The following is a 72,089-nucleotide window of genomic DNA, read 5'->3' as shown; positions in this document are numbered from 1 at the left end:
ATTACTCTAACACCACCACTGCAACATCTTCACCCATACATTTGACACACTTGTCTGTTAAAATACGGCACAATCACCCAGGCTTCAGTGTTCTGATAAACAATAGATCAGAAAGGTTTCATCATCCCTCTGCCTTGGCCAGGAGTGCGTGGCACTCATTCCATTGATGACGATACACATGATCAGGCGTTTCTTGCTCCTCTCTCCCTCCCACAATAATGCAATAAGTCACAATGATGGTAATTGGGCCATAAAGTCACTTGCACTCTGAAATAAAATAAATCCACAGAGATGTGAAGGGCTTGCAAATCCTACTGGGTATTAACTAAATAAGGATTACACGAAAGGGAAAGGCATATTGCTATTTCATGCATAAAGGATGCAGATGCATAAAGGGTGAAGATGTTGGTACCACCAGCTAAGGTCAGTTCTAACAGCAGGTGAGCAGCTTCTGCTCTCGCCCTCCCCTCGCAAGCCCCTGTTTCCTCCTCCCAAACCAGAGTCTCTGTACCAGCATGAATTCCTGATCATCACTGAAAGATGATATATAAAAAGGAAAGGATTCACATGACATTGCTTTGTATATGAATTGGCTGATATACGTGAAATTGTTTGCAAAGCATTTCAACTCCGTTGGAAGAATTGTGTCACAGAAAAGAACTGGTTTCCAGCACTTCTCTATACTGTGTTAACCAGGGAAAGATTCTGAAGAGAGTTCATACAGGTAATCAGACTTAAAATGGTCAATGACACATAGATTGAAGACGAAAAGTAAGATTGCGTAGCTCAAGTTCAAATTCTGCAATTAGGAATTCTGTAGTACTCCTCTAAAATTTAATGATATATATTTTAAAAAATAATTGAAAGGGATCAAAATGATGAAGTTCTAGAACCTAGGTGAGGTTTGGTGGGCTGAGGTCCGGAGCCGATGACCAAGAAAGAATTCTTGAGACATCTTTGGTGCAAAATGGTGGTTTATTAAAGCACGGGGACAGGACCCGTGGGCAGGAAGAGCTGCTGCTGCCCCGGGTTGTGAGGGGTGGTTGGTTATATACGCAGGAGTTGGGTAGGTGAGGACAAAGGGGTATTCAGAAGGGCTATTGGGGCAAAGAATACTATCAGGATATTGAAGGCTTAGTTACTATCAAGTAAAGACAATTGAGAGTCTCCTGGTGGAATGTTACATTCCTGCTATCAAGCATCCCTGTTAATGAGATTTAGGTTTAAAGACAATTGGGAGTCTGGTGGAATGTTACATTCCTGCTATCAAGCATCCTTGTTAATGAGATTTAGGTTTAGAAGAAATTTAACTTTATTTACTTTTCCTTCTACCTCCACCTCCTTCGGTTTTTATGGAGGGGAGGGTAACATTAGGCTTGAGGAACTGAGTTCTGTGTCTTTGGAAATTGGGCTATTGATAAGGTAACTTCTTTGTTGTAATCTCAAGGACATTTGCAAACCAAGGGAGACTCCTGTCTTGTAGGATTGTGATCTCAGCAAGTTAACTATTTATCATTTTATGGCAGTCAGGGGTGCCTGAGGAATGCTACACCTATGGAGGGGAGCGGATGAAGGGGGGGGTGCAAGGCGCCAGCTCTTGCTTTGTCCTCAGCCAGCCTCCTGCTCCCTCAATTTAAACACATCTTCCAAATAATACAACTTTGTAATATAATTAATTTTAAGATTAATATTGAGCTTTTGGTTCATAGTCTGCACAAAAGGCTCCAGGGTAGTAAGAACAACCCATTTCTGTAGTAGATTCCTAGGCTTTGTTAGGCAGAGAGGTTCATGCTCTTGTGAAACTGGGGATAATAGCCATATTTCATTGAGTCTTGGCCTTCTTTCCTGGTATAGTTTTGATGAAGTCCCAGAACCTAGGTGGGGTTCGGTGGGGTGAGGTTCGGAGCCGACGGGTAAAGAAAGAATTCTTAAGACGTCTCTGGTGCAAAAAGGTGGTTTATTAGAGCATGGGGACAGGACCCGTGGGCAGGCAGAGATGCAGCTGCCCAGGGCCTGTGAGGAGTGGCTGGTTATATACACAGGAGTTGGGTAGGTGAGGACAAAGGGGTGTTCAGAAGGGCTATTGGGGTAAAGAAGACTATCAGGATATTGAAGGCCTGGTTACTATCAAGCCAAGGCCACTTTCCCTCTAATGAGGCACTAACATAAAGACAATTGGGAGTCTCCTGGTGGAATGTTACATTCCTGCTATCAAACGTCCTTGTTAGTGAGAGTTAGGTCTTAAAAGAAAATTAACTTTATTTACTTTTCCTTCTACCTCCGTCTCCTTCGGTTTTTTATGGAGGGGAGGGTGACGTTAAGGCTTGAGGAACTGAGTTATGTGTCCTTGGAAATTGGGCTATTGATAAGACAACTTCTTTGTAGTAAATCTCAAGGACATTTGTAAACCAAGAGAGACTCCTGCCTTGCAGGACTGTGATCTCTGCAAGATAACCATTTGCTCTTCTTTTAGGGCCGTCAGGGGTGCCTGTGAAATGTCACACATATTACCAAGGGGAGTGGGTGGAGAGGGGGTGCAAGGCGCCAGCCCCTGCTCTCTTCTCAGCCAGCCTCTTGCTCCCTCATCAGTTTAATAAGAAACAAAAAATGCTACCATTCAAACTATGATACAATGTTTTCTTTTCATTAATATTTTAATTAAAATGTATTCAAAAAGCTCTTTGGTAAGTATTTAGACAGATTTTTATTACATATGGCCTTAATGCATACATAAAATAAAACTTAAAATTTTTGGTTAACGTTTTTCCAAACCTCACATTAAGAATCTCACTACTTTTATTTACTTTCTAACTGAGAGATTTCAGTGCCCAGATTTTTCTCACAATATGTTCCTCCGAGCCACCCAGAGCTTCTGTCATGCTGCACTTAAAAAATTATTATTAGACATATAGCTGACATTCAATGTTAAATTAGTTTCAGGTGTACAACATAGTAATTTGACAATTCTATACATTACTCAGTGATCACCACAGTAAGCATATCATCACGTCACCATATAAACTTATTATAATATCATTGGCTGTATTCCCAATGCTGTACTTTTCATCTCCAGATGAGAACAGGAAATTATTTTATTTATTTTATAACAGGAAATTTGTACCTCTTAAACCCCTTCACCTATTTCACCCATCCCCCATTCACCTTCCCTCCCATAACCACCAGTTTGTTCTTTGTATTTAAAAGTCTATTTCTGTTTTTTTTTTTATTTTGTCTGTTCACTTGTTTCTTTTTTTTATATTCCATATAGAAGTGAAATTACAGGGGCCCCTGGGTGGCTTAGTGGGTTAAAGCCTCTGCCTTTGGCTCAGGTCATGATACCAGGTTCCTGGAATCGAGCCCCAAGTCGGGCTCTCTGCTCGATGGGGACCCTGCTTCACCTGCCTCTCTGCCTGTCTCTCTGCCTACTTGTGATCTCTCTCTCTTTCAAATAAATAAATAAAATCTTAAAAAGAAAAAAAAAAAGGAAGTGAAATCATATGGTATTTGCCTTTCTCGGTCTGACATTTCTCTTAACCTAATACCTTCTAGATCCAGCCATGTTGTCACAAATGGCAAGATCTCATTCTTTTTTATAGCTGGATAATATTCCATTATATATCTATATACACCATATCTTTACCCATTCATCTACTGATAAACACCTGAACTGCTTCCACATACTGGCTATTATAAATAGTGCTGCAGAAAACCTAGGAGGGCATATATCTTTTTGAATCAAGTGTTTTTATTTCCTTTGGGTAAATATCAAGTACTAGAATTACTAAAGCATATGGTAAATCCATTTTTAATTTTTTGAGGAACCTCCATACTGTTTTCCACAGTTGTTGCACCAATTTACATTCCCACTAAAAATGTACAGAGGTTCCTTTTTCTCCACATCCTGGCCAACACTTGTTCTTTCTTGTCTTTTTAATACTAGCCATTCTGACAAGTATAAGGTGATAGATCTCCCTGTGGTTTTGATTTTATTTTCCTGATGATGAGTGATATTGAGCATCTTTTCACATGTCTATTGGATGTCTCTATATATTTTTTGGAAAAATGTCTATTAAGTCCTCTGCCCATTTTTCAATTGGATTATATGTTGGGGTTTGGGTTTTTTTGGGGTTTTGTGTGTGTGTGTGTGTGTGTTCTTTACATATTTTGGTTATTAATCCTTTATTATATTTATCATTCACCACTATCTTCTCCCATTCTGTAGGTTCCCTTTTGGTTTTGTTGCGGGTTTCCCGTACTGTGCAAAAGCTTTTTATTTTGTTGTAGTCTTAATAATTTATTTTTGTTCTTGTTTCCCTTGCCTAAGCAGACATACCCACAAATAATGTTGCTAAACCAATCTCCAAGTGATTACTGCTTATTGTCTTTTAGGAGTTTTATGGTTTCAGGTCTCTCATTTATTCATTTAATTTTTTTTTTTTTAAGTAAGCTTTACACTGAATGTGGGACCTAAACTCACAGCCTCAAGAATAAGAGTCACATCCTGTACAGGCTGAGCAAGACAGGCACACCTCACACTTCACATTTAGATCTTTGATCCATTTTGAGTTTCTTTACGTGTATGGTAAAAGAATGTGGTCTAGTTTCATTCTTTTGCATATGGCTCTCCAGTTTTCCCAACACTGTTTTTGAGGAGACTTTCTTCTGTTACATATACTTGCCTCCTTTGTCAAAGATTAATTGACCATATAATTGTGGATTTATTTCTGGGCTCTCTATCCTGTTTCCATTGATTTATGCGTATATTTTCTCCCAGTACCCTACTGTTTTGATTACTATAACTTTGTAGTATATCTTGAAATCCAAGAAGCTGATACCTCCAGCTTTGTTCTCCTTTCTCCAGATTGTTTTGCATGCTGCACTTCTTATAAAAGTATTCTGAGGTCATCCAAATTGCCACCCCTCCATTCTGCTTGGTTTGATGCTGGTGGGGTTTCTTTTTTTTTTTTTTCCTTATCTGAGATTTTCATATAATAACCAGTTTATTTTCTTTCTTTAAATGGTCCTCAAAAGGCCTGTGGCTTGGCATGCCAAGGGATGTAGATGATCAGTTGTGCCCTAGGAGCAGTAACCACATGGAACAGGGTCAAGCTGTGGTAACTTTACAGGGACTTCCACCTGCTCAGCCCCAACTATAAGACAATTCCTGACATTGGAGATGTGAAAGAAAATGGGAGGGGAGGGGCATCTTAAAATCTATAAAATATGGCATATTGTCTCCTGTTTGTACTTTTACAATTTCTGATTTTGCAAATGGCCAAGCTGCCGCAGGGAACAAAAATGAGGTCCTAAGGTGGCAGAGACTGACCTGGCCAGCCCTGTACTGCACAGGCTATGCGTTACTGGATCAGTATGAATGGAGAATGCAGGGGTGAGTCAGGGAAGCTGCTGCCTCTCCCTACATTGCCTTCATCACCCACAAGGAGGGGGCCCAAAGCCAAGGAGGACCTCCTGGAACTGAGACAGGGGAGGGGAAAAGAAAGCTGAACGATGCCACAGCTGCTGAACCATGACCAAAATATGGGGGAGAAGGCTGGAGGCAAATGTGCATGGTACACCGTGACATTTGGAGTCCTAGGTGACATAGAAGCTTAAGGATCCAACCTTGCTCAAACTGATTTTACATAATGATTTTATCTACTAATCAACCCAGAGGTGCAGAGAATGTAATAGGGCAATACTATAGAAAATGCTTGAGAGAAATCTCTCTTATGATTGAGATAACCTGATATTTCCATTGATTCATTCATTCGTTCAACAATTATGTACTGAGTATTCTGTATCAAATCCTCTTCTGAACACAGAATAAATCAGGAAAAAAGCCCCCACAAATACCATTTTTATAGCACATGCATTCAAATAGAAGAGAGAGAACAGACAGTAAATAAATAAATATATAATATGTCAGCTGTTGATAAGAAGTCAAAAGTAGAGAGGGACAGAAACTATGTTCATTGTGATGGTGCTGGTGCTGGCTGTGTGTGCAGTTAGGGGAGATTACTCTGATAAGAAGACATTGGCAGATCCTTGAGTGGATTCAGAGAACAAGATGGGTACATTTAAGAAGAGGAAACAAGTGCAACCCCCCAAGGGAGGCACGCACTTGCTGGACTCTGTTAGACACTAAGGAGGCTGGTGAGTGGAGGCAGAGACAGCTGAGTGAAGAGGTGGGAGATGAGTTGAGAAGGAAGTTGAGTGTTAAATTTTGTAAGACTGAATTTTGTATTGAGTGAAGTGGGGAGCCATTGGAGATCTTAGAGCAGAGAAATAACAAGGTCTGACTTTTGTCTTAAACGGATTGCTTTAACTGCTGAGTGGAAAATAAACTAGAACAGAGCAAAAATGGAATCCAGAAGACCAGATAGGAGACTATTACAATAACTCAGGCTATAGAAGACGGTGTTTTGGACCACAGTGGGAGTAACTGAAGTGTGGAGAACTGGTCAGATTTAGAATATATTTTGAAGATAGAATCCACAGCTTCTACCAAAGAATTAAACGTGGGCAGTGAAAGAAAGAGATGAATCAAGAATGACTCTACAGTTTCCTGTTTGAGCTATTGCAATACCAGCAGAGCTCCAGAAGAATAAGAGCTTGGTTTTGAACATGTTGGGTTTAACTCATCTAGGTAGATCTGGAAAGCAGGCAGTGGGAGAAAGCTCAAAATCCAGGTCTGGACTGGAGGTGGAGATGTGGAGTCATCAGGAGACAGATGGTAGAAGAGGGACAGTCACCAAGGACTCAGTGTAGACAGAGGAGAAGTCTGAGGTTGGGTCCTGGAGCACATTCATACTCAGAGATCAGGGAAATGAGAAGAAACCCCAAGTGGAGGGGCTTGTCCTCACTCAGAAGGGATTGGAGTAAGGGTTCCACCCAGGTAAACTTAGTGGGATTCTGTGGGTCTTCTTTCCTTACCGATTTTTCTATTCAAGATTTATTTGACAGAGAGAGAGAAAGAGAGAGAGAGAGAGCAGGAGCACACACATACAGGGGGAAGAGACAGAAGGAGAGGGAGAGAATCTCAATCAGATTCTCCGTTGAGCATGGAGCCTGACGTGGGGCTCGATTTCATAACCCTGAGCCAAGATTCACACGCTTAACCACTTAGCCACCTACACACCCACCCAATTTGTTTTTCTTTCTTTTTTAAAAATATTTAATTCATTTATTTATTTGACACAGAGAGAAAGAGAGAGAGATCACAAGTAGGAAGAGAGGCAGGCAGAGGGAGAGGGAGAAGCAGGTTTCCTGCTGAGCAGAGAGCCTGATGTGAGAGCCCGAGACACTGAGACCATGATTTGAGCTGAAGCCACCCAGGTGCCCTCAATTTACTTTTCTCAGTGAAGTCATCAGAATGGTCGGTCATCAGCTGTATCTGATGGAAGGTGTTCAGTTCTCACTCTGAACAAAATGGCTGTACATTAGAATCCCTGGGAGAATTTTAAAAGCACACTTATATCCAGACCCTAATTGGATATTAATCTAATTGGTTTTACACCAATTAGATCAGATCCTCTGGAGGTGGGCACTCCTGTGTTTTAAAGTCTTCCAGGTGATTCAAAAGTGTGGCCAGTGTTGAGAAGCCCTGGCTTAAGGTTGGAGGAAAGAAGATGTGAAATAGTCAAAATATTTCATGAGAAGAGCGGAGATTCTGTCAGTCAGAGAAACATACTTGGATTTGTGGCTGAGAATTTAATGTGAAAGGGGCGCCTGGGTGGCTCAGTGGGTTAAGCCGCTGCCTTAGGCTCAGGTCATGATCTCAGGGTCCTGGGATCAAGTCCCACATCGGGCTCTCTGCTCAGCAGGGGGCCTGCTTCCCTTCCTCTCTCTGTGATCTCTTCCCTTCCTCTCTCCTACTGTGATCTCTCTCTGTCAAATAAATAAATAAAATCTTAAAAAAAAAAAAAACTTAATGTGAAAGCTTCCAGCATCGTTGCTTTTCTCACCAACCACCTTCAGCTGCCAGGGGCAGATGTAAGGTGGACAGAGGGTTGGGTTTTTACCAAGGTGGGGTTGTATCAGGTATGTATGATGTATGATGGAGGTGAGAGTATGGGACAGGGATTATAGTTATGGGAACGGACACTGTGCCAGCTGCGGAGGCCTGTGAGAATTTGGGGGAAGGATCAAAAACCACAGAAAATGAAATAGGGGGACGCCTGGGTGGCTCAGTTGGTTAAGCAGCTGCCTTTGGCTCAGGCCATGATCCCAGCGTCCTGGGATCAAGTCCCACATCGGGCTCCTTGCTCGGCAGGGAGCCTGCTTCTCCCTCAGTCTCTGCCTGCCACTCTGTCTGCCTGTGCTCGCTCTCGCTCCCTCTCTCTCTCTGACAAATAAATAAAATCTTAAAAAAAAAGATTCTCTTCAAAAAAAGAAAATCAAATAGGTAAATGGCTTCTTCTGAGTGACTTAGATAGTTAATACTTCTTGAAATAATTTAGTGCAGCCAGACCCCTGCAAAGCAGCACAAAGAACTCTGATGAGTGCTTCAATCTACCACTTCTTCCTAGGGCTTCAATCAATTGCTTTCAACAAGTGAACATTGAGATATTTAGAGCAAACGAAAAAAAATAAATATTGGAAGTTCGCATTTTTTTTTAAGATTTTATTTATTTATTTGACAGAGACACAATGAGATAGGAAATACAAGCAGGGGGAGTGAGAGAGGGAGAAGCAGGTTTTTCCTCTGAGAAGGGAGCCCGACACGGGGCTGGATTCTCAGGCCCCTGGGATCATGACCTGAGCCGAAGGGCAGATGCTTAGCAATTGAGCTACCCAGGCTCCCCTGGAAGTTAGCTTTTTATATTCTTGGAAAATGGGATTTTGTACATTTATGTACTTTTTCTGTCCCCTTGTGGATATTTTCCCTCTTGAAACACACCCAACCCCTGCTCCACAGTTGTCCAGTAAAAGAAAGGGATCTGAGTGCCATCCCCAAAGTTCACTTGCGTTTAAAGGAGAAACAATCCTGGGAAGCTGTTTTACACAAAAGAGTAGATTGCTCAGTTGTAGAAACTCAGGTATTATAAGAAAAAGGGAGAGATATTCCTTACTAGAAGGGGGACCTGCTCAGCGTTTCTAAATTCACATTGGTAGATTGTTGAACTGTTGTAGGCTGAGTGTTAAAATCACATCTTTCCCTCCGTTTTCTTACAGAGACAATGATGGTTCTTCCAAGATTGTCTGTGAAAGGCTAGGCACCTGCAAAACCACACATTTGACCTGAGCCATCACCCAAGTAGAATGTAATCTGCTCTCAGATCATAGGAGAAAAAAGAGAGAGAGAGAGAATCCCAAGAAGAAACACTCACATCAGGAGTTTCATCAAATTTAGTGCACGTCTCACCATTTATCTTCATTTGCGGTAATTTTTTAAATAAACACTAATGTCGAATTGCCCTGCGTTACAACGAGCAACTCAGTTCTCAGAAAACCACGAGTCTCCAACGTTTGTTCTAATTACTAAAGCAGAAGAGCGGACAGAGTTTAGAAAATTTTCAACAAGGCTTAAACAAGAGAGATTTTCCACTTTTTTCTAATCAGGTCAACAAAGATACCACTTTCCCTACAACCTTGTAGGCAGTTGGTATTTTTCAGAGATATCATTTGGTTCTTTATAGAAGGCTTAAAGTTGGAGGTCCATAAAAACGATAATCAACTTTTATGTGTGCCTTCTATAGGCCAGAAACTGTGCTAAATGAACAGTATCTAATTTCATCCTCCTAATAAGCCCTGTGAAGTCAATACTACTGACTATTCTCACTCCAAGGGGAAGCAAAGCAGATGCTTCGAGAGTTGAACTCAGTTTTCCAAGTTCATACAGCTCGTATATGATGGAATCAGGACTTGAGCTCAGTCTAATGCCAGGTTGGACCCTCAGTGGCAGCTACTGTAGTTTTTTTGACTGTCACCTGCTTCCCTCCCCCACCCCCGCCCCCATCTCATTCCCATTTAGGGATAATCAGCCATACCTAAATGACAGTGGCCAGGCAGGAAGGGTGGCTACTGGGTTTAATTATTTATATCCAGGGGGAAGAGTCGCCTCGCCCCATACATTCTGCTTCAGCTCTTGCCCTGCCAGGGGAGTAGCCATCCTTCAAACCATCAGTGTTAATTGCTGGTGAGGGATGAATTAGGCGGCAGGGGTCACACACAGTTTACTAGTCATGCATATTTCTTTCAGAATATCTAAGTACCATTCCCTTGGAGATGAGAAGAAATGATGGGAGGGATGCTAAAAGGGACTCCCAGAAATATTTCTGGACCAGTCATGATCACTAGCCCTTAGGATACTCTTGGAGTCATTTTACTGGTTCTTGAAATGAGTGCACTTGCCCTAGGATGGCTTGGCCCCTCCGAGTAATCAGAAGCTCCCAGGATGGGTCAAAGATTACTTTATTTGCTATAATTCTGCAAGTTGAATGTATCTCTCAGCCATTTCCTGTGAATGCTATTATGGGGCAGGCACAGGGGGATGACTATGGGACAGAAACATATCAGGTGAGAGGGATCCTATGCTTTTGTATGAAGGAGAAGCCCATTCTCCTTGGTGATGGGAGTTTCCCTTCTGCTCTGACTCCTGCCCAGCCGGGATCAGTGGGGAGCCTCCTCCTTTGGGCGACAGGTCTCTTTCTTTTTTTGGGCCAAAAAGCAAGACTACCCTTCTTTTCATCTTTCAGCTTTTTCATCCTGGCCAACGACACTCAAACACCCTCGCCCCCAATTTGGGCAGCTAGACTATGCCAAGAGGCCGCATACTGGGTATATTACCTCAGGCCCAGTGTTTGGACTTCACTGAACCTTAATTGTAACATCTGAGAAGGGTTGGGGAGGCGGATGTTGTGAGGATTCATTAAGACAATGTTAAATTTTTATCACGGAGTCAAGGAAGATCTCTTGTTAGGAATGTGTTCAATCTTACCAGGATAGAGGGCAAAATAGCATTTTACATATATTTTTTTAATAAAGTATTTCTTTTTTAAAAATTATTTATTTGACAGAGAGACAGAGCAGGAATACAAGCAGGGGGAGTGGGAGAGGGAGAAGAAGGCTTCCTGCTGAGCAGGGAGCCCAATGTGGGCCTCCATCCCAAGACCCTAAGATCATGATCTGAGTGGAAAAAAGACGCTTTAAGCACTGAGCCACCCAGGTTCCCTGCAAAACAGCATTTTTTAAAAAGATTTTATTTATTAATTTGACAGACAGAGATCACAAGTAGGCAGAGAAGCAGGCAGAGAGAGAGGGAGAAGCAGGCTCCCCGCTGAGCAGGGAGCCCGATGCGGGGCTCCATCCCAGGAACCCTGGGATCATGACCTGAGCTGAAGGCAGAGGCTTTAACCCACCGAGCCACCCAGGCACCCCGGAAAACAGCCTTTTAAACAATATTTTTATTTTTATTTTATACATATATATGTAAACATAGAATTGAATGTATACATATAAATATAATTTGTAAACACATTTGATATACATTTATGTTTATCCTAGGACGCAACACTGCCCTCCTGAGCAGCGCAAGAGGGTGGGTTTTTACAGAGAATCACCAAACAGCTTGACCCAACTGAAGGGCCAGCCTTGCGCTGCTGCTTAAGAGAAAGCCTTGAGTTGGGAAAGGTTTGACAAATACTGAGAAAAACCAGTCAATTAATATGTTAAAAACACTACCCAACCACAGTATGAACTATTTAGACATATGGCTTTAATTTTGACTTTAGTCTTCAAAGCCTAGGGGTCCCTGGGGAAAGGGAGCAGAGGGAGAGACAGGACCAGCTTCTCTGTGGGCCAGGTTTCTGGGGTTGCTCCCAGCCCTGCCCCCAGAGGGAATGCCCCCACCCAGAGCTTTGCTCCCAGAAGGGCCCCTCCCCCAGAAAGCCCCTTCCCAAAGGGCCCTGCCCTTTGGCCACACCCTCAGAGGTCCCATTATCCACCCCCAACACCCTCACACCCCCCTACCCCGCCAAGCACCGCCCTCAGAAGGGTTCTATGGTGAAGTCAGTGTGCTTCTCTCTCACTGTCTAGGAATTACTCAGTTTTATTTTTTACTTTGTGTTTTTTGAGCGAAGTGGGTGGTGTAAGGACCTATTTTATATTTTTATATTTTAGCCAGAGGCTTCCATTGAGGTTACACAATAACCTTGTTGTTTAACGCTTAAGCTGTCCCTGCTCCCCTTCTCCCAGGGGACTTACTTAAAAACAAGTCCCGGAAATCAACCTCAGGTAACAAAGCCCAAATACAAGGGTGGGTCAGGCCAGGTAAGACATCTGATCAGTGGAGGGTTGCATACTGTCTCCCTAGCTACCAAGGAGTATGGGTCCCGCCCTTTGTGAGTCTTTTGGGCGCCAATCCTAACCAAGGTGATAGGCTAGGTCAAATATCTACTAAAAGGTAAGTTGTAATTCAATTGGTCACCTAGCATCACTGTGCAGCTTTCTCTGTGTGTTACAATTTAATTGGCCACCTATGCATGACCAGGCCCAACCACATGGCCTATGTCCTTAAAAGCTAGTCCGTAAAGGAGAGAGGGGTTGACTTCTCTGTAAGAAAAGCGGCCCTGGCTGGTCAGTTTGATTCTTGATGCTTGGTGCGAAATAAAGCTTTGTTTGACCTTCGCTTTGTATCAGTCTCGCTATTTTAATCATGGACCCATTATTGGGGCATAACAGGTGGGATAGTGGAGCACGTACATAGCGGAGGGGACAGCCCACTGTGGGTATCCACCATTCCTTGCCTCCTCATTTGCATGTACTGCTCGCCCTGTCCAGTGAGCACAGCATGGAAATGGACACCTCGTGAGTGGTGGTCAACGAGACTCGCTGACCACGTGACGTCTATGACCGAGTCAACGGGAGCTCGCCTTCCCTACAGACCAGAGCTTGCTCTGAGCACCGGCAGGAGGCGGTGGCCTCTTGTGAGCAGCCCAGAACCCTGTCTTGTCCTTTCTCACTCATGTCAACTCCCTGTGTTAGCCAAGCCTTGGAAGTGGTGACTTAGGAGGGAAGGGAAAGAAAGGCAGCCCCCGGCTCCTGATCCTGTCAAGTTCCTTACTCATCAGGAAGCCGAGGGAGGCAGGGTCGGTGGAACATGTGTGAGTCCCCAGGTGAGGTAAAGATGGCAGAGCTGGTCTTGTGCAGGATTTCCACGGTTCTGATAAGAAGAGGGCACGTGGGTGTGCCCCAGCTGTGGAATCCCTGCGTGAATTATTTAACACTGACATTGCACCCTGCGAAGATGAATGGCAAGAATCATGCCCATAATCACATTTTAAAATTTTTATTTGCTTGGAATGACATTAAATGCAAATAGAAAACAGCAGCTATGCCCCTTCAGAAGACAGACCATGGAGGAAATGAGCTTTCTATTTTAGTACCTTTAACAAACACTTCCTCCCTGTTTTTGCCCAAAGGGCCCTATATCTTCATTTTGCATGGGGCTTGTAAATTATGTAGCCAGCCCTGGGGACAGCTGTGCAGTGTCTCAATGACCCAGTGCAGGGAATGGCAGGAGCCTCCCTCCTTGATACAGTAGTATTACACAAGCCCCTGAAGCTGAAACAGAACTTCAGGATAAAGTCTGAGGGGGAGCTCCTCAAATTTCTGAGTCATGGGCTGTCATAAACAAAATATCAACAGCCGGGTGGCTTAGGCAACATGCAATTTATTTTCTCATGGTTCTGGGCGCTGGAAGTCCAAGATCAAGGTGGCAGTAGGGTTCGATTCTTCAAACGTCTCTCCTTGGCTTGCAGATAGCTGTGTTCTCCACTCTGTCTTCAAACGATTGTCCTTCAGTCTGTACTGTCTGTGTCCTAATCTCTTCTTCCTGTAAGCACAACAGTCCTGTTGGCTTGATGCCCACCCCCAGTGAGCTCGTTTTCCCTTTATCACCTCTTTAAAAATCCTCTCTCTGAATACTGCCACAATCTGAGATGCTGGGTGTTAGGACGTCAATGTAGGAATCTGGGGGCATCCAACTAAGCCCATAACAATAGTCAAAACTGGATCCGAAACTGAAATTTAGACACATTTTAAAATGCTAAAAGTGTATATATATATATATATATATATATATATATATATATATATATATATATAATTTTTCTGGTAGGCCTGAGATGGTTGGTAGGCTGAGATGTATTTGTAACCTTTGAGGGAAACATCCTTTGGAATGATCAAAGAGAGCTTCTATGTAATTCCATACATCCACAATTAAACCCCATAGCTTTCTATTTTGGAATTTGGCTGTTTTGTGCTTGGTGGCAACCAAAACCAGCCTAGGGCTTTTCTTTTGTTTTGACAGAAAAGTAGGAGGCAGAGGACTTGAGCATTTAGACATCTTGCTGCTCTTTGGTTTAATCATACTCTACTGAGTTGCCCGAAACTAATTAAGCTCTTGGCTCTGTAGAGGAGAGATGGTGTTCATTACATGTCATTGGCTACATTGTTCCTTTTTTTAATTGTTGTTAACATTTGAGTTATTTTTCAGTATAAGAGGCAAGCTTTTATCTTAGTTTGGGCTGATGTAACAAGAGCACCATAAACTAGGTGCTTTAAAGACATACTTATTTCTCTCAGTTCTGGAAGCTGGGAAGTCTATGATCAAAACCCTGGAAGATTCCGTGTCTGTTCAAGTGTCCACTTCCTGGGTCACAGATGACCATCTTCTCCCTATAACCTCCAAGGTGGAGGAGGCGAGGGATCTCTGTGGGGTCTCTCTTATGGAGACACTAATCTCGCCCATGAGGACTCCACCCTCATGACCTAAACATCTCCCAAGGACCCCATCTCCTAGTTATGTCCCTTTGGACATTGAGTTTTCAACTTAAGAATCCTGGAGGGATACACTGTCTACAGTGAGCTTCGTCAAACATCTTTTATGTTCAAGGCACTGTTTTTTGGCAAAATTAATCATTTCCTACACATCCTTTGAAGCACGAGTATTTCTGCACTTTGTCTTCCTTTAGAACCTTTCTCTAGAGAGGATCCTAAAAAGTTCAGAAAAGACGCAGAAGAAACCTGCTGGCTAGCTCGTTTTTCACAGTAGAGCAGAATTCATTTTGAAGTAGGTTAATCTTAGAAATCCAGGCGAAGACACTTCACTTGAAAATCATCTCAAATGATCAGTTTTGTTAGTATGAGTAATAGTAACTATAAGATCAATAGAACAACTTTTTGTTCTACTGTGGGCCTACTGTGTGCTGGGTACCTCGGAGCACCTGAGTCGAACCATCTCGTGATCCTTCCAACAGCCCACTGAGGGTCACACTGTCTTCTCCTCCACGTTATGGATGAGCCTTAAGTCTGGGCCAGAAATGACACAACTTTCCCAATGCCATATTGCTACTGAGGGGCCAGCTGGGCTCTACGCCCACTCTGGTGCCAGAGCCTGTGATTGCAAACGTGGGCTGCACTAGCTGTTCAGAACAAAGGACTGTTCATAGAGGTGACACAGCTAACTCGTGAGACCCACCACCCTTTTCCCTAAGGTCATCCCGGTACAGCCTGCAGTGATGGCCCAAGTTAAGCATTCGAACTTGGTGCTGCAGAGGGCGTGTTTTAGGGACAAGATTGGTGTTAAGGGGTTCTAATGAAGCCCAGAGGGAATGGAAGGAAACAGGACTTGGGGAAATATCTGGGTCCCTGGAGCAGTGATCTCCTTTTATTACTGTGCACCTCTCTTTCACAAAAATAAATAAATACGTAAATACATACATACATACATACAAAAATATTTGCATACATACCACCAATTTAAGCAAATTTTTGATAAATTATAGACTCTACTACTCTAAATTATTATGCACATTATAAATGATATGCAAAAGCTAAACAGTTAAATGGATGACATGAAATATGAATAAAACTTATAATATTTTCTTCCAGCCCCTTACTGGACTATTTCCCAAACTCCCTTTGGAGAAGACTTTTTAAATATTTGTTTATTTATTTATTGAGAGAGAGAGACAGCATGTGTGTGCACATGTGAGTAGGGGGGTGGGGCAAAGGGAAAAGGAGAGAAGCAAACTCCCCATTGAGCACAGAGGCCTCACTAGGGCTCAATCCCATGACCCTGAGATCATGACTTGAGCCAAAATTTTGAGTCAGACATTTAATCAACTGAGACACCCAGGTGCCCTGGAGTAGACTTTTTAAGAAAGAGATAGGACACTTGGAATTATAGCAATAATTCCTAGAATTAATCTTTAAAAGTGGGAAGATAGAAATGGTTTTTTTAAATTTTTTAAAAGATTTTCTTTTTTTATTCATAAGAGATGGGAGGCAGAGGCAGAAGCAGGCTTCCCGCAGAGCAGGAAGTCTAGAGTGGGACTTGCTCCCAGGACCTGGGATCATGACCTAGCTGGAGATAGACGCTGGAGATACTGATAAACCAAACTTTAGGGAAAAATACTGAACTTTACTGGGAAGATGAAGCAGAACAACAGCATATGGCAGCAACATGAGTTTTAGATAGCTGTTGGTCACCCAGAAGGCTTAAGGTGGAGAGAAAAACAAAAGGCTGTAGTGACCCAAAATTGTCCAAGTTGTGTAATTTGACCCAGGAACTTCTGGGTGACATAAAGCTTTGTTTATTTATTTCTGTGGGGACAGAGCGAGGGGGAATGAGGATTCCATACAAACATGTGAGTGGCTCTTCTCCCATCTCCAGGGGGGAAGGAAGAGATTGGGTTTACTCCAGTAAGCATGGTGATGAGTTGGTGAGGTAGGTTGACTAGATGTCTGGACACCTGAAAAAGCCAGCTAAGGCTGGCTTCCTGGCCATCTTGTCAGTGACTTATTGAAACCTTGTCATGTGCAAGACTTTCTTTTAACAGGTTGCCAGGTGAATCAGACTACCGGCCGCCATGTGTCATTGCTCAGGTGGCCCATGACACAATGTCCTGCAACTAAGGGGATGCACTTAGCATTACAGACATCGTTCTGTCTTTGTTATTTTGAAATTTAGAAAATATCTTATTAATTTGTTCGCTCCAAAGAGGCAATTTATTGCTTACTATGACAGTCTTTTGGTAGAGGACACAAAACTGCTTTCTTTGTTATGAAAATCAATGTGTTACACCAATTTTCTGAAAGATGGAAATAAAGTGCCTCCTTCCAGCTGGGTCAGGACACAAGTGTACCCTATGTATTGGTTTTTCAATAGAGTCCATTTACAGAATGTACATGTCTCTCAATACAGAAGACATTTGCTCACATTTATGTGTAGAACATTCCCGAACCTGGTCCAGGTTGCGGATGAAACCGTCACTCTGACTGGCAAGGCATAACGAAGAAGAGTTTTCCTGTAAACAATATGTGGTCATGGAAGGAATCAGCACTGCAATTCGTGGCTGATTCCAAAAGCTCTAAGAGGTGGTAGATGCACAGGCAAAGTGGTGACTTTTGCAGAGGAAGCAGGCTGGGGAGAGATAGCGAAACAGAAGTTTGAGAGGGCCCTAAAATCTCCTCCTGTGGGATCATTGGCCATTGAGCTTGAGAAAGGCTATGGGGAAAACTTGAAAGAGCATCAGATCAAACCCTTGGCCACTGGAGGTTGAAACTGACATGAGCAGCACTATCTCTATTCTTGACCCAAGGCCACAGGATGACAAGCTTTGCTTTTTCAATGTGGTCTCATGTTTCTATACTGCCCTATAAAGAAATTAATACAAATAAATGCTGAGAGTGTAAAGTGTAAGCAGAGCTCCCCTTGGCCATTTCCTAAGTTTTGTCCACTCCGAAGTGAGTATCACTTTGGTGAGTGCGTTGCAGGAAATGGCCTTAATGATCAATGGCAGACCTCCACTCCAGAGTGACATAAAAAGCAATCTGCACCTTCTTCCTGATTTGTCTGTAATAAAACTTGCTTTCCTCAGGTCCCAGCATTCGAGGCAGATAAATATGTTCCCTTTCGTTGGCTCTTACTCATACTTCAGCAAGATTTTCCATGTGCTTTCCTTGGCTGGCTGGGAAACTGGACCACAATTTATGGCATCTTAGGGGACAGGCGTGTAGAATTCCAGTGGGATCCCAGAACAGAACCTAATTGTAGATTAGAGACCATTGCGGTGAGAAGCTTTTCTTTGAGATCGAAAGAGGTGCATGTTATGCAAAGATTAGCAAGTGTAAGTTCACACTGTCTATTGAAAATTTATAGACTCATTATGGTCACGAAGGCTGGAAGATAAGTAGATTTTGGGAAAGATGCAGGTAAATTCAGGGAGGTGGCAAATTACCCCAGGGAAAGTAGAATGGCTAAAGAGTATGGCCCAAGCTTTTTAAAAAGATTTTATTCACTTATTTGACACACAGAGAGCCAGAAAGCACAAGTGGGGGGAATGGCAGAGGGAGAAGGAGAAGCAGGCTTTCCGCTGAGCAGGGAGGCAAATGTGTGGGACTCGATCCCAGGACCCTGGGATCATGACCTAAGCTGAAGGCAGACACTTAACCGACTGAGCCACCTAGGCGCCCCCTGGCTCCAACTTCCAAAGATGGTGTATGAGATACCTTTGGTGGGAAGGAATGAAGATCAGCAACTGTCCTTGATTCTGCTTCTCAGGAAGGCATTGTGATGTGGTGCCCAGGACTTTGGAGACAGACACACGCTTGGTGCCCTCCGGCTCTGCCGCAAAAGCAACACCTTCCAGAGGGCAGCTGCAGGCACCGGGTGTTGTCACACAGGGTCAGACCCTGGAGGCACTCAGCCACGTACCCATTCCACCATCCTGCTGGGTTTGGAAGAGCGCGATCAAAGTCCCTGCTGCCGAAGGACCATCCAGAGTGACATGTCCCATGGGGCACGCCGGCATTCCTTTACCCCTTCAGGTTATTGGCAGCAAGGCTGGAAATTTTTTAAATTGCCTGGGAAAATGATAGCAAATGGCTCCAAAAAGGAGTTTCAAAACGCAGACTTCATACTATGTTTTGAGTACATTTCATTCATTTGGCAGGTACTGACAGGGTGCTTAAGTGCCAGGTGCTGCTGCATTAGAAACGGACTTGAGGAGTTAACAGGAGGGGGCTCCAGCCCTCAACCAGCACAAAGTGGATCAATGGATGCATGTGACAGACAGAGCACTGTGACGGGGAGTACTAGGTGCTCTCATAAGAAGGGTGTGCTAGGAGTTAAGGGAACACTCGGGGGGAGCCAGCACCAACACTCAGGGAGAGCTGTGGGAAATATGATGGATGCAGATGGCTCCAGGGGAAACCAGAGAACTGCTCAGATCCCTGCTTCTTAACAGCTCCAAGTGCCCGCTGCTTCAGAGTGGGGGCTGGGCGAGCAGGGAGCTGGGGTGGGCGCAGCGATGCCTGATTTCCGACCTCCAGCCCCTGCGCTGTTTCACCTGTCCCTTTAGGAGTACAATGACATAGGATTTCACCAACGGAGGATCTACCCCTGCATCCTGGTACTGGAAAAGCACGCGAGGGCTGCGGAGCTGAAAGAGTTGGTAGTTCCAGTAATGTGTGCAGGGTTTTAAAAAACTATATACGGGAAAATATCCGGTCTTATTTGCATGTGTTTGTATCATGCACCATTTTTAACTGCAATCCTCCTTTTACCTTCTTCCCTGTTGTTAAGACTCTCCTCTCCTCACCGCTGCCTTTGTCCCTATAATACCTGTTGACAGCCTGGTGCTCATCCATGAGCTCATTCGACTCTATCCACACACGCATGGGGCTCTGTCACTGTTTGACAAATATGGGCTCATTTTATCTACCTCTTGATCTAGTGCTTCCCGGTTAAGAATCCCTCCTGCATAACGTCCTTCTGTTTATATCTTCATTTTTATAAAGAATGGCTGCTCACCTTTTATCAGGTGCCTTTATTTTTTATCAAATGCATTTATTGCTATGGTCTTAAGAGTTTTTTCACAGTTAATTTAGTGATGAGGTAAATCTTATTGATTTTCTGGTCTTGAGCTCCCTTTATTTTCCTGGAATGAATCCAAGTTGGTCTCAGGATATAGTCCTTTGATAGGTGCCTGACTTCTGTTATTTGCTAACATTAGTTCAGTTTCTGTTAACTAATCTGTCCTAAGCCAGATTTGTTAATAGCTTCCCCGTTCCTCCCTCTCAGGTTTGGGTATTAAAATTGTGCTCAGCGTCATCAAGTGAATTGACTTATTATTGTTTAATTGCCTGTTGCCATTTAACAGTAGAATGACAGTTATCCAGCTGCAAACCTGTCTGATCTTGGAACTCATCTGAATTTTCCATTCTTGAATCATTTGGATGATTTTGTTTTCCTAGGAAATCATCGTTTCTTCTAGGTTATCAAATTGATTAGTATAAAGTGCCTTGCAGTTTAGTGATTCTTTTATATTATGCAATTGCTTTTATATCTCTGTTCCCAACCCTTATCTGTTTTGCAACTCTCTCCCTCTCTCTGTCCCCTCCTCCCTGAAACCCCCCTTTCCCCATTCCCCTTCCCTCTCTCCCCACCTCCTCCCACACCCCATCTTCCCCCTCTCTTATCCTAAATAGGGCATGTGAAGTTTTTTTTTTATTATTTCATTAGTCTTTCATAAAAACAACTTTGAGTTTATTTGTCCCTCATATTTTTTATTAGTTAAAAAATTTATCTTTATTATAATTACTTCCTTTCTTTTGATTGAGCTGCCCTTTTCTGATGGGTAATGAGTAGTTTCTTTTATTCAAAAAAATGTTTGAAATTGATGACATTTGACACTAAAGTCTCCTTAGAGTATAACTTCTGGTGTCTTCTGTAAGTTTTGTTATGAAATAATCTCCTTTCCATTGCTTTCAAGATTTTCTTCAGTCGTCTTATGATTTCTTCTTTGACTGAAGACTGTATTTCTTCACTTGTATGTAGTTTCAATTTTTTTTACCAGGTTATCTAATTCTGATTCTACTGGATTGTGATCAAAGAACTGTTCTTTAAATCTTTAATTTGGAAGGCTTGTAAAGGTTTCCTTTGTTGCCTAGTATGCAATTAATCTTTACAAATATGGCTTTCCTTAGGTGTAAGAAAGAAATGTTTTCCGAGGGAAATAAGGATGTCTATTTTCTTTTTTTTTTTTTTTAAAGATTCTATTTATTTATTTGACAGACAGAGATCACAAGTAGGCAGAGAGGCAGGCAGAGAGTGAGAGAGAGGAGGAAGCAGGCTCCCCGCGGAGCAGAGAGCCCGATGTGGGGCTCGATCCTAGGACCCTGGGATCATGACCTGAGCCGAAGGCAGAGGCTTTAACCCACGGAGCCATCCAGGCGCCCCAGGATGTCTATTTTCTGTTGTGTCCTTGTTTTTCCCTCCTTCTAGTAGATACTCCCATTTGAAAAGCTAAAATTTTACCTTGTTATTGCATTTTTAGAGTCTTTAGGTATTATGTTGTTAGATGTATACCTGCTTATACCTTTTACATCTTCTTTCCAAACTCTGCCTTTAAAAATGTCCCTCTTCATCTTAGTACCTATAACTTTAGACCCAACTTGTCTGCGATGAATTTTGCCATTCCGGCTTTCTCTTTTGCATGGTATCTCCTCACCTGATACATTCTCAATCCCTTTTGCATTTTAAGTATGTTTCTTGAACAGCGTGGATCTGTAACCCCCTGATAGGTGCTTTAATAGAAAAAGTCAGTCTGTACACATTTAAATTAATGATAAACAGTCATGATTTTATTCCTTCCATCTTATTTTGTTTGTTTTTATTTTCCCCATTTTTGATGTTTTTAATCAAGTTCATTCTTTTTCTACTTGATAAATATAGAAGTTCTTTGCATTTTTCGATGACAGCTTAATTGAGATATAATTCACAGGCCATACCACTCACCATCTAATGTGGACAATTTAATGGCTTTCACTATAGTTAACTATACTATACTGAACTACCTACACATTTTCATCATCCTCAAAAGAAAACTTTAGCCATCACCACCAGTCTTAGGCAACCGCTAATCTACTTTCGGTCTCTGTAGATTTAGCTATTCTGGAAATTCCATATAAATCAAATTATGCAGTATGTGGTCTTCTGTGACTGACTTCTCTCAATCAGCAGAATGTTTTCAAGGCTCCTCTGTGTCGTGGCACATATCAAAATTCTATTCCTTTTCAAAGCTGAATAATATTCCACTGGCTGGGTGGATCACATTTTATTTATCTGTTCATCAGTTGATGAACATCTGGGTTGTTCTCACCTTTTCACTATTACGAATAAACCCTAAACCTTCATGCACAAGTTTTGGTGTGAGCATAGTTTTTTTCTTGGCTCTATACACAGGAGTGATATTGGTGTGTCATATGGCAACTCTGTGTTCTGCATTTTGAGGAGCTACTAAACCATTTCTAATGTGGCTGCGCTATTTTCCAAGCCCACCAGCAATTTACAGGTTCCAGCTCTTCACATCCTTCCAACACCTGCTTTTGGGTTTTTTGATAGTAGCCATCCATGAGGGTGGGAGGTGGTATCTCACCATGGTTTTGATTTGCATTTCCCGAATGATTAGTGATGTTGAGCATATTTTCACGTGCTTATTGTCCCATATATTTTATATATACCTTATATGTATCTTTAAATATATATATTTCATATTTTATTTATATTTAAATACATATTTAAGAATGTAAATATATTTACATAAATGTTTATATAAATATATGATAATGTAAAATATATTTATATATACATTTATATATTAATGTATACATTTGAATATTGGAGAAATGTATATTCAAGTTCTTTGCTCGTTTTTTTTTAAAGATTTTATTTATTTATTTGAGAGAGATCACAAGCAGGCAGAGAGGCAGGCAGAGAGAAAGAAGCAGGCTCCCTGCTGAGCAGAGAGCCTGACGCGGGGATCGATCCCAGGACTCCGAGTTCATGACCTGAGCCGAAGGCAGCAGCTTAACCCGCTGAGCCACCCAGGCGCCCCTCTTTGCTCATTTCTTAACTTGGTTGTCTTTTTATTTGAGTTGTAAGAATTCTTCACACAGTCTGAAGGCATGTTCCTTATATATGACCTGCAAATATTTTCTTCCATTTGTGGCTTGTCTTTTGACTTTGTCAATGGGGTCCTTGGAAGCACAAAACTGGGATATTTTGGTTGAGTCCCATTTATTTGTTTATTTTTTTTTAAGTTGCTTGACTTTGGTGTTTGGCTGAGGAGCCGTTGTTAGATTCAAGACCACTAACATTTACCTTTGTGTTTTCTTCTGAAAACTTTATCATTTTACTTTATTTTTATTTTTTAAAAGATTTTATTTATTTGAGAATGAGACAATGAGAGAGAGCATGAGTGAGGAGAAGGTCAGAGGGAGAAGCAGACTCCCCGTGGAGCTTGGAGCCTGATGCAGGACTCGATCCGGGAACTCCGGGATCATTACCTGAGGAGAAGGCAGCCGTCCAACCAACTGAGCTACCCAGGCATCTCGAACTTTATCATTTTAATGCTTACATTTATGTCTTTGATGCATTTTGGGTTATTTTCTCTGTATGGTGTGAGGCAGGACTCCTGTTTCATTATTTGCATGTGGCTGCTTGGGAGTAAAATACTGTTCTTACCCCCATTGAATTGTTTGGCACCCTTGTCAACATTAGTTGACTGTAATTTATTTTCCTTTTTTTTTCACGTGCCATGTATATTATATTTCTAGGAAAAAGGAATCCCAGGATTTTCCCTCCTGCCTGGATTCTTCCTTCTTCATGGTGCATGATGCCAGAAGAATTTTTCCATGCAGTGAAACCAAACTGAGGGGATGGAAATATTCTGCCACTTTTCTAGATCTTTCAGTTATACAAGTCTAGGGCTGGTCATGCCACACTTGTTTAACTTGCCCGTGAGGTTCACAGCAGTTTTCCCAGCTCTGTGGTCATCAATAATTTCAAATTTGCCAATGTACTCATGCTTCGTCATCACAGTGAGGAAACGGGACGATGACTTTGGTGCAGGGCCTCCTAAGAACCTGGCCTTCGCCCCCCCTTTCAGCAGTGTTAATGTTCTTTAGGAGATCTGTGGGACATTTGTTCACACTGTTACTATGGCACGGAAAGATGGCAGAAAATGCTTTTTTCCCTTTTATTAATATTTGGTCTTGTTCTCCTTCCCTTTCTCATAACCGAATGCGTATTTCCTCTCCGTCATTTGAAAACTGCATACTGTTCTCCAACTGTTTTCCCCAGGCGAGACCTTGTGTATCAAGAATCCTTATTTCACGGTTATTATACACAATCTTAAAGATTTATGACTGTCCTCTTATTTTACACATGCATACACACGAAGCACTAAATACGGACTTTATCTGAATGGCTAAATGTTGGCCAAGACAGAAGCCAGTTGTAGGGGGAACTTCTAGGATAAAGATATAGTCTGAAGTTTTTTTTCTTTAAAAAAAAACCTTCATGGGGCACCTGGGTGGCTCAGTGGGCTAAAGCCTCTTGCCTTCAGCCCAGGTCATGATCCCAGGGTCCTGGGATCGAGTCCCACGTCGGGCTCTCTGCTCAGCGGGGAGCCTGCTTCCTCCTCTCTCTCTCTCTGCCTGCCTCTCTGCCTACTTGTGATCTCTCTGTCAAATTAATAGGTAAAATCTTTAAAAAAACAAAAAAAAGCCTTCATGGGGCGCCTTTGTGGCTCAGTGGGCTAAAGCCTCTTGCATTCAGCCCAGGTCATGATCCCAGGGTCCTGGGATCAAGCCCCGCATCGGATTCTCTGTTCAGTGGGGAGCCTGCTTCGTCCTCTCTCTGCTTGCCTCTCTGCCTACTTGTGATCTCTGTCTTTCAAATAAATAAAATCTTAAAAAAAAAAGGCCTTCATATTTTATTAAAAATTTTAGGTGTCCGAATTCAAAAGGTTAACAATATGGTACAATAATAATAATAATAATATCATTTAATAATAATAATAATATAATAATAATTTCTCCTGCATAGTCACTGCTGCACACTAGTAAAATGAGATGTTTCTTTTCTTTTCTTTTTTAAAGATTTTATTTATTTTATTTATTTGACAGACAGAGATCACAAGTAGGCAGAGAGGCAGGCAGAGAGAGAAGGAGGGAAGTGGGCTCCCCGCTGAGCAAAGAGCCCGACGTGGGGCTCGATCCCAGCCAAAGGCAGAAGCTTAACCCACCCAGGTGCCCTGAGATGTTTATTTTCATTTGGGATTATGGAGGGGCAAGGTGTTTTTGGCTCTCCTGCTGAAGGAGGGACTCAGTCAGTATTGTCTCCACCTTTTTCACTAATAGTAGCTCTGAAGATGAAGATGTCCCTCCATCTCCCAGACATGAGGGTTTGACGAGGACATGGGATGGTATAAGCTCATTGACATAGTCTCATGAACTAAGCCCTGGTTTATTGGTCAAAGTCGTTCTCCAATTTAAAAATTGTATAGGGTTATACCTGGTCGTGGAATTTTTTTTTGTTCCTGGGTTTTTAAAGGTGGCAGAGTTGACTTTCTGATTTTAATTCATCTTCACTAGATGAAGAATTCACAAATAGGACTTTTTCTTGAAATAACCATAGCCTGGGGGCGCTTGGGTGGCTCAGTTCATGATCTCAGGGTCCTGGGATCGAGTCCCACATTGGGCTCCCTGCTCAGTGGGGAGCTTGCTATACTCCTTGCCTCCCCCTCTGCTTATGCTTTCTCTAATAAGTAAATAAATAAATAACCTAAAAACAAAAGAAGTTGTATTTGACTGGAGCTTCATGTGGAGTGACAGATCAACAGAAAGACAAAGGGATATGAGACAGGAAGCAATGAAGGAAAACACAGAGGCGCACAGTATAGACAGATGTTCCTCAGCTTATGACGGCCTCGGCTTCTAATAAACCCATTGTTCAGCTGGAAATCTCTTTAGTTGAAAATGCATGGAAAACACCTAAGCGACTGAACATCAGAGCTTAGCCCCGCCTAACTTAAATGTGTTGAGAAACTTACAGTATTGCACAATTGGGCAAAATCCTCTAACACAAAGCCTATTTCACAATAAAATGTCTGGTATCTCATGTAACTTACTGAACAGTGCACTGAAAGCCAGAACAGGACGGTTCAAGTGTGTTGGTTGCTGACCCTCGTGATCACGTGGTTTGCCTGGGGGCTGTGCTCGCTGCCCCTGCCCAGCATTACAAAAGAGGACCCTACTGTAGATCGCCAGCCTGGGAAAAGATCCAAACTAAATGCATATCACTTCTGCACTATTATAAAAAGTCAAAAAACCATAAACTGAACCAAGGTGAAGTCAGGGATCTTCTGTACCAGGTGTGTTAGGGAAGGTCAAGCGCTCCTGTCTGGCCAAGACCCATAGTGGTATGGGGGAAAGTTCCACAGTAAAAAGTTCTACAGCGGAGAACCACTAGGACTCCAGCACCAAGGGTCACAGGTTGCGCAGGAAGACTGGATGCTCCTCTGTGGGCGATGAGAAGCCACGAGCGACTCAGGAAGGCTGCAGAGCTCTGGGCAGGTGGGACAGCTGAAGGCTGCAATGAAGAGGGACAGGTGGAGCTGGGAGACCAGGTGGGGAGAGCCCGCTACCCTCGAACAAAAGGCGACAAAGGTCTGGACTGGGATGACGGAGATGGTGGAAGGTAATGGGATATTCATGAAACAGAAATGGAAAGCCATGGAAATGAAATAAGAGAGGGAGGGAAAACCGAACATGACTTTAATTGCCATCAGTATAAAACGTGTTGAATTAAAATGAATTGGTATTTCTAGACCGATGATGACATCACAATAATGGAAGGAAACCAATTCTGATTTTGAACCTGGTTAAGGAGAAAGTATAGACAAGAGAAAAGCAGAGGCTCTGGAGTCACACAAATGTCACCGTTGAGATTCGTCCACACTCTTCATTCCCTTCCCTGTAAACCCAGGCAAGCGACACCTGCCTCACAGCACTGGTAACAAATAGGGAAGAGCACACGTTCCCACGTTCCCGGGTCAGACAGGACAGCCAGGGATCAGCGGCACATGAGGAGGTGACAGGTGGTCACTAAACTGAGCTCAGGTGCATACACAGCATTTTACGTCACCTTGAGATGGCTCCTCCTGTGACCTCTCGAAGAAGGCGGCAGTGGTGAGGAACGAACTCCAGGAGCTTATTAGCATACATGATCTTCAGGCCGTCCAGATGAGACTACAATCACCTAGCAGAAGGAAGAGCGTTTTATTTTATTTGTTTGTTTGTTTGTTTGTGTTTTTGTTTGTTTTTAAAGCACCTAAAAGAGAAGTATGAACTATACACTACAGAGAAAAGAATCGAGTAAACCTTACAAATGCACTTCGTTCTTCCTCCTCCCCACTCAGTATGCTTTCTAAACAGGAGGTAAGTAACAATGGCATGAAAATCTAGGTCCCGGGATTTGGGAATACTGCTCCAACCCTGGGGGACACAGAGGCTGAGGGACAGAGACTGGCCTGAAGCTAAAACATCACACACACTCATTTGCTTCCCTTCTGAGCTTAAAAGCAAAATACTGTATCTGCAGACAACAGCTCTGTACCATCTTCACCCTGGCCTTATCCTCTACCGTCTCCAGAACAGGGAAGGGCTGAGATGGAAAGTGATGGAAGAAAACACATCTTATTTTGCTTTAGTATTTTATTTTTTTGGTGAGGCTGAGTTGGAGGAGGTGAATGACAAGCATACAAACTTAAAATACAAACGTGGCCACAGTTCACTTAACGACACGGAAACGTAAAGTACTTCCCTAATTTAGCATATTAGATTCAGTTCAATGAAAAGGGCATAAATTAAACAACTAAAATATTTTCACTTAGTGACAAAGAATAATGTAATCTTTTTCACCCCCACAGAGAGAGCTATGAACTATAATAGGATACATACAAAGAACTGACAGATCATTTACTTTTAGTAGTCTTAATGAAGCTGAGAAGATTACTGAAATTAATCCTTCAATTTCACTTCTATCACTGGGATACTGTCTCGTTTTAAAACTGGAAGCCTTTCATCCTGAAGTCATGGTGGGTAGCTTTATACTTACCGGACAGAAAGAACACTCGCACTGGCAGGTGACTGGAAGAAAGCCCTCAAACGCTGAGACTGGCTTCATAACTTCTGTCAGCCTGAACTAGATGAAACCAATGCTCTCTACGTTGGAAGCTGCTGATTGCTGGTGGTCTCACATGGTGCAGCCCATACTACGGCTGCTCAGAGGCAGGATACACTGACTCCCTATATTTAACTGTATCCTTATAGGTCAAGAACACTGGGTAACCAAGTTCCGGACTTAAGGTACTACCCCGCTAACTCGCCCTTCAAAGCCCTTTATCTTTGAATATTCCCTCCCTCCCACCTTCCTAGCCTGGCAAACTCCCCCATGGTCTTCAAGACTTAAGCCACATCAATTCTGCGAAGACGCCTCCCCTCACAGACTTTCCCTGCGCACAGAGCTGTCTTCCAGCTCCTCCAGTGGGCACGGGCGCCTTGGTGGGGTCACGCTTTTCAGCAACTTCATTAATGTATAACTTATGGAAATGGAAATTGGCCTGAAAATGTTCTGATCCGTACCTTCTTCCGAGGCAAGTCCCTCACCCCTACTAAATTAAGATGATCCCTGAGTTATGGCATCACTGGAAGAGAAAAGAGCGCATGCCTGATTCCTGCCATGCTGATGGGCTCCAAGCGGGACCAACCTTTTCTTACATCCAGAAGAGCAGGAACTAAGAGCATCTTCAAGGAAGAGCCCTGAGCTCTCTCGCACCCAGTCAAGAAACGAAGCCAGATTAGATGCTCTGTGTTTGTGGAATGAGGTGCATGGGAGCACAAACCTCATCCATGTACAGTTTCACCAGTACTTGACCAACGAACGCCTCTGCATCCCGTGTCTTGTCAAATGTAGCTTAAGTCCGGAGGCAGTGCCGTATGATGTCCACATTGGAAGTCTGAAGCCCTTCTAGCAACAGGCCTCCCAGGGACTGCTGCAGCATGGCCGTAATGTGGGCTATACGCTGCAAGAACAGAGAGACCAGGAAAGAAGGTCCAGGCACAACAGTTTCTAAAAGCTCCAATATATGTGTATAATTTATATACATATGTGTTATATATATAAATCGAGCCTCTAATTCTACCAGAATATATGTAAGATTAAAATCCCAACATTTCCTAGAGAATAACAATGAATCTCTTCTCCCCATGATTGCTTTCTTTCTTTCTTTCTTTTTTAAAGGTTTTTATTTATTTATTTGTCGAGAGAGAGCACAAGCACATAAGGAGGCATAGGCAGAAAGAGAAGCAGGCTTCCTGCCAAACAAGGAGCCCAAGGTGGGACTTGATCCCAGGACCCTGGGATCATGACCTAAGCCAGAGGCAGTGGCTTAACTGACCGAGCCACTGAGGCGTCCCCTCCGTATGATTTCTTTGAAAGTAAGTCGGCTTCATCAAAGTGAAGTTTAGACAATTACGGAATGACAAAAAGTTATTTGCCTCTTAAGCTACGGAGTAAATCTGACAAACGTGCATTTAAACCCAGTCAAGGGCTTTGGATAAATGAACTCCGACTACATCATATGATGTGTCAAGTTACATGTAATTCAGAATTAATTTTACTTGCATAGTTTGGAGACTACGCTTGTGTCTTTACACAAAATCTATCTAGTGTGACATAATGGAAGAAGGGTCCCAAGCAGGAGATACTGAAAAAAAAAAATTCAAAGCTAGCTTCAAAATCCTGTAAAGTAGCAATTATCAGGGGGCAATGCTAGGTCAAATCAAAATCATCCAGGAAATTCGCAAACAGCAAATTGAAAATCGAAACCAACACTTACTGGTCTTACTTTGTCCAGAAGAGGCATGCCTTTGCTCTGAACAGCATGAAACTGTAACTGGTTAAATTCTGTGGCAATTCTCTCCAAAATCTCTCTAGTCCAGAGAGGGCTAGTAGAGACAATTAGAGAAGTGTAATTCCCAAAGTTAAAACCTGCCACCCCCACCGCCCCCCATGCCTTACAGCGCTCAGGCACCTGCACCTGCACGCCATCAATTTTCAGGACAAACTGTCTGTGCAGCAGGCCCCAGGTGCGAGGGGTGAGGAGCGGGGAGGTCATAGAAGCCACCGATGCAGCCTGGCCCGGGCCACAGGGCCCAGGCAAGGGGATGGAGCTATTTTAGGTCAGTGTGGGTACAACTGCATGTTTCCACCACGTTCCTCGGGCTCTCCCATTCGTGCCCTTCTTCTCCCTTCTTCTCCCATTCTCTAACCCCCTCCTCTCTCTTGCCCTGTCCTACCGTTCATACGCGAATCCCCCTCTTCTCTGCCTGCCTCATTCTCCCTCCCAAGTACCTCCCCAGTACCAACTACTGCTGTCTCCTCAATCAGCTAAAACTGACCGCCTAGCAGCAACCTGGGAAATCGCTCAGAGCAGCGGACTCCAAGTTTACATTTACCCAACGGCAGAAAGAGCAAGCTCGGTGCTCCTGGAGCTGGTGAGAAATCACTCACAGTGCATCTGCCATCAAGTGGACTGGATACACTTCCCTCTTGCCCCCCACATTAGAAAGTGTCAACCCCATTCAAAAGGAAGCCGAACAGTGAAAGAAAAAAAAAAAACACAACAAAGACCCCAAAGCCCCTGCTGGGCTCTATGAGGCATCCCACATCTGAGGATGGGCAGTCAGGTAGTGAGGAAACACACTGTAAGGAAACCCAAAAATGTCTGGAGACCTGCCACGGTGTGCTCCGTCCCAGAGCATCAGAACTGGTGTGGAGGGAAGGCAGGCGCTGGGCATGACCAATGAAGAAGCCTAATCCCAACCTCTACTGACTGATCCCATGCGCATTTCCTATTTATCCTTATCTCGGCATTTCTGGGCCTAGAAGAGCATGATGGATTTACCGTGCGCTGACTCTGCTCTGGCTTTCCTGACTCCAGAGCTCAGAGCTACTCTTCTGGAGAAAAAAGTCCTCCAAGGTAATTCTGAGCAAGAAAGCGCACAATATCTGTTTATCAAGGACAGTGCTGCAAAGGGACAGGATTGTAGACACAGAGCTCACTGAGGTGTTTCTATCCGAGGAGCACAGCAGCAACAGCAAAGACGGGAAGAACACTGGAAGGCCAGCTCCCCAGGGGCCGAACGTGGACATGGCCGGAGGGGCTGCAGGTGCTGCCAAGGGCTGCAGCAAAGCAGAGCCGCTGGAGACACATGGGCTGCAGAAGGGCCGCGTACAGACTGTCTGCTAAGTGTGGACGAACGGGGCAGAAGCACGAGTGCAACGGGCTAGAGACACAAGCACAGTGGAGGCTGACCACTTAGTTGAATGCCTTGATGTGAAAGGGGGCAGAGACCTAGGACCAGAGAATCGCTTCCTTTGGGATGTGTCCGTTCTTAATCTCCATCATGAGACATGTGGAGCATATGGTCTCTCAAGTTCCTTCCAAATCTAAAACCTTAATTCCTAAAATTTAGAAACCTAACTCCGCCTGCAGGGGGAGGGACTGTTAGCCTCACATAACAGAGCACGCAGGGCACGCAGGGCACCATGCGACCTTGACGCAGGCAGCCCAGCTGGTATGTGCAGAACCAGCCCGGGCTACTCCCACTGCACCACTGTGTGTCTCACGGTGCTGACAGGACCTAACTACTCATTTTCTGAGTCACTCATCTACCCTGGCTGATTGAAAATTCACACCAGGAAGGGAACAAGACAATCACAGTATAACAAAGAGAGCCATCATCTTTTTCCTATTTCATAAGCTTTTTCTTTCCTGTTTGTAAATTTCAACTGGATGTGCCCTATACTGTTTCATAATAATATAATGCTGGTGCAAAATACATCAATGGTAATACTCTGGGCATGTCTAGGAAAAAAAATGAGATGGAGAAAAACCAAGATGAATGGTAGGTATGCCTTAAAGATCAACAGGACTTTGCTAGTCCTCAGGGAAGGTGGTTCCAAATATACTTTTCCACTGCAAGCATAATGACGTGTTGGAACTGTGATCTATAACCAAAGGGTTTATAGGAACGTGTTATAGATTTCACCATTTCATGCTCTCCACTCTCCTGGAGCTACATTCTAGCCACAAACCTGGATTTTCTTCTTGTTTAGAAATGAATTCTAACTAAGCCGTCCCCGCCTAATTAGACTGGATGTGAAGTATTAATTTATGTGCTACTTAGTTAAAAAAAAAAATGCTTACCTGCTTGCTTCTAGTGCAGATGTTTCTTTAGAACTTTGTGAATTTAAGATTTTTTCAATCTTTTCAACTGATCAAATAACTTGTATAAGCATCAACACACACATCTATAAAAATAAAAATTAAGCAAAGAAAAAACGTCACCATCTTTACTCTTAATCATCTTTATTTCCCATGCCAAATGCAGGAAAATATAAGACCAAAAGTTAACTTCAAATATATAGGGCATGCTATATTTTGAATATTTCTATGAAACAAAGAATTCTCAAGAATGCAAATCTTAGTTCTAGAATAAGCATACTTCCATATTCTATTGCAAGTTTATATAGAAAAAAAAAAAAAACCCTAGACTTTGCTTTCTCATATTCTATACTCTTATTTCTTCTTTTCCCCAACCTGAATCTTTCTATTGGCATTTCTTTCCTATTTTTTTAAAAAGATTTGTTTATTTGAGAGAGAGAGAGACTGCATGTGCACGTGCAGGGGAGGGGCAGAGGGAGAGAGAGAATCTCGAGTACACATCCTGCTGAGCATAGAGCTCAATGTGGGGCTCAATCTCATGACCCTGAGATCATGACCTGAGCCAAAATCAAGAGTCGGACGTTTAACCAACTGAGCCACCAGGCTCCCCTCCATTTGTTTTCTTATGGCCCTTTATTCATGTTTTAACTTTGGCTTCCGATCGTACTGATCCTCTCAGTTTACATGTGCATATACCTATATGGCCAAGCACCAAATCACTAAAGACCTTTTACACTACAAATATTATCAAAGAGGTTGAGGGACATTATGAAAACTCTCATCCTTAAAGAACAAAAAAATACAAAGTCATCCATTCAATAAATAGTTCCTGAACACCCCTGGGAGCTCGACATTCATTCCGACAGGGGGTGGGGGTGGGGGGGGCACGAGAAAATAAAGCAAGAAATACACCCTGCTCTCATAAAGCTTACTGTTTTGTCTGGAAGCGCATGACAAGCATTCTTTGGACAAAAGCTGTGAGGAGATCCAGAGGCGAATTAAACAGAAGGTCCCTCAAACAGGCTTTCTCCCCACTGAGATTTTAACAAATATGCTAATAATACACATAGAAAACATAGTACAGAGCAGCAGGCGAGAGTCAGAAGCCCAGACTCCCAATGCCCACTGTGCCCCTACATCGTTATGATCATGAATGACATCGGGGACACTTGAAACTGGAGATAGCACTAAGGGGCACACTCCCGGGGTGAGCCCTCAGATGTACAGAGCCGTTGCCTGTCTCACACACCTGAAACTAAGCCAACATCACATGCTAACTACTGGGAATTGAAAAAATTAAAGTTAACACCAGAACATAAAGAACACAGGATCAGAAAATAACAACAAACCTACGGCAGAATCCTGAGTTTGCTTTGGAAAGCCCACTTCTCCCCTAGTCTCTAATATAGGCCTATTTTCTTTACAGGGCCGCTGACAATTTATACAGTCGTTAACTGTCAGGCGCTGCACCGACAACATTTATCACGGTTTCTTGTTCTGGAAAAAGTGGGTGATCTTGAGATTGTGTGGGTACCTCTGAAATTCTGTCTTATTATTTCAGGTAGATAACATGACGTAATGCATAAAATGCACATGCGTGAGAGCTTTGAAAAAAAGCTGAATAGTGCTGACAAGTTCGTGGAGAAAAGGGGAGAGGGCTTCAACTGGCATGCAGCATAAGAAATCTACTGGAGGGTACCTTTTTCTTCCTTATGTCCTGTTGTTTACACATTAGTTCATCTACTGCCCGAATTCCTTCACTGACTGATGACCTGAGACTCTTTAAAAGAATAAAAAATAAAACGTATTACAGACATTGTTTTGTCACATCATCAAGTTCCTACATCTCATTCAATTCCACAGAACTTAATACCTGTGCTCCAGTACTATGCAGATATTGACAAAAAAAAAAATGATATACCAGACATAGTTACTGTTGAGGGGACTCATGATCTGGGGGCATAATGACACGAAGGCAGGGTCGCATGGCCAGAAGAAGAATGACATATATACAGTGAAAGTTATGGGGATGAGGGGGCTTAGAATGGAGAACAGATAATATGAAGCAAAGTACAGGAGAGTCTGGACATGCGACGGGGCTCAAATCGGACTCTGAAAGCCATGTGTACACAGCTGCCGAGGTGGGGAGGGGATGGGGAGCAGATGTAAGTGCACACACACTCAGGGGCAGGGTCAGACAGGCATACAGCCATGTGCACTGCAGGCTTCCTTCTGGAGAGAAGCAGAAATAGGAATGGAGGGCCAACTTCACTGAGATGAGGTCTTTAGATTCTGCATATTTTGGAGAATGAGAGAATGTCAAAGCACTGATGCATGATGATGAAATGTGGGTATGGAAATACCAGGAATCAAGAATGAAGAACAGAAGACCAGAAAAAGGCAGAGCACAGAGGTAGAGAAACATGTCCAGAAGCTAATGAATAAAGAGATAATTAGGAATTAGGGCCAAAACAAAGGTTAACAGAAACAACTAGAATGAAGTAGGCATATCACAAAAATTCCACAGGAAGGTGAATTAATTCACTCCATCAACATTATGAAACACCTCCTGGACGTCAGTATGGTGGCAGCCCACAGGGATACAATAAAGACAGATATAGTCGTATCCCTCAGAGGTCTGAGAATCTCACAGAACAGCTTCAGAGTTTGGACCAGAAAGGCAGGTCAGGCCTATGGCTGAGCAGGACCACAGTGGCCATAAAAACAGCCCATGGAAAAGGGAGGGGATACAGTGATGGCAGGGGGTGAGGTGGGACAGGAGCTGTGTGAGTAGAGCAAATCTGCCTCCAGGGAGAGAAGAGTGGGAGGCCAAAGGAAGGCTAGGCTTGGGAAACAACACCACTATGAGGCCCCGGGAGGAAGAGGCACACCAAGGAGGCAGTGGGAGAGCCCCACAGCGGCTGGTGTGGAATCCAACAGCGGACCACGAAATTCCCTTCCATTCCAAGGAAAAGTACCTTTAACAAGATTTTGTAAAATTCAAATGAGACATAAACCATGGAAAGTATTGGCTACCTCAAGGCACAACTCAAGATTTTTACCTGTTTCACGAACTCTTTCCTGCCTGCCCCTCCCCTAGGCTTCTCAGCACTGATATTTCCATTACTCCGCATTTTTCTTGGTTCTAACCATGTACTGTGTCTTCCCTTAAATTATGTTCTCTTTATATTCTCTCTAGGATGCAGGCACTGTCTTAGCGGAGGGATGCACGAGGCCACTCAAGCTAGAGGAGACAGACAAGGAAGGATGGTGCAGTTTATGACAAATTTACGACAGGGCATCAGAACGGACAGAGGCCGTAAGTCAGGGCACCAGACACAGACGGGGGGGGGTGGGGGGGGGAGACAGGGCAGCACAGTTTTCTGTTAGAAGTGATGCCACAACTGCCCCTCCACTGTTCACCCAGGTGGAGTTCCTATTCCCAATGGCTTAGAGGTGGGGAGTCCCATTCCCACAACAGAGATTTTTCTGAGAGAACATGCAAATGTAACATTTATTAAGTATTACATTTTATTTATATTATCCTTCAGTTCCATTAGGGATTACACAGTTTTTGTAGATCAGCCCAGGAACCTAACCACATGTAGATTACGTGGGGTGGGGGGGGATATTTACAAGATTACAAACTGTTAAAATACAAGTCATTCGTAAGTTAGAAACCACTTACATATGACCAAAGTGGCATTAATAAGTTGAATTTGGAAATATGCTTCCTCTCCCCTGACATTTTAAGGTTGTCTACTCTGAGAATATGTCTTCTTCAAATCGAACATTTTTTTTAGGTTTTTAGCATATGCAAAAACAAAATCATTTACAACTCTTCTGAAGGTGAATATTATAATCATGAACCGTTAAAATACAACCACCAGTACCACCAAACTAACAGATGAAAAGAATTCTTAGAGAAAAGCCGACGAGGACAACAGGCGTCACAGCAGACTGTTTTCATTAATTGGGGACTTACCAGAACTTCTCATAACTGTCCCAAAGGCACAGAAAGTTCATTGAGGGCTTTGTCCATGCCAACCTAAAGGCAAAACCAGGTTGGCACAAACACATCACGATAAGAAGTAATAGTGACGTATCTATTTAACGATCAAAGCAGTACCAGATTTAAGTTATTTTTTTGGCACAACCGTATTTTGCTACATAACTAGCTAAACAACAGAAGTGTTATTTGGCCATTAATGTTGTTCATAGAATATGAAAAAAATCTGTTGAAATACATGGAACTATAAAAATAAGGGAAGTCATGAGAAACGAAAGTTTCCTTAAGAACAATTTGCCTTTAGATGACATTTTAAATGAATGTGAAAAATTTTCACAGAAGGTAAACAGTTCTCTGTCTGTAATTGATGATACTCAGCCAGCTGATGTGAAAGTCTGACGGGCTACGTCTCTCTTAGTATATGTGCTGCCGAAGCGAGCACGGGCTACGTCTCTCTTAAACATTATTATAAGCCTTGAGAAAAATAGAAATTAAACAGAAGTAAAATTTTCTAGGTTTTAAATCCTATTGGGATATTTATCTTAGTGGTATATTTCCCAAAAGCAAATGTGCATCATTAATTTTAATGCTTCTTGAAATTCCCACGAAGCTGCAACTTTCTGTGCTTCTCTGGACAAACAGATTTAAAACAAAATGAAGCATCAACAAGGAGACTTTTCTGCCAAGTAACAAAATTCAACATTTCTTTTTTTTTTTTTTAAGATTTTATTTATTTATTTGACAGACAGAGATCACAAGTAGGCAGAGAGGCAGGCAGAGAGAGAGGAGGAAGCAGGCTCCCTGCTGAGCAGAGAGCCCGATGTGGGACTCGATCCCAGGACCCTGAGATCATGACCTGAGCCGAAGGCAGCGGCTTAACCCACTGAGCCACCCAGGCGCCCCAAAATTCAACATTTCTAAACAGCTTTTACAAACAATTGATAAGCTCACTGCAAATCATTCTTATATTTTTATAAAACCAAACTTTTAAAATATCAATATTGGCCAATGTTCCCTCAACCTAGCTCTGGCTAACAGATATACCTGGGAGTAAATTAAACATTGTAAGAGTGGTGGACATTTGCTCCTACAAATTAGTCTAAATCAAGGAAGACTTCAGGACTTAGCAACTAATAAAACAACCCCTTGGGTATTATTATCCTTTACTTTTCACTGTTGACTAATGAATTTGAAACATAATCAAACTAGAGCAACCTTAAATGAATAAAAACTAAAACAAACAAAAAAATGTATTCCAAAAAGTTTAGTTCTTTTATTAATGAAATTGGTAATTTCTTCAAGTTTCTGGTGGGGATGGTGGGGTAATCAACTGAAAGGTTTCTAAAAACTCTGCCCTTTTAATAAATATGAAGGAGAGAGAAAATGTGTGTGTGTGTGTGTGTGTGTATAGGACTTGTGAATTTCAGGTTTACCAAGTTTGTGGAAAGGTTGACAAAATCTGCATAATCCTTGTTGATGAGCTCAACCATGGCTGTTTTAAAAGTTTATAGTAGAGTTCCAGATCTCCTCTTAGTTCCTCCAGCTGGACACGCTTCCTACAGTCAGACACAACGTGATCAACATCGAAATCTTCCTGAAAATCAAACCAGAGAGAAAAAATGATTGCACTGATACCACATTTTACATAGAAAAATTAAGATCAGAGAAAGAATAAGAGGCTGTATTACTGCAGGGGAACACACACAGGGACATCAGGGGGTCTGCTCACTTCCTAAGATTATGGGAAAGGGAGCCCCTCACCAAGACCATTCTCTCCAGTTGCCTAACTCTACAGGCATTTTATTTCTTTTAATTATACATTTCAAAGAGGCTCTTCTCAAAATAGAAACAGCTTTTTCTTCTTAATTTAATTTTATTTTTTTAAAGTTTTTATTTATTTATTGGACACAGAGAGAGAGACCGCAAGTAGGGAGAGAGGCAGGCAGAGAGAGAGAAGTGGGAAGCAGGCTCCTCGCTGAGCAGAGAGCCTGATGCGTGGGGCTCGATCCCAGGACCCTGAGATCACGACCTGAGCCGAAGGCAGAGGCTTAACCCCCTGAGCCACCCAGGCGCCCCTTCTTCTTAATTTTAAAAGTAAAAAATGTTCACTGTCAAACTTTCAACCAACCAAGAAATACTTATGTAAGAGAGAGAAAAAAAAAATCACCCACTCTCTAATGCTCTGCAGTTAAGCACTGTTAATATTTATTTTTCTTCACTATTTAACACAGCGATTAACATCCTTCCAGACTTTGCTTTGGTCTTTCTCTTTACTTTTTTTTTTTTTTTTAATTTTATTTATTTGAGAGAGAGAGATGGAGAGAACAAGTGGGAGGAGGGGCAGAGGGAGAAGCCGGCTCTCTGCTGAGCTGGGAGCCTGATGCCAGGGTTCATTCCAAGACCCTGAAATCAAGATCTCAACCGAAGGCAGATGCTTAACTGACTGAGACACCCAGGTGCCCTAGTCTTTCTCTTTAAAATATAAATTACTTTTGGGGTGCCTGGCTGGTTCAGTGGGTTAAGGCCTCTGTCGTTAGCTCAGGTCATGATCCCAGGGTTATAGGTTCAAGCCCCGCATTGGGCTTTCTGCTCAGCAGAGAGCCTGCTTCCCTGTCTCTCTCTCTGCCTGCCTCTCTGCCTACTTGTGATCTCTGTCTAATAAATAAATAATTTTTTAAAAAATAAAATATCAATTACTTTTTAAAGAAACTGACATATAATGGACACATGTTAGTTTCAGGCGTACAACATAAAAATTCCATATTTTTATCTGTTGTGAAATGATCACCCTAAGACTAGTTAACATCCATCACCAAACATACACATTTTTTTCTTGTGCTAAGAACTCTTAAGCTTTAGCAACTTTAAATATATAATAATATACGGCACTGGGTAGCTCAGTGAGTTAAGGCCTCTGCCTTCAGCTCAGGTCATGATTCCAGGGTCCTGGAATCGAGCCCCACATCAGGCTCTCTCCTCAGCAGGGAGCCTGTTTCCTCCTCTCTCTCTGCCTGCCTCTCTTCCTACTTGTGATCTATGTCAAATAAATAAATAAAATCTTAAAAAAAATATATATATATATATATAATATACTATGCAGCCATCAAAAGAAATGAAATCTTGCCATGTGCAATGACCTGGATGGAACTAGAGGGTATGCTGAGTGAAATAATCAGAGAAAGACAATTATCATACAATCTCCCTGATATGAGGAATTTGAGAGGCAAAGTGGGGGGTGTGGGGGTAGGGAAGGAAAAATGAAACAAGATTGGATTCGGAGGGGGGCACCTGGGTGGCTCAGTGGGTTAAAGCCTCTGCCTTCGGCTCAGGTCATGATCACACGGTCCTGGAATTGAGCCCCACATCGGGCTCTCTGCTCAACGGGGATCCTGCTTTCTCCTCTCTCTCTGCCTGCCTCTCTGCCTACTTGTGATTTCTGTCTGTCCAATAAATAAATAAAATCTTAAAAAAAAAAAAGATTGGATTGGGAGGGAGACAAACCATAAGAGACTCTTAATCTCACAAAACAAACTGAGGGTTGCTGGGGGGAGGGGTGTAGGGAGAGGGTGGTGGGGTTGTGGACATTGGGGAAGGTATGTACTACAGTGAGTGCTGGGAAGTGTGTAAGCCTGACAATTCACAGACCTGTAACCCTGGGGCTAATAATACATATTTCTAATAAAAAATAATAAAATTAATATACAATAATACACAGTATTATTTACTACAGTCACTATGATGTACATTACATCCCCAAGGCTTATCTTATTAACTGGAAGTTTATACCACTGGACCCCTTCATCTATTTCCTCCACAACCTCGCCTCTGGCAACCACCAATCTGTTCTCTATGACTTCATTTTGTTTTGTTTTTTAGATTCCACATGTGAGGGAGATCATACAGTATTTCTCTTTCTCTGTCTGACTTATTTCACTCAGCACAATATCCTCAAGGTCCATCCATGTTGTTGCAAATGGCAAGACTTCCTTCTTTTTATGGTTGAGTAATATTCCATTGTATACACACACATTTTCTTTATCCATTCACCCCGTTGGTGGACACTTTAGTTATTTCCAAGTCTTGGTTGTTGTAAATACTGTGATACTCACTACCGTGAGTGTGAGTCTTGTTGGCCGCTAGAGCCAGGTGATCTAGAGGTATACCCTGGGTAGCAACTGCAAACCTCGGGGCATCATACGAGCATTCAAGCTCCTTTCCAGGAGATACCAGAAAGCAGAAGCGAGGTAGAGGGACAGCGCAAAGATGGTACCCATCAGCTCCATCTTTGGAGAATACCTTACTAGGCTCCCAGATCCAGGTTAAATTAGATGCCTGCCCCTCAGGGCTTTAAGATAAGCAAATGAGCCTCTTTCACAGAAATCTGAACCCATTTCAGTCTGCTGCTTCTGTGCTGAGTTCCAGGGTGGGTCAGTCTATTCGCGGGCGACTGCTTTAAGAACTGTTTCTCAGTTTGCTCTAGCCTTGTGGGTCTCATGGGTGCAAGCTCTGATGGCTTTCAAAGCTGGATGTTTTGGGGTCTTGTCTCTTAGATGTACGTCTTGGAAGTTGGGGTGCCAGAAGTGGGGCTCAAACCCTTTGCTCCTCAGGGAGAAGCCTGGGGTTTTGAGTACCCTCCCAATCCCAGGTCGCTGTACCAGGGGTGGGGTTTGTGGCAAGACTGATTCTTACTTCAACATAGGTTTTTTTCCTTACTCACCTAATGTGTAGGAGTCACTCAGCTAGTTGTAGGGTTTTTTCCATCTTGAATGGAAACCCCAGACCTTCTCTATGTATGTGTGTACACACACATATGTGTACACACACACACACAAATATTCATGCTCTTCTAAACTATTTCCCATCTAGGGGCACCTGGGTGGCTCAGTGGGTTAAGCCTCTGCCTTCAGCTCAGGTCATATCTCAGGGTCCTGAGATCAAGCCTCACATCAGGCTCTCTGCTCAGCTGGGAGCCTACTTTCCCCCCTCTCTCTTCCTGTCTCTCTGCCTCCTTGTGACCTCTCTCTCTCTCTGTCAAATAAATAAATAAAATCTTAAAAAAAGAATAAAAAAATAAAAAATAAAAACCCATTCTTTTAAAAAAAAATTCCCATCTAAAAATATAACTTGAATGTCTTTACATAAAACACATACATTTCTATTAATATTTTACGTGCATGCTGAGTGTCCCATTGAACATATGTTCCAAATCTTTCATAACCTATTTCCAAGTATTGGTCTCACAGGATTAGCTATCCTGTGTTTCCCCTTTACAATACTGTGATACCCTGGTAGGCTTATATGCTTAGAGGCAATAAATTACTATCTAATTCCCCTGTGACTCTGCTACTCCATGACCTGTTTAGTCAGCAAGAATCAAATGTGATGATTCCCAAACTAGTTAAGGACACCTACACTTACTTTTCATTAAACACTATGTAAACCAACAAAATATGACTGCAAAAAAAAATCACTGTTCTTTTGAAAACTAACACAGCTACTTTGGAAAGATTTGATACAAAGAAATCAATAAGAAAATTTTTGCTAAGTTAGGTATGGGTGAGATGACCAAGTACCAGGCAGGGAGGGAGTGATCACAGGATTCTCACTCAATTCAGTTAAAGAAACTGAAACTGAATGCAAAAAAAGACAACATAGAAAGCTTTTTTTAAAGATTCTTTTTATTTATTTGAGACACAGACAGACAGTATGAGCAGGGAAAGGGGCAATGGGAGGAAATTCCCTGCTGAACAGGGAGCCCAATGCGGGACTCCATCCCAGGACCCCAGGGTCATGACCTGAACCGAAGGTAGATGCCTAACCTATTGAGCGACCCAAGTGCTGTGATAACTCAGAAATCTAATCTGCAGGCCAGTTTCCAGAGAAAAGACCTGGCACTCTGTTTCAATGAAGAATAAATGTACATATATTTTTTCCAATTAAATGCTAAGAACTGTATGTACTATTCCCTAAGAGTACTTGTTTAAACTGACTTTTTTAGTTACAACCAAAGACTGATCCTGCTAGTGTCAGAGAGAAGGACTTCATACCAAACCGTAATTTCACAGTCATCTACAGAGAGCCACCTGCTCCTTACACTGGTGACCAAATTAGCCTGGACCTTTCTCTCCTGAGACCATCTCAGACCTTACATCATAGTTATGTAGTACATCACGGGAGGGGGTCTCGGTTCATAATCCTGGCCATCCTACTCACCAACTGTATACCTTTAGGTCGATCACTTTCCCTGTCAGTTACACATTGTAGAAAGTTCTTGAACTTCATGATGGCATTCTAAATTGTATAACTGGGGTGCCTATGTGGTTAAGCATCTGCCTTTGGCTCAGGTCATGATCCCAGTCTCTTGGGTTTGAGTTCCACATCAGGCGCTCTGCTGAGCAAGGAGCCTGCTTCTCCCTCTGTCCCTTCCTCCTGCTCCTGCACTCTCTCACTCTCAAATAAAATCTTAAATAAATAAATAAATAAATCATATAACTTAGCCTCAGTGAACAAATGCTATTAGGTAATATTAGTACTCAATTTACCATTTATGCATTTGTTCTCAGATAAACAAAAGTTGCATAACACATGACTAAATAACTCGGAACATCTGTGAATACTGGGTTAGGCAGCGTTTGCTGTGAAAAGCAAACCCAAACTCACAGTGCCATAATAGAGACCCATTTCACTTAACCAAGAATGGTTTTACTACTTTAGGAATGGTTTTACTTTATAGTGTAGATTTCCCAAGTATTCAAAAAGAAAGTATTTACAACCCATACATTTACGGTCAACTGATTTTTCACAAGGATGCCAAGACCATTTAATGGGGGGAAAAACAGTCTTTTCGAGTGCCTACTACTGGGACAAGTGAATATCTACATGCAAAAGAATGAACTTGGAACAGCAACGTCACACATACACAAAAATATAACTCAAAATGGATCAAAGATTTAAATGTAAGGGTAAAAACTGTAACACTCAGAGAAAACAGGTGAAAATCTGTATGACTTTGGATCGGGAAAAGCTTTCTTAGACATGATACACAAAGCAATAAGAAATATTAGATAAGCTGAACTTGATCAAAATAAAAACTTTCATGTATCAAAGGACACTACGGAGAACTTGAAATGACAACCTACAGAATGGGAGAGAGTATCTGCAAATCATTTGTCTGACAAGGACCTAATAACCAGAATATGCAAATATACTCTTAGAACTCAACAACAAAAAGACAAATAACCTAATTTAAAAACAAGCCAAAGACTTTTGAATAGACATTTCTCCAAAGATGATACACAGACGGTCAAGAGCACATGTCGGGATGTTCGACATCCTTAGTCATTGGGGAAATGCGAATCAAAAGCACATGCAGATGCCACGTCACACCCACTAGGACAACTATGGTAAAATAAGAAAAAGAAAAAGAAAAAAAGAAGAAGAAAAGTGCTGGCAAGAAGGCGGAGAAGCTGGAACCCTCCTGTATTCTCGGTGAGAATGTAAAATAGTGTGGCTAAGGCAGCAAACAGCTCGGTAGCTCCTCAAGAAGTTACACACGTACAATTACCCAGCAGTTCTACGTCTAGGGGTATGACACCGACAGAACTGACAACAGATGTTCCTGCCACAACCTGTACATGAATGTGCACAGCAGCGCTGCTCGTAACAGCCAAAAGAGTATATACCCAACGTCCATCAACTGATGAATGGATACGTAAAATGTGGAAGAGCCTCTTACACAACCATAAAAAGGAATAAACTGTTACATGCTACAACACGAGTGAAGTCTGAAAACATTCTACTCTCAGGTTAAAGGAAGCCAGACACAAAAGGTCACGTGTTATACAATTCCACAGATATGAGATGTTCCAGAAAAGGCAAATCCATAAAAACAGAAAGTAGATTCATGATTGCCAGGGAATAAGGGGAGGGGAGAATTGGAACTAAGAGGTTTATTTTTCGGGTGATGGAAGCATTCTGGAATTAGACAGAAGTGATGTATGTACCATATACACAGTAAATATACTAAAAACCAGAGAAGAGTACACTTTAAAATGGCAACTATTATGCTTTGTGAATTATATTTTGATGAAAAATGAAACAACTTAAATATCAACAAGTTAAATGCTAGGATACATTAAAAATATCCAAAGTAACACTAATCACAGGAACAATGGAGTAGCTACATGAATTTCAGACAAAGCAGATTTCAGAGAAGGAAAATTATCAGGCATAAAGAGCAGCATTACATGATAAAGAAATCGACTGACCAAGAAGACACAATTATCCTTAATGTATGTGTACCTGATCAACACAGGTGAGACATAACCTAACAGAACTGCAGGGAGAAATAAACAATTCCATTATCACAGCTGGTGACTTCAACACTTCTCCATCATTAATGGGCCGATCCAGCAGCAGGGCAACAAGGATTTGACAGATGTGCACATTCAGTCCAGACATGGCACACTTAACACCACCATCAATTACCGTACAACAGATGTACACAGACAATTTCACCCAGTAATAGTGCAACACACATTCTTCTTAAGCTCATATGGAACACTCATCAAGACAGAATAATTCTGGACCACAAAACAGAACAAATTTTTAAAAATAAAAATTATACCAAGTATGTTCTCAGACCGCAATGGAATTAAAATAAATTAAAAAAAAAAAATCTTTAAAAATCAGTAACAGAAGATAGCTGAAGAAGTCCAAAATACATGGAGATTAAATGACACACTTCTAAATTACAGGAGACCAGTCTCAACAAAATACAATGTAGCAAAATGTGTGGAATGCTGCTTAAAGGGAAAATACAGTACTGAATGCAAATATTAGGAAAAAAAAGATTAAAGTCAATAATCTAAGCTTCCATTTTAGGCAACAACAACAAAATCAAATCTAAAGTAAGGAGGGGCTCCTGGGTGGTTCAGTTGGTTAATCATCTGCCTTTGGCTCAGGACATGGTCCTAGGGTCCTGGGACAGAGCCCTGCATCAGAGCTTCCTGCTCAGGGAGGCTGCTTCTCCATCTCCCATTCCTCCTGCCTGTATTCCCTCTCTCACTGACTCTCTCTGTGTCAAATAAAATCATTAAAAAATACCCTAAAGGAAGTAGAAAAAAATAAAAATTAGAGCAGAAATCAATGTAATTAAAACCAGGATTTTTTTTTTTAAATCAATAAACCCCAAGTCTGTTTCTTTGAAAACATCAATAAAACAGATACACCCTTAGTCAGGCAAACAAAGAAAAAAAGTTAGAAGACATAAATTACTAATATCAGATGAAAGAAGGGAGGGCTACTGCTAACAACCCCAATCACTGTAAATTCACCCAAACATTTATGGAATACTACACAATTCTCTAAAATCTCTTCCAGAAAGTAAAACTAGAAGGAATACTTCCTAAATCATTCTAGGAGATCATTATTACCCTGACACCAAAACCAATACTACAAGAAAAGAAACTACAAACTAGTATCTCTCATGAACACAGACACAAAAATCTTCAACAAAAATTAGCAAATAAAAGCAAACACTATATTAAAAAATTATACACCAGGGTCATGTAGGATTTATTCCAGGTATGCAACATTAGAAAATGTTCAACATTAGAAAATCAATGTGATCCATCATATCAACAGAAAAAAAATCACATGATCATATCAATGAAGGGAGGAAAAAAAACATTTAACAAAATCCACACCTCTTCATTATTAACCCTCAGGAAACTAGGAATAGGAGGACTTCCTCAACTTGATAAAGAATGTCTCCAGAAATCCACAGCTAACATGATATTAATACTGAGAAAATCGAAGACAGGGAATCAAGGCAATGATATCCCTCCTACTACTACTATTCAATACTATACTGGAAGGCCAAACTAATGAAATAAGGTAAGAAAAGGAAACAAAAGGTATACAACCTGGGAAAGAATAAAACTTTGTTCACAGATGACATGACTGTCTACAGAAAATACAAAGACTTCACACCCCACACCCTCCTGAAACTAGTCAAGTGATTATAGCAAGTCTGCACAATACACAGTTAAAATACAGAAGTCAATTGCTTTCCAATGATGTATCAGACAAAGGGCCAGTATTCAAAATTTATAAAGAATTTATCAAACTCAACATCCAAAAAACAAAAAAATCCAGTCAAGAAATGGACAGAAGACATGAACAGACCAAAGAAGACATCCAAATGGCTAACAGACACATTAAAAAGGGCTCCACATCACTCAGCATCAGGGAAATACAAATCAAAACCACAATGAGACACCACCTTACATCAGTCAAAATGGCTAAAATTAACAAGTCAGGAAACAACAGATGTTGGCGAGGATGTGGAGAAAGGGGAATCCTCCTACACTGTTGGTGGGAATGCAACTCTGGAAAACAGTATGGAGGCTCCTCAAAAAGTTAAAAATGTAACAACCCAACGACTTAGCAATTGCCCTATTAGATGTTTATCCAAAGTACACAAAAGGGGCAAAAGCACCCCAATGTTTACAGTCAAACTATTGAAAGAGCCCAGATGTCCATCAAGATGAATGGATAAAGAAGATGTGGTATACATACACACACACACACACATTACTCAGCCATCAAAAAGAACAAAATCTTGCCATTTGCAAGGACATGGATGGAACTAGAGGAAGACAAATACCATATAGTTTCAGTCACATGTGGAACTTAAGAAACAACAGATGAATTTAGGAGAAGGGAAGAAAAAATAGAAACAGACAGGGAGGCAAATCACAAGAGAATTAACTACAGGAAACAAACTGAGGGTTACTGGAGAGGGGAAAGTTGGGGTAACTGGGTGAGGGGTATTAAGGAGGGCACTTGTTGGGATGAGCTCTGGGTGTTGTATGCAACCAATGAATCACGAAATTCTAACCATGAAACTAAAAGTACACTATATGTTAATGAGATTGAATTTTAATTAAAAAATTTAAAAAGTCAATTGCTTTCGTATATACCAGCAATGTACAAGTGGAATTTGAAGTTAAAGACACAAGACCATTTACATTAGCATACCAAAAAAAATTAATACTTAGGTGCAAATCTAACGAAATATGCACAAGATCTATATGAGAAAAAGTATAAAATTCTGATGAAAGATAACAAGCAAGGTAAGATGTGAAGTGGAAAGTCCATAATCTTGGGTAAGAACACTCAATACTGTTAAGAGGTCAGTTCTTCCCAAACTGATCGACAGACTCAATGCAATCCCAATCAAAATGCCAGGAAGTTATTCTGTGGATACCAACATGTTGACTCTAAAATTTGGATGGAAAACTGGAAAACCAAGAGTCCCAGAGTAGTCAACAAAATATTAAAGAGCGGGGAAAAAAAGGAAATTGAGGATTGCCACCACCCAATCTCAAGACTTACTATTAAAGCTACAGTGATTAAGACAGAAGGTGCCTGGCAAAAGAGACAGGTCCTTGGAACAGAGTGGAGAGCTCAGAAAAACATCCACACACACAGGCAAAGGCAACTCAATGGCAAGGACAGTCTTCAACAAATGGAACCGAACAATGGGACATTGATAAGAAAAAACAAAGAAATGAAAAGAATAAAAACAAACTTTTCACACCTTTCACAAAACCTAAACGTAAAATGCAAAACTTCTTAAAGATGACATAAGAAAAAATGTAGGGATCCTTGGATTTGGCAATGACTTTTCAGATATAAAACCAAAAGCATGATCTACAAAAGAAAAAAATTGATGAGAGGGACTTTGTTAAAATTAAACTTCTCTGTAAAAGACACTGTTAAGAGAATGAAAAGATGGGATGCCTGGGTGGCTCAGTTGGTTAAGCAGCTGCCTTCGGCTCAGGTCATGATCCCAGCGTCCTAGGATGGAGTCCTGCATCCGGATCCTTGCTCCGCAGGGAGCCTACTTCACCCTCTGACTCTGCCTTCCACTCTGTCTGACTGTGCTCACTCTCGCTCGCTCTCTCTCTGACAAATAAATAAATAAAATCTTAAAAATAAAAAAAAAAAGAGAGAGAATGAAAAGACCAGTCACAGAGTAGAGAAAATATCTGCAAAACACATCCATGGTAAAGGACTTAAAATAAGAAATATAATATAAAGATGTCTTAGTAGCAACAAGAAATCAAACCTAATTTAAAAATGTGAAAAGAGCGGTGGCTGGGAAACCCAGTCAGTTAAGCATCTGCCTTTAGCTCAGGTCCTGGGACTGAACCCCACACTGGGCCCCCGGCTCAGCGAGGAGCCTGCTTTTTTTCCCTCTCCTGCTGCCTGCTGCTACCTCTCCGTGTGCTTGTGGTGTTAATAAATAAATAGAATCTTTAAAACAGAAAAAAAAAAGGATCTGAAAAGATGCTCAACTTTGTATGTCATTAAGAAATTGCAAATTTAAACTAGGTACTATTACATATCACGTAGAATATAAAAAATCCAAAGCACTAGTAATACCAAATGCTAGCAAGGATGTGGGACAACCGAACACTCATTCACTGTTTGGTCAGAATGCAAAATGGGAGGCACTGTGTGAGACAGCTTGGCAGTTTCTCACAGAACTAAACACATTCTCACTATAAGATCAGTAATTGTGCTCCTTTGTATTTACCCAAAAGAGCTTAAAACTAGTGTCCACACAAAAACCTGCACACGGATATTTACAGCAGCTTTATTCTCTGAAGCGCCAAAACTTGGAAGCAATCCAATCTCCTTCAATAGGTGAACAGGTACACTGTGCCACACCCACACAACGGATTATTCGACAATTAAAAGATGAATTATTAAGCCACAAGACTTCGAAGAACCTTAAATGCATATTGCTAAGTGAAAGACCAGTTTCAAAGGCTAAATACTATAGGATTCCAACTCTATGGCATTCTGGAAAAGGTAAAAATTAACCAACATTATTTATTTTAATTTATTTTTTAGGTCATCTCTATACCCAATGTGGTGGATAGAACTCACAACCCCGAGATCAAGAGTCAGATGCCCTAGCAACTAAGCGATCCAGGTGCCTCTGAAAAGGTAAAACTCTAGACAGTAAAAACATCCCGGGCTGAGGGGTGAGCGAGGAGGGTGCAGAGAGAGGAGAAGAAACAAATAGATGAGGTACAGGGTTTTTCAAGGCAATGAAACTAGGCTGTAAGATACCAACAGTAGGTAAATAACATTATACATTTGTCAAAACCCACAGAACTTTAGAAAGAGGAGTGAACCCTAATGTAAACCATGGATTATTAATTAATACTGTATCAATGCTGGTTCATCAGTTGTAACACATGTACCACAACAATGTAATACATTAATAATAGGAGATAGTGAAGTTAGAAGAAAAATATCTTCTCTTTGTACTCAGGGGTATTTCCTATCTGAACCCAGTTAAAGTACAAATCCCCCAAAAGGCCAGAAGTTGGTAGATCACAAGAGGTGTTGGAACACAGGAAAATAAATGAGCAAACCAGACAAGCTGCAGGTAATTAAGAACCATTAACCATCAGAGGAGCAGTGACATCACTCAAAATTAAAACCAAGTAGAGTTTAAAAGTTTAGCTACTTTACTAACTAGCTGCAATCAGGGATGGCAAACAAAGACTAATTCAAAGTAACCTGGGAATTAATCATTTAAAACTTACCAATAATCTGAAATTAGTAGCTTTAATGCTATGAAAATTACATGGAATTTGGAAAGATTGAAGTTCTCTAAACTGCCAAGAAGTAAAACACTCCTTCCCAGATACATGGACTTATAAAATCACTATATACTATCTCCACGAGAAGCAGAATCCCCAGAACCATCACTCTGTAAAGATGAGAAGTACTAAGAGGGCATATGAAATTTATGAGCTCTGCCCTGAAACATGTCCCATTTCATCGAGACAAAAAACCAAAATAGTTAAGCACTAATCTGCACACTACATAGGGGTTGAAAGACATAGAAAGTTTGTGTGAGCTCACGTATGTGTGTGTTTCCAACCATTCTTGAAAACAATGGACAACAGAGATGAATAAATGTCCCTGTATATCCCATAAATATTCCTCAAATATTTATCATGCAACTCCAGCTCTGCTCTAAGACCTGGGGACACAGTCATGAAAAGAAAAGACAAGGTCTCTGCTTTTAAGAAGCAGATATTCTAATGAAGAAATGAGAAAATAAATATGTAAACAAACATTATATTAATGAACAGTGATCAAATAGTGATTAATGAATAGTGATCACAGCTAAAAAGAAAACAGGACAGAGTAAAGGTCTGAGTGACAAATGGGATGTATTTTAACTTGGATGAACCAGGAAATATAGAACAATGAGTTGAGATCCAAATGACACAAAGGGGCTAGCCACAGGAAATGTGGGAAGAGTGTTCCCGCCCAAGGTATCAGTATGTATACAAAAATGTCCTTGGAGCTCTTCCCTCCAGCGCCTGCTCTCAAATCTCTGACCCAGCTAGGTGGGGACATAATCTAGGACTTGTGTCTCCCAAAACTCATTCTAAATCTTTGTTCGGTGACTAAATTATTCAAGCTTGAGAAATTAAAAACATATGCTAACAAGATCTTCCCACCATCTACAGAGAAATCATCTTAAAAGCATCATGAAATAGTAACACTGAAATTCTAAAAAACTTCTGTTCTAACATTTTCATCAATTTTATATCAAACTCCTTTGTTGAATTTATATACCCATTTGACATATTTATGAAGAGACAAAAAAAAAAAAAACCTACATTCCGTAAATGTATTTATCCATCTAACAAATATTTGAGTACCTAAATACACTCTGTTCCAGCTGGTTTCTTCTCTTTATCTCTTTTTTTCCCCTCAATTTAACACCAATCATAATCTATGTAGGCTTTTAGTTCGCTTTTCATAATTAATTTCTTGAGCTATTTAAAGGAATTATCCAGTGCTAGAGTTCTCAACACTGGTCACACATTAGAATCACTTAAGGAACTTTTTTTTTTTAAGATTTTATTTATTTGACACAGAGAGAGAGATCACAAGTAGGCAGAGAGGGAGGGAATCATGCTCCATGCTGAGCAGAGTGTCCCATGCAGAGCTCGATCCCAGGACCCTGAGACCATGACCTGAGCTGAAGGCAGAAGCTTAACCCTCTGAGCCACTAAGGCACCCCCTCACCTGAGGAACTTAAAAACAAAAAGCCCAAAGGGCACCTGGCTCATTCAGTCACTGGAGTGTGCAGGTCTTGATCTCAGGGTTGTGAGTTCAAGTCCCATGTTGGGTATAGAGATTACTTAAAAAAAAAAAAAAAAAGAAAGAAAGAGCCCAAGTCCCAGTTTGTGATTAATTTGTTTAAATGTTTCAAGAAATTTGATGCTAAATGTTGTAAGACTAGTTAAATAACAAAAAGATATATTTACATAATACTTCTTGCTCTCAAATTTTGAACAAAGAACTTACTAATAATCAATAACTTAGTAGACCAACATTTTATTTAAATAAGTTTTATGGTACTACAAAGAGTGAATTAGAAAATCAAAAGCAAGGAGAAATGGGCATGATGTGAACATGGGGAAGCAAGAGAAAGCAAGAAAGTATGTGACCGGGAAGCGAATGCTTAGCTCTGAGATCCTTCTCTGAGAGAAGGACAGATTAAAACCTAAAAAGAAAGAAAAGAAGGATCCCATGCACTCAAGGAAAGAGAAGTCCCCCAACATCCCTCCTGCTTTTTCCAATATAAACACACAGCTGGGCCGACTTACCACATCCTGGTTGGTACCGACTTTATCAACTTTTCTATTTAGGCCAAACTTGACCGGTCAATGATGGACGGGCTGTGTGCCAAGTGTACCAGTTGTACAACTGACTGTGTAATGGCTGAAACTGAGAAACCGGGGTGAAAATATCAAGAGGCTCTAAGGATTGCGAAAGAGCCAAGATTCAAATGATTACCACGTACACACAAGACAAACTATGCAGATGACTGCTCAGTACAGAAGTAATTCAGAGTGTTATACTGTGGCATCAGCTGACCCAGACCCAGACCCAGAAGATTGCTGGAGTTCCCATCATGGACATCTCTAACCATATAGATGACACTGAGCAAATGCCAGATGATGATGGAGCCCCTCACTCCTATGTCTTAATAGAGTTCCTCAGCTCTCCTTTACCAACTTTTCCTGTTGCCAGTTCATACAAGCAATTTTCCTTACCCAGTTCCTCTGTTCTGAGCTATGGCTAAAGACACTCACTTTTTTATTTTTTGAAACTGATTATCTTGTACCATTTTACTTTTTGTTGCATCTTTTTATAAATCAGATGACCGCTCACAAGACCAAAAAAAAAAAAAAAAAAAAAAAAAAAAAGGAATGGAAAGGAAAGATCAAAAGGGAGGACAAAAACAACAAAAAAACAGTTCTTTTTTGCCGGGAAACCTTCTTACAAGTGCCAATCAGATAAACTTTATCTGATGTTACATCGTCACAACTCCTCTACCATCAGGGAAAGTAGTTCACATAAGAAAATTTCTCTATAAAATGAGTTCCAGGCTTACATTCCATATTTGGCTAATTAGAATTTCATTACGATGTCTGTCTCAAACTGATGCGGAAGAGAATGGAATCTTGTCATCAAGATGTGACATCGAACTAAGAACCCACAGGGTAAGCACTCAGCTCCTGTGATACGAAGACAGCTCCTGGGGATGGGCCACCCTGGGCAACAGTGGCTGACCTGCGGGCCTGCGGCTATCTACCATCTGTCACTCTTCCCTCTTCCTCCTCTGTCAGCTGCTATCTCCAGCCACCGTCAACAAAGTCCACCTCAAACAGCCATCACTTCCCTCCGGTCCCATTTACCGTAGCTAAGCTCCAGGCCAGGCACCCAGATCACCAGCCCTGTGGGAACTTCTTCTAAGGTAAGAGGTGGCCCTATTGGTGAAATGCAGGTGCCAAGGCATGCGGACATTGTGCCATCTTCTGCGCTATTCTTAATGTTCTGATTGTCCCACTTCCCTCAGTTCCCACCTGTGGCCTCTGGAAAGGAACATATTACAGTAGGATTTCCAAGGACTGATGCATGGGGGTCAGGAGATCTGGCCTGTGATTGGCCCCAACTAGCTGTGTGGCTTTAAAGGAAGTCATCACACCTCAGGCCTCAGTTTCCTTATCTGCAAGCCAGGATGGACTAGAGTCTTTTCAGAGGAGCCGGCAAAGATCACATAGATAAGCACCACCTCATTATACTAACAAGCAAACAGAAGGCTGGAGGCGAGAGATTTGCCCCAAGTCAGACATAAGCAGGCAGAGAGCAGAGCCGAGGATGGGACCCACATCTGCAGGTCACAGCTAATCAGCCAGCACAGTACAAACAGATCTGAGCAGCTGCTCATTCTTCCCCTTTTCCGTTTTGTCCATCAGAATGCATGCTCCCTGCAAACAAGGACACACAGGACCTGCTTCCTGTCTCAAAATTCCCAGTTCACCCAATTAGAACAGGGAGGAGCCTCAACGACTTACCCCCTCACCCACACACACGGTTCTTTTACCTATGGAACATGAGGGTACATACATTCACCGTCCAGAGGGCTCCTGCCTTCACTTCTCATGGAAAAGGTCATCATGTGCCTACCCGGGGTGCCAACGAAGCCACAGGTTCCAGAGAGGAACTGACACAGAGAAGTTCGAAGGAGGCAGACTGGCTCAGCGCAGAAAGAAACTGTCTACCAAGGAAAACTACCCCATGGGGGACTGATTCTCTTTGAAATACGTTCGAGTGCATGGGAAAATGGTTTTTCAAGAGCTGGTGGACTGACCAGTCACCTGGTACATACAAGATCACATCCGCATTCTGACAAGAGTGGCTTGCCTGCAGTGTAGACCAGGGGCCAGAAAGACAAGGAAGGCGCATGGAGACTGGGTGAGAAGCTTCTACGGTGTGATGGCAAGGGCGCGCTGCAAAGGTACGAGAAGAGATGGAAAGAAGTATATGGACTCAAGAGGTTTAGGAAGCGAAATCCACAGGACTTGGTGTGACAGACTAGAGTTTGGAAAGGTGACAGAGTAGGAGTTGACTTCTGGTTTTCCGACTCCAGGCTAAATGGATGAAGTGTTTACCGAGAGAGGCAATAGAATAAGAAAGGTGGTTTTCAGTGGAGGAGGTGCTCATGAATTCCGTCTTGAACCTGATGAGTCTGAGGGGCCACAGACACATCCGAGAAGAAAGGTCAGCAAGTCCGATACACAGAACTGGTGCTCAGGAGGCGTGTGAGCCAGAGACAGGAATCTGCCTGACCTGCTGATAGGTGGTCATGAAGCTGCACAAAAGGTCATCTAGGGAAAGAAAGGAACACAGGGCTGAACCCATAATCAGCATTCAGTGGCTACCAGGAGCATGACTTTGCACAGGAGACACATCAGAGAGGTAGAAGAAAGACAGGAAGCAATGCAGAGCATTTGGTCTACTGTGATGTCGAGTAAGGAGACAGAGAAAGGTCAGGTGCGCTGACTTAGAAACAGTTTTGGTAAGAACTCTTTAGTGGAACGACAGGGCCTGAAGGGTGGAAGGTGGGAAAGTCAAGTCAACCCCTGAGCACTGGCTGTGATGCGCGACAGTGACAGGGCAATACCTAGAGGTGGGGCAGTCAAGTGGGGGAGGATCAAACAGGAGCGCATGATGGGAAGGAGTGCAGGGGAGAGGATCCTCGCAGGCTCCTGGAAGGGCAGGAGGGCATGGACTCCAAGCCAGAGTGAAGACTGAACCCGAGGAGGAAGGAAAGCCCCTCCCTGTACCAGGTGAGGAGGAGAAGGGGACAAATACAAGAATGGGATCATGATCAGCACGATGGAGGAGGTCCCGTGGGGTGGCTGCTAATTTTTCTGTACGACTGGAGATGAAGTCATATGTTGAGATGGAAGAGGAAGGCTACATGTGATGTCAATAGCACACCCATGTAAATGGTCTAATTTATCTGTTATGACACTTTCTCCCCCTACTACCAATACGTTATGTCCTGCTTATCTCTTAGTTGGCTGTCAACCCAAAGGATTTTCGTATTTCTAAGCCGACAAAGTATGATGTTGCCAGTGCCTTTGCCCCAGGTGACCCTTCCCCATCTGCCATTCCTGCACTTTGATCACCTACCTCTTTTGCATACCTTTCCCCTTCTATTTCTCATTAGATCTCATAAACATGACTTTTTAAGTAGTCTCCTGCCACCAGTCAGCTCGAACTCAACAGATATGACCATGCAACATCCTGCTGTAAACCTGACTGCAGCTCTACCATGAAGACTGCATCAACGTGGACCCCTCAATGTATGCAGTGTCCAAGGTGCAACCCACAGCCCCACCCCATCTCCCTTTACCATCCCAGTCTCATTCCAAAATGTGCCAAACAAGACACCTATGTAGAAATACAACCCTGCCAGCAAGCTCTCCACTCATTTCTGCCTCGGAACTGTAACTTAACAAAACATCTCTCTGACGGAAACACAAATTGCATATAACCTTTATCTCCAGCAGCCACATAGAAGATCAATACCACTTTACACAGAACAGCTGTTCTATGTATTTTCCTTCTATGTATGAAGGGGTCACGTTCATTAACACTACAAATTGTACATTATATTCAGAAATGTCAGAGCCTTGAAAGAATATGGAATTGCTGGCATTCTAGCCACTTTCCCAGTTTGCTCTCTTCCTACCTCTAAGTCCTACTTTAGAACTGCTATTTTGAGATTTCTATTTTCCGAAGCTGCTTTGACCAAAGGCATTCTGTCAGCTCAGAGTGAGAAAGATGGCGGGGCAAGGAAGTGCGAGAAAATGCTAGTGTTAGGCTCAAAGAAAGCCTGACGAAGTCCAAAGACAGACAAGCTAAAGAGACTTCCGTGCTTTGAGATTCTTTAAGTCTGTGTGTGTGCCTTTTCTTCTTCCAATGACCTCTCTCCTCATCACGTGTCGTTCATTAACAAAAGGTTTCTGGATCCGAGAATTCACTCTGTGCTCTCCTTCAGACACTCCATTCAATTTACACCTTTTATTACAGTGGCTTAACATCACCATACAAGAACAAGAGTACAATATACCTTCGTCTAGGCATCCCTACATATTAAAAATGATATGGCCACACTGCAGAGGATCCAGACATAAGCACTTTTTAAAAAAAAATATTTTATTTATTTATTTGACAGACAGAGATCACAAGTAGGCAGAGAGGCAGGCAGAGAGAGAAGTGGAAGCAGGCTCCCTGCTGAGCAGAGAGCCCGATGTGGGGCTCGATCCCAGGACCCTGGGATCATGACCTGAGCCGAAAGCAGAGGATTTAACCCACTGAGCCACCCAGGCGCCCCCAGACATAAGCACTTTTAAAGCCAGAGTTTGGGAGATGTGATCTGAATGCAAGTATCAAAAAGGAACTAGCTGGTTAACCCAAAAAAGAAAAAAACATATTATGACTTGAAGCCATAAAAAAGTAAGAAATTCAAACTCTTTTCAGAATTTTAGGTACCTACAGAGCCAAAACTTTTTAACACTGAAACCAGCTACTAAATCCCAATCCTTAGAAATTAAACATATACGTTTTGATAGTTTAAGTACAGACCCAGAGGGATACAGAAAACAGATAAAGCTCCTCCTGGCTCTGATTCAAACCTTGGGACATTTTCAAGGCTATGTCTGATGAACCTTTCCTGTCAGTAAAGTCTTTTCAGTTTAAATTTCTATTCTGTAAGTTTATGTCCTACAGTTATCTGCTGCCAGCTTCAGGCTGACCTCACCAAGAGAAGTAGGGCAACTTTAGAAAAGGAGCTTGGTATGCTTTGTAGTACTGGACCAGAACCAGTAACGACAGTACAGTCTTTCAGATTTCTCATTCCGGGAGCTTAAGACGAAAGTCAGGCATAAACGTTAGGTTAAGTGCCTTTTTGACCCGATTCCTGGTAAGTACGTGTATTCAGAGATGTGTTCAACGCACAGTCGCTCAGCTTCTAGGCACAAGGCACTGGGAGGCTTCTGTCAGGCCGGGGGAGCGGCGGTCTGACTGTGCCGCACGGTACCAGAGGCGGGTCCTACGCGTCCGGGGCTTTTACGTTTAGCTCAAAACCACTTGCCCTGAACTTTCAGGCCTTTTCATTCAATGTGCACGATTTCACAGGAGTGCTTTCTCCAGGCTGCACCTAGCCCACCCGAGGCCAAGAGACTCACTGTGAAGTGCAGTGAGGTCCCCGCCGAGGACCCGTCCGGGGCAGGGACGGCCCAGGAAGCCCGCAGGAGAAGCCCGAGGAGAGGCCCCGGAGGGCCAAGGAGGGCAGGCCACCCACGGCCCGGCTCCGGGGAGCAGAGCCCAGGCGCGCACCTTCATGAACTCGTCCTTGTCGAAGCAGAGCGTGTCCAGCCCCTTGGGCAGGTTCATCCTACTTCTCTCCATCCCGCCGGCCGCCGCCTCTCAGCACCGACACTCGAGCGAGGAGAAAAGGTAGGAGGCTGCGCTCCCCGACGCTACCGGTGAAGCCACGGCGTTTCCACCGCACAGAAGGCACTGCTTCCTCCAACATGGCAGCGTCCGCGCCTCGGCCAATGAAAGAGGATGCCGCAGGCCCGCCTGCGCCTGCCTCCGCCAAGAGAGGGGTGCAGACCGCTGCCGCTGAGCCAGCAGGTGATGCTGCCCCCATGCGGCAGAGGGCGACACTACAACCTCGCGTAAGTTTCTGCGGAGCAGCCGGGACGCTGGTGATGCTGGGTGAGCGGGAGAGGGGGGGCGGGGAGGGTCAGGGGCGCTCCCTCCCCACCTCGCCCTTTCCCTCGGAAAATCGGCCTGCGAGCCTCTTCCAGGACCTTCTCCCGAGATTGTCCCGCGGGAAGCACAGCCGTGGCCGGATGCTGGCCCTTTACTTCTGCGGCCGATTGTCCAGAGTGGGGGGCGCGTCCCGGTGTCAGGCCTCCGGTCCCCGTGCGCCGCCCCTGCAGCCGCCTGGGCGAGGAGGCCTCTGTGGGAACCCGGCTTCTGCCCTTAGCCCTGGCACCCACCTGCGAGCGTGGCTTCTCCCCCGCCGAGCTTGGCTCCAGCGATCAGTAGGGAGGAAGGTGGTCAGCTGGCAGCCTCGGGTCTTCAGGGCAGCTCCCAGCTCCACTTTGGCTCAGCTGCGGGGAGGCCACAAGTTTGGGTTCTCAGAGCTCTTAAAGAGTCACCTTGCTACCGGCTGACAAAACGCAGCCGACAAGTAGATGTGGGAGCATGTTTATGTCCAGTCCGCTCTAGAATGGGCGGAATCCTGTGTTTGTGGCTAGCGTTGGTTCGATCGCCACACCTGCCCCCAATTTCCGAGACCCCCTCCTCCTCCTGCCATCCACCCCACATTTATTTTGAGATTTTTCTTTTCTCTTCCCTTGCTCTTTCTCCCACTGTCCTCACCTTTAGTGGGAATGTCATGGTCAAATGATGATTCATTTCTCTTTTTTTTTCTCCGTGAGGCTCTGACAGCTCAAACCACAGATCTCATGTGAGCCCTTCAGGCTGCAGCTTTGCTGTAGTAGCCCAGGCCTGGGCTGCCCCTCCCAATGCTGTGATCTCCCAGAGATAGCACAAGCAGTCCTTAGAAAGGGATGGGACACAGCAAGACAATGGCTTACAGTGAGTCTTGCATTCGAGTCACTCCAAACGGGAAACTGGTCACTTTTTTTAAAACGTGAGTACAGGGAAGCCTGTTAAGCAGCTGCCTTCGGCTCAGGTCATGATCCCAGCGTCCTCGGATAGAGTCCCACAAGGGCTCCTTGCTCTGCAGGGAGCCTGCTTCTCCCTCTGCCTCTGCCTGCCATTCTGTCTGCCTGTGCTCGCTCTCCCCCTCCTCTGATAAATAAATAAATAAATAATCTTTAAAACCTGAGTACAGAATCTAAAACAATACATTCCCTAGCGTGGGCCTGGCAAGGCCTTGTTGAGGAAAACGTTCCCAGTCAATATCCAGAGACTATGACTGGTAGGATGAGAGCTGGAATCTTATTTGGAGAATCAGAATAAATTGCCAGGGGAACAACTATGAAAGTGCATTCTATGCCCTGTTGTGGTCATTTGTATATAGGGAATGAAAGCCTCATTATTTGGTCTTTGTTTGTTTACTCTTATTATGAAAATTCTCAAGCACACACCAAAATGTGTAGAGCAGAAGGATCCCGGCCCTTCTGAGTACTTATCACTCTGCTTCCCCAACTGTTTCAAAGGCCCTCCTCCTTCTACTTCCCCCAAAGTGGCTGTATTTTTGCTTTTGGGGAGGGGGGAGGTTTGGAATATATTTTAAAGTAAATCCCAAACATCACATCATTCCCTGCTCCCCAAATACCTTGGTTTACACATCAAAGAAGGAGGAGGAAGAGGTGGAGGAGGGGAAGACTGAGAAGGAGGAGGGATGAAGAAGAGAGATTTCCGCACAGGCCCACTATGCCAGAATCAATAGGTCTAATAAGCTATTCCGATTGGCTCTGAGAGGCATGACTTTTAGCCTCTCAGACTTTTAGGACCACAGTGCTAATAAGCGACAAGGGCAAATTCAGGCAGCGCAAACAGCAAGGCCCACACTCATCACCAAGGCACCGAGGGGGGGGGCCAAGAGTGCCAGACCGACGAAACAAAGTTGTCTGGGAACCCCACCTGCCCTAGAAGTCCAGATGAGCGAGTAGTTGAACTGTTTTTTGCCTTCATTGTCATTCCTTTCTGAAATTATTGCCGGCCTTTGGTAAAGACATGAACCTGAGCTTGTGCAGCCTGGGGTTCTGATCTTGGGGTTGCTGAAGAGAGTAGGTGCCAACAAAGAATGAAAATCCCTGCTGCCTGTTCTCCTTCCAAGAGTAAGGAGGGAACAGTCAAGAGCCCATACAGTTCACTGCCACTTGGAGCCCTGGCTGTGGCAGTGGCGTGGCCCACCAAAGCCAGGAGCAACAGGCAAGACCCCAGACCCCAAATGCTAATGGAACACCCTGGGGAGGACGAAGGAAAGGCAGAGAGTCAGCGGAAACCTTCCCAAAGGACATTTCCCTCAGTTTCATCTGGGAGCTGACATTCAGCTGGTACACACCCCTTCAGCCACACAAAGTTTGGTGACTAGCCTCTGGCCAGAACCTGCGGTGTGTCTCCCTACCCTGAACCCTTCCCAAGATCCCTACCATGGCCTCACGGTCCAGGCACTGGGCATGTAACACTTGACTCTGCAGGGGTCCCCGGGCCAGCTTTTGGTTAGTTAGTTGTCCGCGCTGTTAAAGATTTGACTACTGTTACATGTTTGACTCTCGTCTTTGGTGATGGTACCTATTTCATAGGAAATAGAAGCTGGAATCCAGGAAACAGGCTGGAAGATTAAATTAAAAAGTGGATACAAAGCTTCTAATCAGAGCCAGACACAATCAGTGATCAACTATATCCCAGTCTCTCCCCTCTTCTCTGATATGTACTTTCCTTAATGAGGAATGAGACTTTAAGTTGACTTTTTTTTTTATCTTCAAGTCTCTCTCTCTCGATTCCCTAACTTCCCTCTCTTGCCTTCATTTCATCCTAGAACTTGTGCCCACGACTTCTTTTCTAAGTAAATATTAACCCCCCTTTGACTCTGAATCTCTGGAAGATTCTCAGTTCCCTATTTTTGCTGGCACTGTGACAGGTCCTCATTTCTCCTTCCCACTCCTCTCTATTTATAGTTTTCACATTTTTTTTGGCAGGTTGGCTACAGAACACTCAAAAATTGCAAAGAGAAATATTGTGTTCTGGAAATTCGCCCGAGCATTTTTTTTCCAATATCGTCCTTATGCTCTTCTGATCCTCTCTTGAACTGTTGGACTAAAGCAGCTGACGCTTCCACCAGCAACCAGAGTCATCCTGTCCACTACTGTGGGACCAGAGGGTTTCCATTTGGAACTGCAGACTGAGCCTAAAGTCTGGTGGCCCTTTGGTGCCAGGATAGCAGGTATGGGATGGGTGGGACATGGAGTACAAGCATCATGGTAGAGGTCTCCATTCGACCAGGAAAGCTCACAATGAGCCAACAGGTCCATTTCAACATCTTCTGTATTTTCCTTATAACCTGTTTCATTCCAGAGTGGATTTGAGATCATTTAATTTGATTCTTAAATATTTCCCATTCCAACCGGAAACAGACTCATTCTAGGGGCTCCCAAATTCTGCCTCATCTTCCTAATCAGTTAGTACCCCAAATTGGGTATGATAGTGCCAGAACATTCTTCCATGTGTATTTTATAACAGACTAGTATTTTATTAGTTTTTTTTTTCAAACTAATAAGAATAAGGGTAACTTTTTTTTTTTTAAAGCATAGGCAAAATCACGAAAGACATTGAAATGAACCTAAAAGATTATACTGTCTTCCAAGGGAAAACAGGTGTTGTCTCATGTACCCTTCTGGGCTGACCAATTCTATGGGACATTCTGTGCCTTTCTTGTCTTTGAGCTATTTTCAACTCTATAGATTGTACATAATTGATTTGGATGCAGATGATCTTGTCTAGCTATATTTAAATGAATTTTGTCCACTGGAAGTACAGTTGACCCCCTTTCCTTTGGTAGAAGGCAGTTTTGCATCCATTTGCATTCTATTTGCATATCTATTTGCATCTATCAAAGCAAATTCGTTTAAGTATTACTGATTGTATATGTGTCTGCCTGGAGATTTTTGCTTGAAATGGTGGTAACATCTTAGTGGTTCCCGAGCTAATGAATGAATTAAACAAAATCCCTTCAGGCATTCATCTCATATTTGTAAAATGGTCCTTATTTAATCTTTTTGAGAAAATGATACACTAGCAAACCATGACAAGATTCTTGTAAATGAAAAGTGCAATGAAATCAAATCAGAATGAATTTTAGAATTACCTTCAATGTGGCCCATGCTATGCCAGAGGCAGAGAATGAATGAGTCTCAAAGCCATGGCTTCTGGCCTCCAGAAGTTACAATAATATGTGTCAACATTGGCATGCCTGAGAAATGCATGTGACTTTCCCATCAGGGTTTCCCCGGGGGTTCAGTTAACCTTTCTCTTCCAAGCTACCCTCTCTTGTAGTGATATCAACTGTGCCCTTGGTTTCAGCTCCTATTCCCTAGCCAACATCTCTCCCACTGATACATGACCATCTGTTTCTTTCCTACCCACCAGGCCCGTGTAACTGACTACCTACTCATGCTATTTCACTGATGTCCCACCTGTGCCTCAAAACCCAGCATGTTCAAAACTTGATTCATCATCGTTTCTGAAAGAACGGCTTATCCTCTTTTGTTTTGTTTCTTTAGAAATGATTCTACCAATGCCATTGGCATGCACCAGAAACCAGGAAGGAATCATACAGCTGAGCCAACCTGATGTACTTTAAAACACTTGACCACAATTCTCCAGTGGATACTCAACTCTGGCTTCAAACTCCCTTGTCTCTCCGGTGAGTTTGCTTTCCCTCTAATGGATGACCGTTTCACACCTTCAAGAATTGCCTCAACAATCCCTACCCCCACCTCTACTGAACTATGTCACCTCACTCCCAGCTCCTGTCCTAGGGATGAGGGAGCAGAAGGCAAGCTGAGGACAAAGCAGAAGCTGGCGCCCTACACCCTCTCCCCATGCCATATGTGTAACATTCCTCATGCACTCCCGGCTGCCCTAAAGGAAAAACGATGCTTAACTGATAGAGATCCCAGTCCTGCAGGACAGGAGTCTCCCTCCATCTACGAATGTCCTAGCGACTTACAAGGAAGGAAGAAGCTTTCTCATCAATAGCCTGACTTCCAGACACCCATACCTCAGTTTCCGGAAGTCCTAACATCATTCTCCCCTCCATAAAATTGAGGGAGGCTAAGGGGGAGGGAAGTGTAATAAAACTGAATTTTTTCTAAGCCCAAAGCCCACTGACAAGGATGTGTGATAGGAGGAATGTAACATATCTCCAGGAAACTCCCAGCTGTCTTCATGCTTTCCCTCATTAGAGGCAAAAACAGCCTTGACTTGACAATAACCAGGTCTCCCTTATCCTGAAATTCTTCTTTAGCATATGACAGTCCATCTGGACACCCCATTTGTCCTCACCTTCCTCAGCTCCCAGTCAACCATGCCTCTGTCTGAGCAGCTCTTTCTTCCCCTGGGTCCTGTCCCTGTGTTCTAATAAAACCACCATTTGCACCTAAGACGTCTCAAGAATCCTTTCTTGGTCATCGGCTCTGAACCTCACCCCACCAAACCTCACCTGTGTTCCAAAACTTCATCACTAGTGTCACACTTCAAGAAAATAAAAGCCCCTTGTGCAGGAATTTCCTTATCTTACCACCACCCAATCAAATCTATACCTACATTTGTATCCATTTTTAATTTGTTTTTAGACATTTACTCAACAAATATTTAGTCAGTACCTACTGTGTGCTACACACTGCCCTGAGTGTTTGTAAATCTGTGGCGAACGACACAGAAAAGTCCCTGGCATCATGGAATTTACATGGTAATTGGAGAAATGTACAAGAAACACAGAAAGAGTTGAAGACAGAGCAGGTTTATTGAAAAGAGCAGACATCCCCAGCTGGGGTTTGTTCTTCCTTGTGCCTGGGATTTGTTCCCTCCAGCCCTCTCCAGGACTCCACTCCCAGAGTCAATATCAAGTTCTTGTTCCAATGGATCCTTCCAGTCAGAAGACAAATGACCTTTTTCTTAAAAACAAAAGGAAAAAACCCAAAACAAAGACTTCCTTTAACCTTCTACCTTCCTATAACAACCTCCATATTTCTCTCCCCACCTCATTCCCAGCATAGCTTGTAAAATATTTGTCTACACCTGTGGGTGTAGGGTACCATGTCCCCAAGGGTAGTTGAAAAATCTCTATAAAGAATCCTTATGTGCAGATCATTTTAAGGGAGTCCATTTCCAGATCCAAACTCCATGTGTGCTTTGTAGGATAGGTGATATACCCATTATTGGGTCTGATATCAGGATACTCCTCTCCTTCCTAGAAGATCAAGACACTCCTCTCAGATCTTATTAGAGTGTAGGACTTGGGCTGATACCAAAGTTGAAATACCAATTTTGTTTCAAATAATGCCCTTCTGTGGGCAGTCCTGAGGCTCCGCCTTTAGAGCTTCCTCTCCTTATTAAGGGTAAAGGTTAACATCGGAAAGGGGATTAGGGCAGATGTTGGAAGTGCTCTGACATCAGAATAACAATCAGTTTTGGTTAGTGACACTCAATCCTTAATATTTAAATTAAACTACATATTTTTAGGGACATAATAGGAAAAAGCACAAGTAAGGATTTTAATGGTTTCATTCCATTCCAGTGTGGTTTGGGGAATAAAATAACAGAAAATGAGACTGTTCTGCTTTAAAAAAAAATCAACTTGTAGCAGGCAAATGTTATTCCAATGACGTCAATTTTTTCCTATCTCATTTTCTTTTTAAAGATTTATTTATTTATTTGGTAGAGACACACACACACACACACACAGAGAGAGAGAGAGAGAGAGAACACAAGTAGGGAGAGCCGGGGAGGGAGAAGCAGGCTTCCTGCTGATCAGGAATGTGGGACTTCATCCCAGGCCCCTGGGATCATTACCTGAGCCAAAGGCAGCTGCTTAGTGACTGAGCCACCCAGGTGCCCTCTACCTCATTTTTTAAATGTTTAATATTTTCAACACCTAGTTAATAAAATATACATATATTGTGATGAAAAGTTTATGATTAAAAAGTTTCAGATGTCCACTTAAAAATGTGCAAGGTGTGTGAATTCTCTTAGGCGGTCCATGCACCATACACGCCTATCACTAGCAAACGTGGATGTACTCGGTGTCTCTAGGTTCCAGCTTCCTTAGTGCCCTCTTAATCACATGGTTTCTCTTCCTACCATCCTGGACCTGTATTCTCAATTTGCTTCTCTATTTCATCTCTGCCCCTTTGAAGAGCTTGATTCTGGGTCTTCTGTAGCTATGCGTTCGCTCTCTCTCTCTCTCTCCCTCCATCAGGCTTTCGCAACCTAGCACTATTGATACCTAGTGGGTGATTCTCTGCTGTGGGGCTGTCCTGTGCCCTGCAGGACAGTTAGCAGCATCTCTGGTCTCTAGCCACTAGATGCCAGCAGCACCCACCCCCCCAAGTGGTGACCACCAAAAATGTCGCCAGATATTGTTCAATCGGCCCTGGGAGCAAAACTCCTTGCCTCCCAGCCCCAGTTTTAAAACCACTGCTTTGGCCGATTCCATTCAGCATCATTGATTTCAGTTCTTTGTAGAAGCTGAAGGCTCTGAAGTTAATGTCTTTAATCCTAACCCGCCCTTGAAGCTGAGATTCACATGGCCAACTGCCTGCAGCATATTTCTCCATGAATATGTAACAGGAGTCTTATTTTCACCATGATTTCTATCCTGCTCCCTCCTCAACCTGCTCCTGTCCCAGTCTCCCCATTTTAGTAAACAGCATCCCCACCTCCTACTGGCTAAAGCCTCAGCCCGTGGGATAAATTCCCCCTTTCCCTTTTCTCGTATCTAATCCATCAGCAAAACCAACTGATTTGACCTCCAAAACAGAAGTCAGACTTGCTCACTGCTCTTTATATCCACTGCTCCCATTTCAATCCAAACCCTGAATTTTTTTTTGCACTTCAGACACTGCTAACAGTCATTGGTCCCACGACTACACCTACACAGATATTTTACAAGATAGCTAATCACTGCCAAGTTGCCAAATCCAATGATTAACTTTCAGATCCAAATGACTCAACCTGTCAGTCCTATAGACAAGGAACTCCCTCCACTTCTCTGGAAATATTCTACCTTTTTCATCGTGATGTTGGCTCTCCCTTCCTCTTCCACACTGGTCAGTGATGATGGCTCCTTTCCTGGCTGGGTTTTGTTGAGCTTCCTGAACTTTAGACATCAGTCCTGTGCTCTGGGACTCGGACCTTCTGCTTGAGTTTTCTGTTGTGTTAAAAAAAAAATTCAGCTGAGTACATTTTAAAGAACCTATTGGCTTTATTCAATGATTCACGAAATGGGCAGCATCCTGCTTGCAGACTGAAAGGAGCTCGGAGGAGCAGTACAAAATGAAAGACGTTTATAGGCAGAAGAGAGGAGGAGCAAGGAAGTCACGTCAGGCAAACAAGGCAGGTTGGTTATGGCCAGGTGACTTGGCTTCTGGGGATGGCAGGGGTCTGAGGGAGTGGGGATCAGGTGGTGTCTGCTTGCCTGGGCTCAGATTCCATTTCTGGGACAGCTGAAATCATAATTAAGTCTGGTTTGGGGGACATGGGGCTTAGCATAAGCAACTCCATTTTGGGCCTCTTGTTTTGTTTTTAATAGTTACTTCATAACAAATAATAACAAGTTTAGTAACTTTAAACAGCTCAGTTTACTATCCTACCATCTCTAGCTGTCAGGAGGCCAGAAACAGCTTAACCAGGGTCCTTGGCTCTGGGTCTCACTCAAAGGAGGAGAGAAGGCACCCACCAAGCTGTGTTCTCACCTGAAGGTTCCACTAGGGATGGCTCTGCTTCCAAACTCACTCGGGTTGTTGGAAGAACTCATTTCCTTGTAGCTTTGTGATTTGGGGGGCAGCCCATGCTGGGGTGGGCCAGGGAGATTCTCCAGGCTGTTAACTGGAAACCATCCTCAGCCCCCAGAGGCTGCTTGCGGTTTCCTGCCATATAACTCTCTCCACAGGTGATTCTGAACTTGGCTCTTTGCTTCTTCAAGTCCAGGACAGCCTCTAACTCCTATCAGTAAAACAGTCTGATTTAATATAATGAGATCATAATAGTGACATCTTCTTACCTTGCCAAATTCTACTGGTTAAAAGCAAGTCCTAAGTCCCATACACACTCCCATCCATACTCACAGGACAAATACCAGGGGACAGATATCATGAAGCTGCCTTATCATGTTGCCAAACACACCTCTGTCCATACTCACTGCGTAGGTAAGCCCACTTCTTCTCAGAGCTTGAACCCTATGTCCTAACGGTGCTCATATTTGTGCCTCCAGCCTGGACCTCACCCATGAATGCCAGACTCCTGTGTTCAGCTGCTGGTTGGGCATCCCCATGTGGATTCAGCCACCATCTCCAGAAACAAACACCTGTTGCCCATCAAACTTGCTTCTCCCGTCATCTTTCCCATCTTAGCAAGTGGTAACGTCACTGTTCCAGGGCCTCGGGCCCCCAAAATTGTAAAATCATCCCAACTCTTGTCTTTTCCGAACACTCCACACTTAATATATTTACAAATCCTGCATGTTTTGTCTTCAATATACACCCAAAATCTCCCCCCTTCTCCCCACCCCTGCATCTACTGCTCTGGTCTGGGCCAATACCCCTTCTCACCCAAATAAGTGGTCCTCAACCAGGAGAGTTTTGTGTACCTGCTCCCCCACAGGGGATTTTGACAGGGTCTGGACACACTTTTCGTTGTCACAAGTTGAGAGTGGGAAAGGGCACTCCTGCGATCTAGTGGTCAGTGCACAGGACAGCTCCCCATAACAAAAATTAATGTGGCCCCAAATGTCAACAGTATAGAAATCTCAGTCTACATTAATGCAAGTAGCATCCCCACCCCACAACCCCGCAAGTCCGTTCTGCACACAGCAGCCTGAGTGATTCTTTTCTTTTCTCTTTAAGATTTTATTTATTTATTTGACAGAGCGAGAGAGAGATCCATGTAGGCAGAGAGGCAGGCAGTGGGAAAGGGAGAATAAGGCTCCCTGATGAGCAGAGAGCCCAATGTGGGGCTCGATGCCAGGACCCCGAGACCATGACCTGAGCTGAAGGCAGAGGCTTAACCCACTGAGCCACCCAGGCACCCCGATCCTTTTCTAATCTAAATCAAGTCAAGCCTCTTCAAAACCATCCAAGCTCTTCTCATCTGTCACAAAGTTAAAGGCAAATCTTTACAATGGCCTTGAATACTTTATGTGATCTGACCCCACTACCTTCCTTACCTACCTCCTACTGAAAGACCCCTCTCCCCTGCTAAAGGCTTGTTTAAGTAACCTGATGTCCCCACAGCACCCCCTCTCCCCTTGCTGAAGGCTTGATTGTCCCCATAGCCGGATGGCAACACATACCAGGATGTCTATTGTCTGTGATCACCCGGTCTGTCAAAAGAAAAGAGAAATGAGGAATAGAGTGTACCTGGGACTTTCCAGAGTGCTGAGGCAAGGCCCGCCAGAACAAATGACTGTGTCCTTGCCTTAAACCCAACGCCTGACTAATTAACCAATCAGATCCCTGTAACCATGCATCTGCTTCTGTAAGCTTTCTTCCCGCCACCCCAACCCTGCCCTATATAATCTGCTCCCCAACTTAGCCCGGCGCGCTCAGCCCACAAAGTCTGATGTGTCCGCAGGCGCCTGTGTAACCAATAAACCTCTTGCAGTTTGCATCCAGTGGAGGTGTGCTGTTTGATTCTTGGGTGCGGCTCCAGGGTCTTTCATTTGGAGGTCCCACCGAGATCTCTTGAAGTCCCACGCAAGACTCTAGCCGGTCCCCACCAGGAGGTAAGCTGGCCAGTATCCGTGTCTCTGTCATTCGTGTCTCTGTCTCTCTGTTTGTCTGTTTTTCTGTTCCGTACAACAACGTTGTTGCTCCGTATTTTTGGGCAGGCTGAGAAGGAGTTGACGAACTCAGACTTCTCCCCTGCTGCAACCGAGGGACGCCTCGGGGGTTTCAGTTTACTCCAGGGTATGCCTTGGGGTTTCCGAAGAGGGCCATTATCTTGGGCCACCTGTCGGTCAGAGAGGATCTTGCGTTCCTCCTGACCATAACCCGTAGTCTCGATTTCTGGACCGAACCCGCACAGCAATTTCTATTTTTGTCTCTTGTGTCCAGGCTGTCCTGTCGACGTCCTAAGTGTCTATATGTTCTTTGTTTCAGTTATGAAGGTAACATTCTGTTTAGGAAAAAATGTCTGATCCGTTTGAATCTGAGGAATGCCTGACTGTATGAATGTTTATGTGGCTCCACTGCCTTTAGCTATGGAGTCTGAGTGGGCTGCACCCTGAGTCTCGCGGAGCGTCATACGGCATAACGGTCATCTACTCCATGGAGTAGCCTGGTCCGGTGTTTATGTGGATAGACCTTAGCTAAGATGCTCCTAAGTTCCCACGAGGGACGTGAGCAGGACAGCACCTGAAAGGTCCCCCTCCCCTTGTCTGCAACATCATACATATCGGAAGGAAATATAAAAGATAGGTATTAAGAACTAAAACCAGATTCAATGAGTCAGCTAGTAAATTTCCTCCTGACATATTGGATAATAATTATGTAAATAAGCCTTCTTCTAGTAAACCCAGGTTGCTGGGCCATCCCTAGCAAAGGGGACTCTGGCTTTATTTCTCTCTGTTTCTCCTAATAGATGTGGGAGCTTCTCCCTCACTCACTTCCTATGTTGATGGCTATAACTGAAGCCAAATGGGGTTGGTCTGACTCGGGACAGAGACTATAGGGAATATTCCCAAGCAGCTGCCGAAACTCTTTGTTTCGGGGAGATTTCCCTGTGTTCTCTGGCCTGACTTGGACTGCCTAACCCCTCCCCCCTGGTTAATGAAAAAGCATGGCATCTGCTCCTCTGTTGGGGCTTAGGAGCTCCAAAACTGGGAATCCTTTCTCTGCCTCCTGGCAGCACTTTCTTTCTTCTGTTTCCCTCTTCTCCTATTTCTATACCAACGTGTGTGCAGCCCTCATGACTCGCCTCTAGATCATGCACCACAGCTCCTTCTCTCTTCACTGTCAAGGAGCAAGAAGAGCACCCCCTGGACCTAACACCCCCTCACTCCAGATCTTCCCAACCATGTCTCAGGTCCAGATGGAACGTAAATCAGTGTTGGAACTAAGTTAAGTTTGTTGGTTTAATTAAAATAAGACCTGTCTTTTAAGTTATCAGCAGTAAATGTAAAACTTCGAAGTTTACTGAAGGTCAAATAAGCTCATGTTATTTATTAAAATTTGTTAGCAAAGAAATAACTAAACTGGTGGTTAATTGTCTGTCTCAAAGTTCTAATGGGTAATTGCTGAAGTCGTTTTCAAAGTCTTTGATAATCTGAAAGCTTTAAAGTTTTGCTTGGATGACAAATAAAATTGAATTATAAACATCTAGGTCTTAACCAAGCAGGATAAAATGCTAGGTCATTAATTACTGGATATAGGTTTGTGCTTTTGACTTCTTACTGCAAAGAAACTAAGAGTATTTAAATCTGTTGGTAAACTTGTTTGCCACTTAACTGATTCATAAATTTGCCACCTGAAGAATTCTGTTGTAACAGTTCACAATTGGTTAATACTTAGTCTTCACTAGAGATTAAGGGGTTTCTAAGAGTATCAAATTCTGCTTAGTGTAACTAAGACTGATGGAAATAAGGGAAACTCTGTAGGAAAGTAGATGATAAGTAAAAAAATTTAAGGAATGGGAATACATTTTGTTGAAGGTAAGGGAAGGTAATTTTATCCTAAATGAGATGGTTGCTTAGTAAGAAATGGCTTAGGACAAGACCTGAGTGCAAAGGAAAGTTATAAAAGATTTATAAAGGGAAATCTTCAGAAAAGGAATTTTAGCTATGGTCAGGACGGACTAAAATAGACTAAATAAATGGGTTTTAAAAGTATATTACATTAGTACAAGACTAAAATTTTCTGTTCAAAGGACAAAGTTTTCTTAGATTAATTGATCTCCTGTTACGAGAATGTAAGTGATTTTCTCTTTGCCTGCCCAGAAAAACCAGTTTCTATGTTTTGTTTTATCAGGTGTTTAACATCCCTAATTATATTTAGGCATGTGCTTCAAAACTTTCTGAGATCTTAGCAAATGTTGACAAGATTTAAATTGTAAAATCTCTTTAACTCAGGCTTTTCCTTAATATATGAAGTTGCTCATGAAATACTACTGAACCGATGATAAACCTTGGATTACATTTGGGAAAATACTATAACTATTCTAGAGATTCTACGCACTTCCTAAAGTTTTAATGTTTTGAGAGATCATCGCTTGATACTGTAATTATGGAAATGTTATGTATCACAAAAATAACCTGATTTCCTTGCAGCTAAATTGTAAACTCCCGTGTCTCCTTAGCTTTAACCATATCCATTCTGAGTTTTTGTCATTTATAATTGTTTTAATTCTCTTATAAAATGAGTTTTATTTTCAAGGAGATTCCTATAAAGGACTTTCAGGACAAATACAGATATTTGATATACTTGAAAATCCTAAAACTGAAATGGGTAAAAATTTCCAAAACTGACTAAAGCCGCATTCACTAGATTTGGTAACACGGGACTAAATGAACTAAAAAATTATAATGTTATATCTCTTAATGTTTTGTCTTACTTTAAACTTACTTACTTTTCCAGACTAGGGATACTTCCTCCTAGTTATCTGTAACTTATAGAGATGTAAAAGTGCTCATTTATAAAAGAGCTCAAAGCATTCAAGCTTTTCTCTCTATCTGAACCCTCTGAAACCAAAAGGTCTCAGTAAGTAAACATTCTTCCATGACAATCAGTCATTTGCATAAGTCCAATAAGAATCTGTTCTCCTTGTAACAGGAAAGAATTGGAAACACGGTTTATTTTATCAAGGCGTTGGCTGGAATGTCATATTTAAAAAGACTCGGATATAACCAGACAGTTTAAAGGAACTAAGGTTGACTTTATAAAACCTAGAGCCATAAAGCCCCTTGGGACTGTTGGCCTGATACCTTGCTTACAGAGTTCCCAGCAGCCTCACCAGGTGAGTAAAGAATGTCACTCCTTGGTAGGTGCGGTCTCAGAAGAGGAATTCCCCAATGAGAGATTCGCCCAAATCGACAGGTATTGCAGGCATGCCTGATGGCCAGTACAGGGCTTGGCTTCTGGCCCAGAGAGGCTACTAAAAGTTCAACCTAGAGATTCCTTATTAAAAGTTCCAGCAAAGCAGATGCTAAAAGATCTATTGATCAAACTTATTGTTCTTGCTGAGCTTATGTAAATAATAGGCCA

At 42.9% G+C, this 72,089-nt stretch overlaps 2 protein-coding genes across 5 annotated transcripts; both read right to left on the bottom strand.

Annotated features, from left to right (window-relative positions):
• Positions 1–28,510: 28,510 nt before the first annotated feature.
• Positions 28,511–31,441, bottom strand: LOC131810257 (conserved oligomeric Golgi complex subunit 2-like). Its single transcript, XM_059137980.1, has 2 exons — positions 29,754–31,441; positions 28,511–28,937 (listed from the first exon to the last, which is right to left on the bottom strand). Exons 1-2 carry the CDS (start codon positions 30,030–30,032, stop codon positions 28,830–28,832), a joined length of 387 nt encoding a protein of 128 aa, XP_058993963.1. The 5' UTR covers positions 30,033–31,441; the 3' UTR covers positions 28,511–28,829.
• Positions 31,442–32,162: 721 nt separating this feature from the next.
• Positions 32,163–57,700, bottom strand: LOC131810258 (conserved oligomeric Golgi complex subunit 2-like). Of its 4 annotated transcripts, XR_009345503.1 has the most exons (5): positions 57,463–57,700; positions 37,587–37,747; positions 36,130–36,192; positions 33,844–33,924; positions 32,168–32,230 (listed from the first exon to the last, which is right to left on the bottom strand). XR_009345503.1 is itself a non-coding variant. In XM_059137982.1 (4 exons), coding segments are annotated over exons 1-4 (297 nt in total). In that variant the 5' UTR covers positions 57,535–57,700; the 3' UTR covers positions 33,695–33,923. The 4 variants fall into 4 exon arrangements, 2 of the variants coding, with proteins under 2 accessions (XP_058993965.1, XP_058993964.1); XR_009345504.1 differs by lacking the exon at positions 36,130–36,192 and having other exon boundaries at positions 32,163–32,230; XM_059137982.1 differs by lacking the exon at positions 32,168–32,230 and having other exon boundaries at positions 33,695–33,924.
• Positions 57,701–72,089: the final 14,389 nt, after the last annotated feature.

This window comes from Mustela lutreola, chromosome 10 (genome assembly GCF_030435805.1).
Source record: "Mustela lutreola isolate mMusLut2 chromosome 10, mMusLut2.pri, whole genome shotgun sequence".
Lineage (NCBI taxonomy): Eukaryota > Metazoa > Chordata > Mammalia > Carnivora > Mustelidae > Mustela > Mustela lutreola.
The sequence above is the reverse complement of the archived record's forward strand: the minus strand, read 5'-3'. Positions and strand labels throughout refer to the sequence as shown.

Excerpts from the sequence above, each read along its gene's own strand:
- LOC131810257 (XM_059137980.1), bottom strand. The coding sequence starts at position 30,032 with ATGACCTCCCCGCTCCTCACCCCTCGCACCTGGGGCCTGCTGCACAGA. Across the intron at positions 28,938-29,753 it reads TTCTGGACAAAGTAAGACCA|CGTATAGCCCACATTACGGC; the intron begins GTAAGTGTTGGT and ends CTGTTCTTGCAG.
- LOC131810258 (XM_059137981.1), bottom strand. The coding sequence starts at position 57,534 with ATGGAGAGAAGTAGGATGAACCTGCCCAAGGGGCTGGACACGCTCTGC. Across the intron at positions 37,748-57,462 it reads ACAAGGACGAGTTCATGAAG|GAAGATTTCGATGTTGATCA; the intron begins GTGCGCGCCTGG and ends TTTGATTTTCAG. Across the intron at positions 36,193-37,586 it reads TCAACCTTTCCACAAACTTG|GTTGGCATGGACAAAGCCCT; the intron begins GTAAACCTGAAA and ends TTTTGCCTTTAG.